The 71,894-nt window shown below is 45.5% G+C and overlaps 3 protein-coding genes across 4 annotated transcripts in view; all 3 read right to left on the reverse strand.

The window, feature by feature from the left end:
- The window catches only part of mdc1 (mediator of DNA damage checkpoint 1), a 38,985-nt gene extending 12,860 nt beyond the window's left edge, over nt 1-26,125 (reverse strand). For both annotated transcript variants that reach the window (XM_043678310.2, XM_087979152.1), the window contains exons 1-8: nt 25,888-26,125; nt 19,723-20,229; nt 17,393-17,471; nt 14,752-15,377; nt 13,777-13,875; nt 10,558-10,647; nt 8,035-8,124; nt 7,395-7,484 (exon numbers count right to left, since the gene is read on the reverse strand). In XM_043678310.2, the coding sequence (XP_043534245.2) occupies nt 7,395-7,484; nt 8,035-8,124; nt 10,558-10,647; nt 13,777-13,875; nt 14,752-15,377; nt 17,393-17,471; nt 19,723-20,229; nt 25,888-26,005 (1,699 nt within the window). In that variant the 5' untranslated portion in view covers nt 26,006-26,125. The remainder of the gene's footprint in view (nt 1-7,394; nt 7,485-8,034; nt 8,125-10,557; nt 10,648-13,776; nt 13,876-14,751; nt 15,378-17,392; nt 17,472-19,722; nt 20,230-25,887) is intronic.
- A 3,762-nt stretch (nt 26,126-29,887) lies between these two features.
- LOC122541497 (serine protease FAM111A-like) lies at nt 29,888-49,868 on the reverse strand. The gene is made up of 5 exons (XM_043678309.2): nt 49,782-49,868; nt 48,884-48,948; nt 43,902-43,962; nt 39,615-39,676; nt 29,888-35,583 (listed from the first exon to the last, which is right to left on the reverse strand). The coding sequence occupies exons 2-5, from the start codon at nt 48,920-48,922 to the stop codon at nt 33,748-33,750; spliced, it is 1,998 nt and encodes a 665-aa protein (XP_043534244.1). The 5' UTR covers nt 48,923-48,948; nt 49,782-49,868; the 3' UTR covers nt 29,888-33,747.
- A 12,725-nt stretch (nt 49,869-62,593) lies between these two features.
- The window catches only part of LOC122541496 (tubulin beta chain), an 11,013-nt gene continuing 1,712 nt past the window's right edge, over nt 62,594-71,894 (reverse strand). The window contains exons 2-4 of the mRNA XM_043678308.2: nt 66,472-66,580; nt 65,885-65,995; nt 62,594-65,326 (exon numbers count right to left, since the gene is read on the reverse strand). Coding sequence (XP_043534243.1) covers nt 64,266-65,326; nt 65,885-65,995; nt 66,472-66,580 — 1,281 coding nt within the window. The 3' untranslated portion in view covers nt 62,594-64,265. The remainder of the gene's footprint in view (nt 65,327-65,884; nt 65,996-66,471; nt 66,581-71,894) is intronic.

The raw sequence follows: 71,894 nt of genomic DNA on the forward strand, positions 1-71,894 counted from the left end.
ATTAGTATCAATCCCTTGCCTTTTCTCTGGAACCTTGCACATTGGTGCTATTTAAATAATGAGCAATGCCTGTAGGAATGTATCGATTACATTGCTTCCACCATGTCTCCAGGCAGCATAGTCCAGCCTAACTACCCACTTTGAGCAGAATTTCTTTTCTCACCTCACATTTCCTTCTTTCACAAAGTACTTTAAAACTGCACCCTCTGGTTCTCACCTCTGCTCCTCAGCACCTTCCCGAGGGAAATTAGGGATAGACAGCAAATATTTTCCCAGCAAATGATCCTAACATCCAGTAAACAGATGAAAAACAAATCTCCACAATACATTAATGGATCCGGTTTGAACATTCAGTTCACTACCTCACCCATTCTTAACGCACAGTGCACATAAATCAGATTGGTATTCCCACTGCATTACAGAAGAAATACTAAACCAAGACCCCCTCAGGTGGATGTAAACATTTGCGTCACTATTTCAAAGAAAAGAAACCGAGTGTTCCTAGTATCACTTCAAAATCAGATGATTTCATTGCTGTTCGTGGGAGCTTCCAGAGTGTAAAAGGGCTGCTGCATCTGCCGCCTTTGGAGAAAGATGACTGCACTTCGAAAGGACTTTGATGTCTGTGAAGCACTTTGAGGCATTTTGTAAGGAAAATACTACACAGCCATCTAGGAGGGCACGAAGCAATAGCTGACAGACAAACTGCACCATCACACTCCAGAGAGAATACTCCCTAATCTCGATTCAGCACTGGGATGTGGACATACCAAATTTCTTAAACCTTACTGCGCAGGCTTTGCAATGTGATCATTTATAATCACTACCTGGTCAGGAACAGAGGCTCGCTGCACACTTGATCACATTCTATGATGGAAAGCCATAGCCTGCTCCGTCTCTAAAACATGACTGTTCCGCTTAAGGTGAAAGATCGATTCAATCCTCCAGCTTCGCCTCCACGTTCCCAAGCTGATTCCCTCGATTAAAACCAGTGGTAAAAGGCTCCGGAAAATTAAGATGCAAGTCTTTGAAAATAGTGCAGAAGTGGATAAACCTTGATCACTGTTCCCCAAACAGAAAGAATCTCAATGCCTGAACCCTATCGGGCTGCACTCACTCAGACATACAAAGCAATGTGAAACAAGTCAACACCTTACTTTTGAATCTTCGTAGGTGCCCTCTGACCAATATTGATACCTCAATCAGTACTATGTAAAGAAAGATTATCCCAACATTGTCACGTTACTGTTGGATGGGAGCTTGCTACATGAAAACTGAGGAATGGAAATCCGGGCCAGTCAATCCATCAAACCGTTTTGCCATTTGCTTAGAACCTCTGCCTCAATGCCATCTTCCCTCACACTGTCACCACATCCCTTGATGTCGTTAGTCTTAAAAATGTATCGACTTGTGTGTTGAACAAGGTCAATAAGTGAGCTTCCACATCCCTCTGGAATACAGAATTCCAAAGGGAGGATGCTTCCATTGGTACGTAAAACAAGAATTCGGGGACAGCCTCAAAATAAGCAGATTTAGGACCGAGTTGAGGAAGACCTTATTCACCCAATGGGTTCGAATCTGTGGAATCCCCTGTCCAGTGGAGCAGCTGAGGCCACCATAGAGGCATAGAGATGTACAGCACAGAAACAGACCCTTCAGTCCAACCCATCCATGCCAACCAGATATCCCAACCCAATCTAGTCCCACCTGCCAGCACTTGGCCCATATCCCTCCAAACCCTTCCTATTCATATACCCATCCAGGAGTCTTTTCAATGCTGCAATTGTACCAGCTTCCACCACCTTCTCTGGCAGTTCATTCCATACATGCACCACAGTGTGTGTGAAAAAATTGCCCCTTAGGTGCCTTCTATATCTTTCCCCTCTCACCCTAAAACCTATGCCCTCTAGTTCTGGATCCCCCACCCCAGGGAAAAGACCCTCTCTATTTACCCTATCTATGCCCCTCATGATTTTATAAACCTCTATACGGTCACATCTCAGCCTGCGACGCTCCAGGGAAAACAGCCCCAGCCTGTTCAGCCTCTGCCTATTGCTTAAATCCTCCAACCCAGGCAATATCCTTGTAAATCTTTTCTGAACCATTTCAAGTTTCACAACATCTTTCCGATAGGAAGGAGACCAGAATTGCATGCAATATTCCAGAAGTGGCCTAACCAATGTCCTGTACAGCTGCAACATGACCTCCCAACTCCTACACTCAGTACTCTGACCAATAAAGGAAAGCATACCAAATGCCTTCTTCACTATCCTATCTACCTGCAACTCTACTTTCAAGGAACTATGAATCTGCACTCCAAGATCTCTTTGTTCAGCAACACTCCCTAGGTCCTTACCATTAAGTGTACACGTCCTGTTCTGATTTCCTTTTCCAAAATGCAGCACCTTGCATTTATCTAAACTAACCTCCATCTGCCATTCCTCAGCCCATTAACCCATCTGGTCAAGTTCCCATTGTACTCCAAGGTAACTTTTGTTCCAGGAAGACGCAGAGAGCCCTGAGACCATCCTAGTGGGGTTGGGATGTGTAAAGGGATTGCACATTCATGGTGAAGAGCAGGCTGCTGGAGCCTGCAAACTGGAAATTCTAAAACTGGCATAAAGTATCTGAGGAATCACGGATGTAAGTGGGCAGCGACAGGACCAGGGGAGAAAAGACTGAGTCAAGACAGTAAATGATGAGTTCTGTGGGGCAGAAGCAGGCAGAAACAATGGGTCCGCCTGGGAATTTTGGGAAGGAGGGAGAAGGGAGTTTTTCGGGATTGGAGGACTATCAGTTTGGAGGATGTAGGGGACAACATCATATCAAGTGAGGTTAGTGACTGTGGTTGAAACAACGGCCTGATGCTCCATCATGGCATCAGGATCCAGGAAGTGATAGGAGGAGGTATCTGAGAGCTGGCGCTCAGCCTGTGCAAAGCAGAGGTCAGTCCGTCAGACCACAACACCACCACCCAGACCAGCAGGTTCAACAACAAAGCCAGGGTTGGATCGGAGTGCACACAGTGCAGTCAGTTCTTGGTTGGAATGGGTATTGCAGGCAGACAAATTGAGGTGACCAATGTCACAGTTGCAACAGTTCTCAAGAGCAGATTGAGTGCAGGTAAAAGGCTAGGGGAAGGGGCCCAAATGGAGGGAGAATGTTGGAGCTGGGCTAAGGGGTCTGTGGGATGGGTAGAGGATGCTTGTTCAAAGAAACTGACTGTATTCCGTACTCTCAGATCCAACCTGACTCTGCCATTAAGCCCGCTGATCAGAGCGGTGCCGCTGCCCTCCGACAGACTGACCTCCACACTACAGAGGCTGAGCACCAGCTACAGACACCACTTCCTACCTCCTCATTATTCCCATGTCAACAGAACCCTTCACTGCTCTGACACACAGAGCGACGGCTTCAGACACATGTCCAAATGAACCCACAGAAAGTACAATGTTTCAAGGGAGAGTCTCCTGGGTTTAATAACTAGCAATGTGAAGATGTAAACTGGGGCAAGTTGAATTTTTTTATACAGTAAAGGAATTAAGGATTATGGTGAACAGGAGGGGGAGTGGAGTGGAGTCCACAAAAAGATCAGCCATGATCTTAGTGAATGGTGGAGCAGGCTCGATGGGACAGATATCCTACTCCTGCTTCTTATATTTCCCCTGTTTCCAGAGTCACCAGCCAAGGGAAACATCCTATCTACATCTACACAAAGAATTTGGTTTGGTTCCCTAAACTGCAACGATAACTACAGTGACAAACAGTTTGAGATGTCTCATACTTCCTGTATTCTTAAATGCAAGTCTTGCTCATTTTTGTTTTTAATTTCCAGAGTGCATTTTGTTTTCATGGTCGGCACAGACACGGTATGCTAAAGGCTCTGTTCCTGCGCTGCATTGCTCTATGTTCTATGTCACTTGCTTTTCACTCCCAACTAAATACTTAAGCAAAACAGTGCAGTTTCTGTCCCTCCTGCCACCTGGTGGTGCTCTTGAGCACAAAGTCCCATTGAGCTTTACAATAAAAACATGTGCAGTAATAACACAAAAGAAGTCACCAGCCATATTGGGTGAAATAAACAGGGGCTAGTTACATAGAAAAGGAAGAGAATTTGAAATCAACCAGAAGCAAATGTGCAAGATTCTAGAACATAGAACAGTTTAGCACAGAACAGGCCCTTCAGCCCACGATGTTGTGCCGACCATTGATCCTCATGTAAGGTAAACTAATGTACGAACCCTCAAATTTCTGTGACCATATGCATGTCCAGTAGTCTCTCAAATATCCCCAACGACCTCGCTTCCACAATTGCTGCTGGCAACGCATTCCATGCTCTCAACTCTCTGCGTAAAGAACCGCCTCCAATATCCCCTTTATATTTTCCGCCAAACAGCTGAAAACCATGACCCCTCGTGTTAACAATTTCTGCCCTGGGAAAAAATTTCTGGCTATCAACTCTATCTATGCCTCTCATTATCTTGTACACCTCAATTAGGTCCCTTCTTTTCCTTTTTTCCAGTGAAAAATGTCCGAACTCAGTCAATCTCTCTTCGTAAGATAAGCCCTCCATTCCAGGCAGCATCCTGGTAAACCTCCTCTGAATCCTCTCCAAAGCATCCACATCTTTCCTATAATAGGGCGTCCAGAACTGGACACAGTATTCCAAGTGCGGTCGAAACAAAGTTTTATACAGCTGCAACAAGATCTCACGGCTCTTAAATTCATTCCCCTGTTAATGAAAGCCAAAACACCATATGCTTTCTTACTAACCCCTAATTCTCTAAAATTATTTAAACTTTGAACCAGACCACTTTAATGCAATGATAAATTGTAAATTACTAAAGTAAGGCCATGAAAGATGATACATATTTTGAAGGTACATATTATTCAAACACAGTCTTGCACTGTCTTCCATGAATGTTCTGCCACAAATTGGTGGTGATGGATGCAGAGGCCTTTGCCTTGGATGAGGAGGGGAGGGATCTCAGGGGCTGGAGAATCGTCATCTGTCCTCCACTGTGCAGAGAAGGTCAACAGGAAACCAGGCTAAACGCTCAAATTCATGAGAAGTCTCAATTAGACTCAATGGTGTCCTACCAGAGGATGTAGATTCAACGAGATTGGCTAAAGGACCACAGCAGGAAGGTGATCAAATGGCTCATGATCATCTTCTCAAGGAAGGGTCAATAAATGCTGGCCTAACCAACCACACGCAAATCCTACCAGAAGCTCAGGGGAGACACCTTCTAAATAAAAACACAGAGTTGCAGTGATCTGGAATGCAAAACCTCCAAAAACAGAAAGCTAATTCAGGAGATAATCAAATAAATATTCAAAGAGGATAAATTTGTCAGGCGACTAGAAAACAAAAAACTGGGGTGAGTGGTCAAGGGGACTGAAGTAGAACTAATTGGACTGGTACTTTTGAAAAACCAACACTGCAAATGATAGGCCAAATGGACTCTTTCTACACTGTATCATTTTATAATTGCGCCTTCTGAAAAAAAAGGTTTTATTTTCCTTACAGAAGTTCCTGCAGTGATTCATCAAACATCTGATTGTGTTGTCACATCTGTCGGGGGGGGGGGGATCATGTTGTCAGATCTGTAAGGGGGTGGGGGGGGGGGGGGTGGAGGCAGATTTTAAATAACACAGAATATCCTTCTTTTTTAAATTGGAGATTTCCAAATGATTCAATTTGTAAAAACAGGTTGTTACAGAAATTAACCAGGGCAGTAGTCATCGGGTCACGGTGGACTGAGATACACATAGGGAAAAATAAAGTCAGCAAGGGGCTCCTGTCCTCAATTTACTGGCAGCAAACTGTGCCGAAAATATACAAACACAGAAAATAGGAACAGGAAATGGGTATCAATATGATCACAGCTCATTACCCAATTCAGAACCCTGTTCCCATTACTCACCCAAACCCAAAATCTCTTTAGAACTATATCTAACTAATTCTTGGAAACATTCAATGTTTTGGCCTCAACCACTTAGTGTGGCAGCGAATTCCACAGGCTCTCCACTCTCTGGGTGAAGAAATTTATCTTCATCTCGACCCTAAATGGCCTATCCCATATCCTTAGACTGTGACTGCCCAGTTGTATACTCCCCACTCATCAGAAACATCCTTCCTGCATTTGCCTTGTCTAGTCCTGTTAGAATTTTATACATGTCTACAAGATCAACCCTCATTCTAAGTCCAGTGAACATACAACCAATCCAGTCTTTCCTCATAGGTCAGTCCTGCCATCCCAGGAATCAATCTGGGAAATCTTAACAGCACTCTCTCCATAGTCAGGACATCCTTCCTCAGATAAGGACACCAAATCTGCAGTGTAGAGCTTTGGTGAGACTGCAGCTAGAGGAATGGTTTTGGTCTCCTTACGCAATGACGTCATGGAGATTGTGCAACAAATCCTAATCAGACTGATCCCTGCTCTGGTAGGACTGCAGACGGATGACAAATTGAGGAGACCGGGTCTGTATTCTCTAGAGTTTAGAAGATTGAGAGATGGTCTTGTTGAAGCATTCATATTTCTTACTGACCTCAATAATGTATATGCAGAAAAAGCGATTCCCTGGCTGTGGTTCAGGTGGTGGGTGGGGGAGAATTGAGAGAAAAAAAAAAAATCACAGTCTTAGGATGAGATGAGGTGGACTTTATTTACTCAGACACTTGTAGCTCAAAGCTGAAAGCAAGAAACCCAACTGTTCAAACAAATTCCAGAGCAGGGATCAGATCTGATTAGGATTTGTTGCACAATCTCCATGACATCATTGCGTAAGGAGATCAAATCCATCCTCTAGCTGCAGTTTCACCAAAGCTCTACACGATTGGAGCATGACTTTGATGCTCCTTTAGTCAAATCCTCTTGAAATAATGGTCAACCTACCACTTTCCTTAAATACCCCAAACTGAACTGACTAACTTAATTCCTTCAAGATTCTATACAACAGGAATATCGGTGGAGATTTAGTCATTGACCATGTTCACAAGAGACTTTGAGGTATTAAAGGCATCAAGGCGTTCAGAGACAGTGTGGGAAAAAGACATTGAGGCACAGCTCAGCCATGATCATATTGAAAGGCAGAACAGTCTGGAGGGGCCAAATGACCTACTGGAAGGCTTCATCCATTAACACTGCCCTTGGCACTAACACCTTCTCTGCTTGGTTTTGAATGACAGATTCTACACAACCCAGTAGAAACTAGATTCCAGCCAGTCATTTAATCTCAGCCCTGCACACATCAGAGCCCAGAGTAAAATCCCACAGTGTCTTCCATGAGTATTGTGTAGGACTTCAAGCCAGCCACAGGTCTGACACAAAAATGATTGGAGCCCATTGTAACATACTTCACCCTGACTGCATGCATTGGGATCTCACCTTTTGAAATGTCTTTACTGAACGTCGGAGACTGAAAGGTGAATGGCTGAGTGGCCTCTTCCTCTGTATTACCCACTGTCACGCTGCTATCTGTGGAAAAACAGGAAGAGTGCACGATCAGATGTGGCTCATATGACAAGTACTTTATCGAGAGCTGAAGTATTTTGACATGCCCTGAAAGATGGCGTCTAAACAAAGTTCATTTTCCCTTCGCAATGGAAATCTACAAACAGCCGAGGTGGAAAACACTGCGGAGAGAATCAGGGTAACAGATTGATTTCAGGCATGAAACCATTACAGTTGATGAAACCCATGTGTGCTGCAAGTTAAGTAAAGCATACTGAGTAAAACCAGTTTCTGTGCTGTAAATCTACTTTCATTTACACTGCACTGGTCCCATCATTTGCTGAAGACTGCCAGTCTGGCATTCAGTGGCAAACTTCATGTTCTGCAGGCCGTGCTCAGGGAGGCACTACAATTTTGCACCATAATAATTTTATTGCTTCACTGCAGTCTTCACATTCTACAGAAACAGTCCGTGGTCTCTCCAGGAGCACTGAGAAAGACTTCTATTCATATCAGGTCTGACATTTAAAGCATCTTTCAGCTCTAAGTCTTAAACTCCATGGGTGAGCCTTACTTTTGCATGCGTCTCTACCGAATGTCGGAGACCGAAAGGTGAATGGCTGCGTGAGATCTTCCTCGGTGTTGCTTGTTGCTGCAGTGTTATCTGTAGGGAAAAAGAGAACAGATGTAAAATTGACCTCGGTCTGCCTTAGCTGTGAAAGACCAGAGTTAGCGTGTTCCATTCCAACAACATATCGGTCTCACATTCCGACAATACTAAGTTGATTGAATATCCCCAGCAGTTACATCAAAAAGACAGCACATGGTAGGTTCCACCCATGCCTGTGAACCAGATAGCAATAAGTTTGGGTCCTAACTGGGAGCTTGAGAGCACCATCTGGTCTGACACGTCTGTCTCCAGAAACAAGTAAAAAACCTGTTTTGACACAGATTCAGTGTTCTCCTGGGAATCCTGGTTAATATTTAGCCCTCATTTAATCTTATTAAAATAGATGGAATAGTCATTACCACTAAAGGTTGCAAGTAAGAACTTGGCAGTGAACAGATTGACGGCCTAGCTTTTTAGGTTTCAATAATTACTGTACTTCAGATGTTGTTGATGGGCTATTAAAAAATGTTGAGATGTTCAGAGATCGAGGTTGCTGCATAAATGTGAATTCATTGCCCTTTCTGTAATAAGGCAAGGTAACAGAAATAGAAAAACACCGGGGCTAGAAGTAAGGGTCTATGATAACATACAGGATGTTCAGCTTGAACAGGGCAAAGGATGCTGACACAGTTGATGAAAGCAGTGCACTCTCTGGGTTAGATACCGAACAAAACTCTCTGCAGACAGCTCACAAGAAGATAAACACTCTTGAGCACCTGTGGTATTGCATGGTTCTCTCTATTTACACTGCACTCAGCTGTCAAAGACAGAGGAATGCCTATCTGGTGTGGAAATTCTGAATCTACAGAGTAAAGGTGGCACACAGCAGAAAACTAGATTTTGCCCATTTCATCCCATCACTGTCACAGCAGAAGTGTTACACAAAGCAGTCAGCCTGTCTGTGTTTGGCTCTCGCTAATGTAAAGATGACAAAATTATGAGCCACCAATTGTTGATTAGATTGAAAGTAGTTCATGAAACGCTACCTCACCTGGAAGGTGAACTTGGAGCCTTCGACACAGAGAAGCTGAATAAGCAAATGCCACATCTTCTGTGATTGCACAGGAAGGTGACATGGGAGTGTAAAAAAAGTGTTAGGAGTGACGGAGGAGCAGACCTGAATGTTGTGAGCAAATGGCACTTGCAGAACACTGACAGCGTAGGGGAGAGGAAGGTGTGTTTGGTGGTACCCTGCTGTAGACAGCAGAATTGGTAAGTAAATTTGCAGATGACACTAAGATAGGCAAAGTTGTGGATAGTGCCGAAGGTTGTTGCGGATTACAGAGAGATATAGATAAGATGCAGAGCTGACGTTAAGGGCATTTAAATGGGTATTGGAAATACATATATATAATAATGGAATGGTGTAGGTTGCACATGCATCAGATTATTTTCACAGGTCGACGCAACATAGAAGGCCGAAGGGCCTGTACTGCGCTGTAACATTTTGGGTGTAATGGACAACTCCACATTGAGTGCCACAGCTTCAGAGAATGACCTCTATCCTCCATTTTTCTTACATCAACATCCCCTAAGCCTCTTCAAGACCAAGATGGTGATGGAGGAGGGCTCCTGAGATGGAGATCGCCCACTCCTTTTCTCACCATTTTTCATTTTGATTTAAGTTCCTCTTTTCTCTGTTAACTTATGGAGGCAGCAATGGCAACAGCAGCAGCAGGGGTCCTTCACGGTTGGCCACAAGGCAGCTGGTGTGCCCAGGCAGAACTCAAATCAGTAGCATTGCAGCTTCTCGGAGATCCAGAAATGGCTGGGGCCCTGGAGCTGTACCTGAGCGGGACTCTAGCTGGGGGTGCAGGAGCAGGCAGCCCAGAGGGAACTTGGTCTAGCCCAAAGCGGGGGTGGGGGAGATCGAACTCTCGTGAGGAGCGTACGTCCAGCATGGCCAGGCATTTAGAGAATGTGGCGTTGTTTGTTTTCCCACTTTTTTTTGTGAGGACTGTACTGTTTAACTTATTACACTTTTTTTTCCATAATTATTTTGCATTGTACCTAAGAGTCTGTATCTAACTACCTTTGTACTTAAGATGGCGTTGTAACTTGGAAACTTTTCACTGTATTCATGCGAGCATGTGACAATAAAGCTAATTCAATTCAATTTCCTTTCTGTCAACAGCATAAAGAACACCATTTTACAGTCTCTGTCAGTTCTCAGAAACACTTATATTGACCTTGAAACATTAACTATGTTTCCCTCTTCACAAATACTGCCAACCTTCCTGTTATTAATGATACAGAGCTTCCTTTGAAAAGGAAGTCTCACACTGTGCCCTCAGACTCTGAAATCCGTGATATTCCTTTCTGAAACCTTAAGTAATGAAATGAACAAAGTGCAGCGAAGACTAATTTTCTCTGACAAAACCTGTTGAGTACTTGTGAACAGAGTAAATGCGGTTAAACCTTGCTTACCCTTGAAAGGCTCTTTGTTGAAGGTGGGAGATTGACAGGTGAGCAACTGTGTGGGTTTCTCCTCAGTGTTAGCACCTGCTGTAATGCCAGCTGTGGTAGAAAGGAGACAGAATGAAATGAGCATCAGCCCGATGACAAGAGGTGGCTTCTCAGAGAAGGTATCATGGCCAAATTCATCCAACATCAATCTCACTCTTATAGTGTAGCATCTCACAGTCAGGATCAGAAAGAAATTCAGATGGACCTCAGAGGAGCGGGTTAGATGCTAATTAGGATGCCATATTGATTGTGATTTTTAAATTATTATTCCTTCCAGTGGGAACTGTGAACAGGATATTAGATTACAGGACACAGGTTAGCAACCTCAACTGACACCCAGGAGAAAGCATTCATTTGGCATAGTTAGGGGATTGAAGCCAGAGCTTTCTTGATTTAAATGGCAATTTAAACACTGGTTCTACCAACAGAACCTTGGAAGGAGGAGTGGTAACAACAACAAAGATCCCTTGATGGCGTGCATCGACATTCAAAGGCATTATCAGTGTAAATAGCCCACTATCAATCCCCTGGGGATTACCATTGAGCAGAAACTGAATCAGATCAGCTGTAAACTTGCAGCATCTACAACAGCAGGTGAGAGATTGGGAGCTCTGTGGCAAACTAACTCATCTACTGTCTCCCCAAAGCCTATCCACCATCTACAAGACACAAGTCAGGTGTCTCTCCTCAGTTCACCGACTGGGTGCAGTTCCAACAACACCCAAGAAGCCTGACATAATCTAGTACAAAGTTGCCCGTTTGATTGGTATCACATTCACCACCTTAAAGATCCATTCCCTCCACCACCAACATGAATAGTGACTTTGAAAACATTCCAGAGATGGGACGTGGCAATCATTGGCTATTGCCAATCCCCAATTGTCCAGAGGGCAGTTAGGAGTCAACCACATTGCTGTAGCTCTGGAGTCACATGTAGACTAGACTAGGTAAGGACGGCAGATTGCTTCCCTTTCAGGACATTAATGAACAAATGGATTTTTACCACAATTGACTGTGGTTACATGGTCATTATTAACATCATTTTATTCCGGATTTTTTCTTACTGAATTCATACTTCATTTTTCATGGAGGGATTCAAGCTCATGTCCTCAGAATATTAATGTGGACTTCTAAATTATCATCTAGTGATATTACCACTCAACTGTCATTTCCACACTTGAAATGACTTGGAAATGTATCACTGTTCCTTCAATGTCACTGAGTTAAACTCTTAAAACTCCCTCCCTGACTGAACTGTGGGTGTCCCCCTGCCACAAGGACTGCAGCACATCTGAACCTTCTCCAGGACCACAAAGAATGAGCAATAAATGCTGGCCTAGCCAGTATCGTCCAAAACCTGCGAAAGGATAAAATGCATTACGTAAAAGGACAGACAACTGGGAGCAAGAGCAAAATCGCATGGTTGGTAGCTTACTCAAATATCACAGCGCTGAAAATGTGTTGCTAGAGAAGCACAGCAGGTCAGGCAGCATCCAAGGAGCAGGAGAATCGATGTTTTGGGCATGGGCCCTTCTTCAGGAAGAAGGGCTCATGCTGGAAACGTCGATTCTCCTGCTCCTCGGATGCTGCCTGACCTGCTGCGCTTTTCCAGCAACACATTTTCAGCTCTGATCTCCAGCATCTGCAGTCCTCACTTTCTCCTCAAATATCACTGCCCAATAAAAACCGGCTACATGAAAGAGTGATTATTTTTCTACTCTGTTAATATAAGAGCCTTTGGAAGTATCTGAAGAGGAGCAGGAAACTCTCTCCGTGTCCTGCCTAATTTATAACCATCAGTAAAGAGCAATTGAAAGGAAAACTGTTTGGTCTTTGTGAAACCTAAACTGCATGCAAACTTTAGTTGCTGTGTCCGCTCACAAAACAAGTTATTATACAACAAAATAGCTCATTGGCTGTGAAGTGCTTGGGAATGTCCAGCAGTTGTGATGAGATGCTCGAAAATACAAATTCTTTCTGTTTTCCCCAAGACCCCTCCATTCTACCTCAATGTAGCACACTTCTGCCAATTCTGAAAAAGGTCACAGCCTCTTTCCCCAAATGCTGCTTGACCTGCTGAGTACTTCCAGTATTTTCAGTTTTATTTCCATTCCCATGGCAAGAATTCACACAGAACTAACTAGTCAACCAATCAGAACTATTCTCTTGTAGCAAATATCATTTGAAATTTGGCATTCCCCCAATATTCGACTAGATTCAGCACCTGTCTCTCTTCTCAGTGATATTTTCTATCAATTTCCAGCATCTGCAGTATCTTGAGTTACTTCACACTATTACTAATTTTAAAAATGTGACTACTGTACTCATTTAAATGATATTGTTTGAGGGATAAATATTAGCCAGGACACAGTGAGCACAGCGCTGATCATCCTCATGAAATCTATTATCACTATCTACAGAGGCAAAGGTTTACCAACTCAGTCAAAAAGGTGCAGCACGCTTGAGTATTCTTTCTCCAACAAGGCAGTACTCCGTCTGGTCATGGTTTACAGAGCTGTGGAGGTGCCTGCCCTCCTGTAAGGCTCTGAGACACGGACTGCCTACAGCAGACACCTTGGAGCAGTCCTAACAACGCTGCCACCCCCACCCCCCACTATGACCCAAACAGGTGCTCTACTCCCAGCTCCACAACTGCAGGCGAGCCCCAGCTGGACACAGTATGCGCTTCAGTGATACTGTCAAGGCCTCACTGACAAAGTGCAGCATTCCCACAGTCACCTGGCCCAAGGAGGAATCATCAGGGTCCTGCGAAACATTGAATCTCCTGCTCCTCAGATGGTGCCTGACTTGCTTTTTCCAGCACCATACTATCTATAATCACTGGCCCAAGGCCATCCTAAGTAGAGGAGCAGCATCCAGGAAGGTGTGGAGTCCCTCAAGACTAGCCATCAGGAGAAAGTAGAAGCCAACAAAAGCAGCGAAAAGAGCACGCTGCCACCACACCACCTCTTCCCGTGACCATTTCCTACCCCAAGTGCAACAGAGCCAGCAGAAGCCATATCGTTCTGTACAGCCACCTACAAACTCGCCCTGACAGTGGATGAGAAGGACTGACAATGAATGAATGAATGACTTCATCTGTACAATCTTGAATTCTCAGCTCCAGGGACAAGGAATACACTACTGAAAATAATAAAAAAACTTGAGAAAAGCACTCACCATCTGGCGTGTGATTGTTTTCCCTTGCTGCCTCATCCTGGGTGTCCGAAACATTCAGCGTGAAGCACTGAGTTGCTTCCAGAGCGTATGACTCAATATCTGTGTTCAAATAGAAGCGTCTCTCTCATTAAGTCAATCACAAAGATCTGCCACTGGCAGATGAATGACTCACAAAGAACTTACAAATATAATCAGACTGTTCAGAGTCCACCCAAGCCTCCTCCCACATTACCATCTCACCCCATCAGCATAAACTCGATTCCTTCCTCCTTTGTGTTGGCTTTGCCTCAGATACATCAATCTGATCTGCTTCAAAGATTCCAATTTCCACGTTCTCATTTTCTTTGCTAACAAGGTTTCTCCTGAACTCCTTATTGAATTTATTCATGATACGCTTCATGACACACACCTGATTAAAATGGCTTGGACATGATTCGTTAACTCGACAGTTCGGAATAGCAAGACACTTGGTTATAAGGGCATGGCACATTTGAGAAAGGAAATGAAATATGAGTTTCCGATGGTCATCTCTCTCTACAGCCAGTTACAGGAGGATCACAAGCACGAGTCACTATTCAGGTTAGCAAATATCTCTCTCCTCCCCTCACATGGAACCAATAGGATTGTTTCAGTTTGTGCCTTCCTCCCATCCGCAAAGTTACGTGCATCTTTCAGGACACACCACAGGCAGTTAATAACAAAAGACTGATGCCAGTTTGGCATCTGCTGCCACTGGTCAGTCTTGAATTAAATTTCCTGCTTCTCATTTCAATTACCAGCTGACCCTCCAACTTGCTGGATTGATTGGATTGTACTTTGGGGCTAAGATAGTGGCCAATTTCGGAAAAGAACTAGTGTCAATCTAGACCAAACAATTCATACCCGAGACTTTTGCAACTCACCTGGCTAAGGGCTTGATTTGAAGATTTGTTTTTAAAAACCCACAGATATGACTAGAAACTTTAATAAACTTACCATCATCAATGTCAGTGTCACTGTTCTCCTCCAGTGGCTTCCTCTCATTAACATCACTTGCTGTTTCTTTAGCATCCCCTGTTGAGTTTGTGTCGTGGTCTGCAGAGAGGTCCACGTGACTGCTTTCTTCCCTAGTACCTGGATGGATCAAGCCCCTGTCACAGGTAGAAGCCTCTGCCACTTGAAGGCCAACACCTTCGGTGAGATTGGAATCTGTTTTGGTGTCCGGTGGCAAGGCATTGCTGGTTAATAGTGAGTCCTCCTCTTCATCATCACTGTCCCGGCTGAAATGGGGCAGATGATTAGCAGCTGGTGGGGCACCGGACTCCCAGGTGGACGTCCTTCCTGCATCACGGTCAAGTGCGTCCTCCAGAACGTCCATTTCTTGGACAGTCTTCAAACAGTCGGAGACAGCAATGTTAGTCAGTGGAGGCGTGTCATCAGCTTGCTGCTCTTCTATGCCTGCCATTTCAGAATTCACATGGCTACTGTTGACTAGGCGCTCAGTGCAATGTTCTGTCCATTTTTCACCAGGTTCCTGATCTTCCTCCAGATCAGTCTCACTGTCGTAATGCAGCTGCTTTGACTGAAGATTGGAATGAGACGACTCACCCTCTTCTTCATCGCTGGAGAACGAGACCGATTAAAAATATTGTTAACCTCCCGAGATCATAGAATCTTCCGACACAGGATACAATTGACCCCTAACAATTTGTGCTGACTCTTTAAACAAGCCTCTATCCGACTGCACTACTCTATTGATCGTTCCCTACAACCTTGCCATCTTTCCTCCTTTCAGAGATATCAAACATCTTTTGAAAGTGATAGACCCTTTCAGGCAGGACATCCAGAGCAGGACATTGTGCTGTACAAAAATAAAAAAAACTCGCCTCATCCCTCGCCCTGTTTCTTCTCAAATCGATGCTTTCTGGTTACTGGCTCTCTTACCATTGGAAAGCTTTACACCAAATTTAACGTATTACAGTTCTGAATTTGAATATTGTTATTAATGTGTTCTACAGGTGGGAGAAATAAACAAATCTGTCCTCTCCCTCAACATCTTAAGAAACCTTCATGTCTAGTAAATCTCAACAACTTCAAGGCCTTAGCATCCTCTCTAAGCGTGGTACAGAATTTTCACAGTGAAACTTGGCTCCCCCTAAAACATAATTCCAACTAGCACAAGCACAGCAGCTAAAGGAAACAGTTAAAGGCTGTTGCACGGTGTAAGGTGGAGTTATTGGCACAGTTCAGCCCTGTTCTTACGACTCCAGTGTCCATCTGGTTGCAGGAGTGGTTTCGAGTTGAGTGACGGGGAGGAAACAGTAAGTGATAGTATTTTTTTGGATGGGGCAGGATAAGCCAGAAGCTTGTGATTTTGTGGGTGGGGTGGAGGCAAGTAGGGAGTAGTAAGTGTTCGAGTTAGTCTGGATGAGCAGGAATGTCTTCAGTCACAGGGTAGTGAACCTGTGGCATTGCCGCAGAACGCTAGAGGCCAAGTCATTGAGTGTCTCTGAGACAGAGTTAGAAAGGTTCTTGATTAGTAAGGAGATCAAAGGATATAGAAGGCAGCAGGAGAATGCAACTGAAAAACATTTCAGCCATGATCGAATGGTGGAACAGATTTGATGGGCCAAGTGGGCTAATTTTGCTCCTGCGTCTTAAGGTCTTACTCTGTCAAAAGTCCAAACATTTATTTAGTACTTTCCTCGGTTAAAAATCCACCAATTGCAACATCTCAATTATTCAACCAGAGTATGCTATTTGATTCTTCAGAATTACACCAATATTTGAATTCCTCCTTCAGGTTTTAGATGTTTTTTCCAGTCCGCTGTCCATCTCTCACTGCCCATAATATTTCATTTCAAAACTTTGGGAACACCCTCCCCACCCCTCCCTAGTACTGCAGTCAGAAACATCAGGGGGATCATTTCCATCACGATTGATCTGTTATATTGCATCATTTCCACTACACTAACAACATAATGACTAAAGGTACAAAAATAACAATTTTTTTTTACTTTTTAAGAAATCACACTCATTCCAAACATTATTAACAAAAGCCCACGGTTAAGATCACATTCAAGATACATCTAATGCATAACCCCATGGTTAAGAGCCTTGTAGCACACTTCCACTCAAAACAATGGACCAGGCTAGAGAATAATTACATATAATTATATAAAATTTACAGCAGAAAAGCAGGCCTTTCAGGTGTATACACTCTGCACTAGCTGTGGCTCACTCCCTCCATACCAAGACATCCTTCTCTGCCTTTCTCTTGTCTGTCTTTCAGGTAAATTGATCTTCCCCAGCAAGTGATCCCATTGTTCGGTTCAAAGAACATGGGGAGCTCTCCCTGTACCCTGGTCAAATATTCTCTCTTAATCGTTACAAAGTTCTCTGGTCATTTCTCCCACTGCTATCTGAGGAAGCTCACTGACAGCAGACTGGCTACCTACAATACAGCAGTGAGACTATAAAATAGTTTGGGATGACTTGGGTCATGAAGGCACTATACAAATACAGGTCCTTCTGTCTCAATTTATTCAATACATCACTAAATGCCTCCCCCTCCAAGGGTCCTCATTTCAATTCCCACCCCACTTCCACACGGAAGACTCAGATTTAGGAATCATACCTCTCGGGAACAACATGCACTGATGGAGTTTGACGTGCCATGGCACTCGGATGCTGGCCATCTCGGGCAGTGAATGGTGCTGGAAATACAAACATAAGACAGCCTCTCATTATCACGTCTCATCATAACTACCCAAGGGCCAAAGTTTCATGGTCCTTGGGGCAGTAAAGGTTTTGCATTCCTTTATTAGTTCACATGATGTTGTGATGTTAGCAAGACTATCATTTGTTACCCAACCCTGTTTGCCCTTTATGTGGCTTCCCGGGCTTTTTCAGAGGGTAACAAAAGAGTCAACTGCTCTGTTATGGGTCCGAAGTCACATACAAGTTGACGGAGGTAAGGATGGCAGATTTCTTTGCCTAAAAGATTTGAGGTAACCAGATGTGTTTTCATGGTCATTAGGCAGATTTAATTCCAGACTTTATGAAATGAATGCAGAGTTCACCATCTGCTGTGATGGGACTCAAATCCATATGCCCCAAGCACCAGCCTGGACCTCTGATTACTAGTCCAGTAACATCATCATCTCTCCCTAATGTCTACACTTGCTTTCCTGATTGCATTCAAGAAATAGAAAACTAAAGAAGAGGTCCCTCACGGTACTTACTAAAAAAGACAAGTAAGCATATTATGAGCAATGAACCAAACTGAAAATGTGTTGCTGGAAAAGCGCAGCAGGTCAGGCAGCATCCAAGGAACAGGAGAATTGACGTTTTGGGCATAAGCCCTTCTTCAGGCTTATGCCCGAAACATCGATTCTCCTGTTCCTTGGATGCTGCCTGACCTGCTGCGCTTTTCCAGCAACACATTTTCAGCTCTGATCTCCAGCATCTGCAGTCCTCACTTTCTCAATGAACCAAACTACCTGTTTCTAAGCAATGTTGAACAAGGGATAAAGATGGGCCAGGACAAAGCAGAGAGCTACCTTTTCTTTTAAAATAAGAAGTTGCAGAGGGATCTCTGAAATCTACTCATGGACTGATGCCACCTCAGCTGTAGGCATGACAGGTGGCACTTTCAAACATGCAGTGCTCCCTTAGGACTGCACTAGACGTAGCAGCCTGGAGTGTACACAAATTAAAGGAGTGGGAATTTGCTGCACCATCTTCTGGCTCAGAGGCAAGAGAGAGAGTTCTACTCACTGAGCCACTCCTGATGAGATGCTGTGGCTCTCTGACATTCAGATACAGATCATGTCGAAAAACAGCCAGCACAGAATCGTAGAATCCCTACAGTGCGGACATAGGCCAATCTGTCCATTGAGTCCACAGGTAACCATCTGGACAGTATCCCACCCAGACACAGCCCCCTATCCAATCTCTGTAACCCTGCATTACTCATGGCTAATCCACATAACCTATACATCCATGGGCACTATGAGTAACTTAGCGTGGTCAATCCACCTGATCTGCACATCTTTGGATTGCAGAGAAAAACTGGAGCATCCAGATAAAATCCAGGCAGACATGGGGAGAATGTGCAAACGCCACACAGTCTTCTACCTGAGGAGGGAATCAAACTTGGGTCCCTGGCATTGTGAGGCAGCTGTGCTAACCACTGAGCCACCATGCCGCCCACAGGCAAGTGGCTGGGTAAATCAGTCCTGTACTACCTGGAATTTAGAGAAATGAAGGGTGAACACAAGAGGAGCACACAAGAATTTGAAGGGATTCGAAGCAACCATTTCTCTCAGCTGAAGAGTTTAGTACTCGAGGTCAGCGGCTCAAGAGAAGGGTCAGGCATCCTGGACTCAGGTGCTGGGAGAAATATTTCCATCAAAGTTGTGAATCTTTGGAACTCTCTACACAGACTTCATGAGACCATTACAAAAAATCCTGTCAGTTCCCCTGCCAATCAAAGCTCGGTCCATTCAACTTTGAGTTGTGAATGCTGCTTCAGGGAGTGGATTCAAGGCCGGAGTAGGTGGATGCTTGATCTCTCAGGGAATTGAGAGATGTTGGAACAGGGTGAGAAAGTACAGTTCAGCCAGAAGGTCAGCCATGGATACAATGAACAGTGTTTATTTGGTCGTTTATGTCATGCATGAAATTAATGGTCACGTTTCCTACACTTTAGCACCGGCACCTTTCTGTTTAAGGAAAACTCTTTTCCTTGGAGTCCCTAGGCAGTGAAAGGCATGATGTAAATGCAGTCTGCCTTTCTTTACCGTGAGAAAAGCAAAAAAAGTAGTCCACGATAATCTTTAAGAAATGGATTAAAAATAAGTGCTGTCAGATGAGGAAAAAGTGCACAAGTAAATAATAAAGTTGTTGTAAATATGTCACAAAGGGAATGTAGTAAACAAAGAGTGGATGGCCACATTTGCTTACCACTGCACTTCCATGGTGTGTCATCATCCTCAGACTCCTTCACGTAGGTATCAGACCGAAGGGAAATCACCACCGATTTGGTGTGGTAGGGTTGGGTGGGTGAGAGCACAAGTGAATCATCTGCCGATTCCAAATAGTCACCGGCTGCATCATTGTCATCCAGCTGCTGGTCCCCCGAGCCTGGCTTTGCGTGGGGAAACAGGGACTCCGAGTCAGTTTCAGAACCAGAGTTTCCAGCCGGTGTTGCTGATGGTGATAGCAGCACGTACTGGCAGGCAACATCAGCAAAAAGGAAGAGGTCGCCGTCATTGATGGCGTAGCGGATGTCAGGCTTGAGGACAACGTTCTTGCGCCGGGTCTTGTTCAGGCTGTTGCAGTCATAAATCAGGTGGGAGTCGCCATCAATCTCAATCACCGCGTGCCTTTTGGACACAGACGAGATGGGGATGTGGACGTGACAGCTCTCGTGTCTACCGATAATGTTTTCACCTTGGTACAACAGAAAACCTGCAATGGGCACAGAAACAAACTGAAACATGTTTGTTTAAAATTTACAATCTGCAAAAATGAGCCAACACCGTCCCAGAGCCCTTTTTATTTCACTGCCCATGGTTCCACAAATAACAGCAGCCTTCCAGTTAGTCCCATACACAGCAAATGTTATGGTTCAATGGGTAGGATTCTTATTCAGCACCATACGATCAAACCAGAAACTTCAGCACAAAATACAGCCCAACACACAGAGACAGTGCATTGCCCAGACCCCATCTGTTTCCTTAGATAGGTACAAAACTCAACTTAACGCTTAAGTGGGATCTTGTCTGGAATTTGCAAATTACACAGGTTACTGTGCTTCAAAATACTTGATTGGTTGTAAAATGTTTTGTAACGTTGTGAGGTCATGAAAGATGCTCTCTTTCTTTGTAAAGATGCCTCCACACTCCTAAACAAAAGTTTAAAAATGTTGGCATGGATTTTGTGGATCATGGCCATGTTCTCCAACCATATCCAAACCTTTCATCGACAATCAGTGAATAGGAATGGGAGGTACAAACTCTAACCAGTTTTCCCCATTTTGGTGTATGACAGAGATGAAAGCCAAATCCCAACTAAAAAGGATAAGAAATAGCTTCACAGTCACTTGAAACCTGAATTTCAAACAAGTCAATTGTTCAAAGGATACTACTTGCCCAGTGATAAACACCACTTCAGCTAGCACGACATTAATGTTGTTAGGCATTCCCTCTTTGGTGACAATTTCAGTGCCCCATAAACAAAATAATTTTTTCACCCTCTCACTTGTATTTATTCGTAGATCATTCCCTGTTGAAATGCTTTATGGTTTCCAACCCATCTCCAGCTCAATCTGGTGTCACGAGGAGTTTCTGTCTTTACTGAGTCCCAAAAAATGCAATGCAATGTGTTTAAGGGCTTAAATGGGATGCTCAAGTTGTCATGACCGTTACCCACTTTGGTACAGGAAGGGGGAAACATGTCTAAAATCCAAAGTGCTGGGGTTAAAGATTTCACTTCAGAGACCTAAGCAACCCAATGCTAGGGTAAGCAAGTTCCACACTAAAGCAGAAGCTGTTTCTCAAACAAGACATTAAAATAGTCAACTCCAATTCTGTCTCCATAGATGCTGTCAGACCTGCTAAGTGTTTTGAATTTTTTTTTGTTTTGATTTCAAAAACTCATTACCATTGTTGAAGACATGTGCAGTTCAAGCTCCTTCCTCTTGGAATCATCAGGACAAAATTGCATGAATACCAAGTCTCAAAGCTAGCAATAACTGATGCTGCATATACTAAGAACTACTGTACACAAAAAAACATTTTAAGATTGGAGAGTCAGGCCTGCAACATGATTCATTTACACAAGTTGGGAGTTACACATATTCAGACACAGCTTTGTCCTTTACAAACAAGGAGACTAAGTACAGGCATGGTGCCTTTTTCAACAAAAGCTTAGGGAACTGCCATTCTCAGGTACAATCCCCACAGCAATGCCTTGAACAATCAAATTTGACTTTCCTTGTTTAAATTTAAAGAAAAGATCGGCACTAAACTGTTACTTAGATATCCTACCATGGAGAATGCACTATCAAAGAGAGTCCACTTGCCATCCAATCATCACCCTCTTCATATTCTGTCTAAACTGAGATTTGGTTTTTCTGAATTCTGTTCAGAGGGTGAGAACAGGATCTTCCCTTCACAGCAATACTCACATTCTGTCCTAATGCACAACTATTTATATAGTGCCATTAAAGTAACAAAATATCCAGGAACAAAAACAGAAACCGTTGGAGAAACTCAGCAGGACTGGCAGGATCTGGAGGGAGAAGAACAGTCTACATTTCCAGGTTAGTGTTCTAACCCACTAGTCTCATTTCAGATTTCAAGTATCTGCAGTTCTTTGTTTTATTTTAAAATATCCGCATGATACCCACAACATTATAAAACAATGTACAACACTGCATTTAAGAACAGAAAACCCAACCCAGAACTTGGGGCCAGCAACTGAATTCTTGCCCCAAGAGGTGGAGCAATGGTAATTCAGAATGTACAAGGGACCAAAATCAGAAGACTGCATGTGTATTGGGGGTGTGGGTTGAAACCAATTAGTGTGTTAGGAAAAGGCGAGGTATGTCAGTGAGCGTAGTGCCTTGCTGCAAAGTGAGACACGGGCAGCAGGATTTTGGATGCATTAAGCTATTTGAGTCTAGAGATAACAATGGTGTAAATGGGGAGGTCAGCAGTACAGAAGCTGAGACACAAGCCAAGGTAGGCAAATTACTAGTGACAAGGCCAGCATTTTTTGGCAACCCCATTTGTCCGAGAACTGATGGGCTTGCTTGGCTTTTTCACAGGGTAGTTAAGAATCAAACATGCTGCTGAGGGTCTGGAGTCAAACTTAGGCCTTACCACTTAAGAATGGTAAATTATTTTCCCTAAAGTGCAGTAGTCAACCAAGTAGATTGCCAAAGCAACCAACAGGGCTTACATGGTCACCACCAGCCTGGTTCTTCGTTCCAGATACACAGATGGAAATAGGCAGACAGTGAATAAAGTCAGAAGCTCATCTTGGGGTCAAATGTGACACAATGACTGTAAACAGATTGGCTTAATTAGATGGTTGCCATGGAGAGGTATGGAGTCAGCAGCTAGGAAATGGGCATATGGAGTGGAAGCTCAAAACAATGGCTTTAATCTTGCCAATACCTCTTTGGAAGTAATCACAGAATCCCTAGAGTATGGAAGCAGGCCACTCAGCCCACTGAGTGCACATCGACCCTCTGAAGAGCATCCTACCCAGACCCACCCCCAGCTCTATCCGTGTAACGCCACATTTCAGATGGCTAATCCATCTGGCCTGCAAATCGCTGGACACAATGGACAATTCCCCACAGCCAATCAATCTAACCTGCACATCTTTGGATTGTGGGAGGAAACCGGAGCACCCAAGGAAACCCATGCAGACACAGGGAGAATGCGCAAACTCCACACAGATAGTCGATAAGGCTAGAATCAAATCCATGGCCCTGGCACTGTGAGGCACTCGGCCACCATGCTGCCGCTGCTTATCCAGGATGAAGTGTGAGATAATTTAGCAACAGCGGTGAAATCAATTGAGATGGTGGCAAGTCAGATCTGCATCAATACACATGAGAAAACTAATGAACTATGGCACCAAGGAGGATCAGTGCAGTGGTAAAGAGATAATATTCCAGTTGTGACCAAACCAGCATGTTATAATATGGGCCAAGCATTCTAACATAATCAAACCTTTGTTGACAAGCATGGACACAATGTGCTGAATAGCCTCATTTTATGCTGTAAACGTCAAGATAATGCTCTTGGGGTATGGGCTCAAATCCCACCTCAGCAGCTGGTGCATTTTAAATTATTAAAATCACGCATTGGGAGACAGGTAACTAAGGTGGGGGAGGAAAGAAATGGCATGCAGGCTACAATTCCAGATTTCCAGTGTAGATATTCCAGTATTGGTGCTTTGGCATGAGTGAATAAGCTCCCAGGCAGACTGCACCCCTTCCACTCCAGAATACACTGTCCTACCCCCACAATCCCACCCTTCACACTCTAGGCTACATTCCCTCCCTCTCCAGGAAAACGCGAGGACTGCAGATGCTGAAAATCAGAATCAAAAATCTAGCGCTGGAAAAGAACAGCGGATCAGACAGCATCCGAGGAGCAGGAGAGTTGACGTTTCAAGCATCCAGCCTGCACCTCTCACCCAAATTGCATGCCTTCTCCCCAGCCTGTGCATTTGCTCCCCAGCCCCCACCAGCCTGTGGACCATTTCACTCACACTGTGCATTCCACTGCTCCCCATCCTGTGCACCCACCCCATCCACAGTCTGTACCTCCCCCTCCCTGTGCACCCCACTCCCCAATCTGTGCACTCCCACTTCCCCGTCTCTCTCCTCCCAATGCCCTGTCCTTCACCTCCCAATGGACCCTCCCCATCCTGTGCCCCCTCCCCCTCCCACTCCCCCTCCCCAGCCTGTGCCCCCTCCCACTCCCCCTCCCCAGCCTGTGCCCCCTCCCACTCCCCCTCCCCAGCCTGTGCCCCCTCCCACTCCCCAATCTGTGCCTCCTCCCCCTCCCCCTCCCCGTGCCCAGCCTGTGCACTCCCCCACTCCCCCTCCCCGTGCCCAGCCTGTGCCCCCTCCCACTCCCCCTCCCTGTACCCAGCCTGTGCCCCCTCCCCCTCCCCATGCCCAGCCTGTGCCTCCTCCCCCTCCCCATGCCCAGCCTGTGTCCCCTCCCCCTCCCTGTACCCAGCCTGTGCCCCCTCCCACTCCCCCTCCCCGTGCCCAGCCTGTGCCCCCCCCACTCCCCCTCCCTGTACCCAGCCTGTGCCCCCTCCCCCTCCCCGTACCCAGCCTGTGCCCCCTCCCCCTCCCCGTGCCCAGCCTGTGCCCCCTCCCCCTCCCCGTGCCCAGCCTGTGCCCCCTCCCCCTCCCCGTGCCCAGCCTGTGCCCCCTCCCCTCCCCTTGCCCAGCCTGTGCCCCCTCCCACTCCCCCTCCCTGTACCCAGCCTGTGCCCCCTCCCCCTCCCCATGCCCAGCCTGTGCCCCCTCCCCGTGCCCAGCCTGTGCCCCCTCCCACTCCCCCTCCCTGTACCCAGCCTGTGCCCCCTCCCCCTCTCCGTGCCCAGCCTGTGTCCCCTCCCCCTCCCCATGCCCAGCCTGTGTCCCCTCCCCATGCCCAGCCTGTGTCCCCTCCCCGTGCCCAGCCTGTGTCCCCTCCCCGTGCCCAGCCTGTGCCCCCTCCCACTCCCCCTCCCCAGCCTGTGCCCCCTCCCACTCCCCCTCCCCAGCCTGTGCCTCCTCCCCCTCCCCCGCCTGTGCCCCCTCCCACTCCCCTTCCCCAGCCTGTGCCCCCTCCCCTTCCCCCTCACCACCCTGTGCCCCCTCCCCAGCCTGTGCCCCCTCCCCCTCCCCAGCCTGTGCCCCCTCCCCCGCCTGTGCCCCCTCCCCCTCCCCCTCCCCTCACCAGCCTGTGCCCCCTCCCCCTCCCCTCACCAGCCTGTGCCCCTTCCCCCTCACCCACCTGTGCCCCCTCCCCCTCCCCTCACCCGCCTGTGCCCACTCCCCAGCCTGTGCCCCCTCCCCAGCCTGTGCCCCCTCCCCCTCCCCAGCCTGTGCCCCCTCCCCAGCCTGTGCCCCCTCCCCCTCCCCAGCCTGTGCCCCCTCCCACTCCCCCTCCCCAGCCTGTGCCCCCTCCCCAGCCTGTGCCTCCTCCCCTTCCCCCTCACCACCCTGTGCCCCCTCCCCAGCCTGTGCCCCCTCCCCCTCCCCAGCCTGTGCCCCCTCCCCCTCCCCAGCCTGTGCCCCCTCCCCCTCACCAGCCTGTGCCCCCTCCCCCTCACCAGCCTGTGCCCCCTCCCCCTCCCCCTCCCCAGCCTGTGCCCCCTCCCCCTCACCAGCCTGTGCCCCCTCCCCCTCCCCCTCCCCAGCCTGTGCCCCCTCCCCCTCCCCCTCCCCCTCCCCAGCCTGTGCCCCCTCCCCAGCCTGTGCCCCCTCCCCCTCACCAGCCTGTGCCCCCTCCCCCTCACCAGCCTGTGCCCCCTCCCCCTCCCCCTCACCCTCCCCAGCCTGTGCCCCCTCCCACTCCCCAGCCTGTGTCCCCTCCCCCTCACCAGTCTCGGGTCTCTCGCTCCCTGCGAACACCCTGAGGCGGCCCCTGGGCTCGCGGTCACAGTCTCCCGACTCCTCCTGCTCCTCCGCCTCCCAGCACAGCGGCTGCGTCTGGTCCATCACCGTACTGCCTTTCCAGGCCAGAACATTTAATTGTAAACTCTCTGCTCACTCTGAAGACAGACAGAGAAGACGGACACAGACACTTCAAAACTTCATCGTCCCTTCGCTCCCCCCAACTCCATCCGCGCCTGCGCTAACCGCCAGCGTTCATCATCACTGCGCCTGCGCGAACTGCCGCAAAACGACCGTCTTCACCTTCACTGCGCCTGCGTCAAGTATCTGGTTGTCAATGGATCTGTCTTTCACCACCCACTCCGTCTCGCCGATTGGCTTCCGGGTAGGTCCCGCCCCTTTCCCTACGCAGGCGCACCAACCACCGCCTCCGGGGAACGGCCTTGGGACAAACGTGGGTATGGGTTGGCAAACTGCGCCGTCCGTCAAAAGCGGCCACCAATCGCACAAGGGGCCTTCCTCCGCGTGGCTGGAGGTCGGCTGAAACGGGTCAGCGGATTGGTCCATTCAAACGGGCATAACCCCTGACTCTCCCCCCGTTCCTCACACTCTCCATCATCTCCTTCCACAGCCGCCGAGACTTACCTGCGTTTTTTAAATCTTGTTTCCCCCCCCCAAGTCATCGCCACTGGCGTCTCTGTCCTCCATCTTTTGCTCCGACCTCGACAGGGGGGTTTTACTTCGCAGCCGGCGCATGTGCGGAGCTGCGTTCCGTGACATAGCGCCGATGACCAAACGGGAAGGTCCTGGGCAGCAACTCCCACAGAGTCCAGGGAAGAGGGAGGGCTGTCATCTGCAAGTGCTGTTGACAATCCTGACGTGTTAACCCTTAAGGTCTGTGTCCTCTTTAATTGCAACTTTTGCAATTACCTCTCAAAGTGGTTTTTCCACGTCAATTTTCTTTTCCACCCCTGAACGGCTATGGCTTCACAACACCGCCTCTGCACAGCTTACGGGAGCTGTCAACCGCAGGACGTAGGAATAGGAGAAGCCACTACAGATAAACTCTGCCATCCAAGGAGAAGAAAGCGAGAACTGCAGATACTGGAGATCAGAGTCGAGTGTGTGGTCAGGCAACATCCGAGGAGCAAGAGAATCGACGTTTCGGGCATAAGCCCTTCTCATTCATTCAATGAAAACTTAGCTGATTCAATCGTTGTCAACTCCCCTTTCCCACCATTTCCCAATAACCCTGATTTGTCTACTCCAGCCTTGAATAAACCTAATGATCCAACCTCTGCAGCCCTCTGTTAAAAAAAAATTCAGAACTAGAGGATATAGGTTCAGGGTGAGAGGGGGAAAAGACTTAAAAGGGACCTCAGGGACAACTCTTTCACACTGAGGGTCGTACCTGCATGGAATGAGCTGCCAGAGGAAGTGGTGGAAGCTGGTACAATTACACCATTTAAAAGACATCTGGATGATTGGCTGTTGGAGAAAATGCAGAGACATGGAATTGAGGGTGATTTAGCAGTTTGGATTAGAAACTGGCTTTCGGAAAGGCGGCAGTGAGTGGTGGTTGATGGAAAATATTCAGCCTGGAGTCCGGTTACTAGTGGTATACCACCAAGGATCGGTTTTGGGACCACTGTTGTTTGTCATTTTTATAAATGACTTAGATGCAGGCATAGGTGGATGGATTACTTAATTTGCAAATGACACTATTGGTGGAATAGTGGACAGTTTGGAAGAATGTTACAGGTTGCAGGGGGACTCGGATAACCTGTAAAATTGGGCTGAGAGGTGGCAAATGGAGCTCAATGCAGCTAAGTGTGAAGTGATTCACTTTGGAAGAATAACAGGAATGCAGAGTACTGAGTCAATGGAAAGATTCTTGGTAGTGTGGATGTGCAGAGGGATCTTGAAGACCATGGACATAGATCCTTGAAAGTTGCCACCTAGGTTGATAGTGCTGTTAAGGCAGCATACGATGTGTTAAGTTTCATTCGTAGAGGGATTGAGTTCTGGAGCCGCAATATCATGCTGCAACTGTACAAAACGCTGGTACAGCCACACTTGGAATATTGTATACAGTTCTGGTCCCCATATTTCAGGAAGGATGTGGAAGCATTGGAAAAGGTGTAGAGGAGATTTATTAAGATGTTGCCTGGTCTGGAGGGAAGGTCTTTGTGGAAAGGCTGAGACACTTGGGTCTGTTCTCATTGCAAAGGCGGCAGCTAAGAGGAGATTTGATAGAGACATACAAGATGATCAGAGGATTAGATTAGATAGGGTAGACAGTGAAAGTCATTTTCCTAGGATGATGACGTCAGCTTGTACAAAGGGGCACAACTACAAATTGAGGGGTGATAGATTTTAGACAGATGTCAGACAGATGTCAGAGGCAGGTTCTTTACGCAGAGTATGGTTTGGGCATGGAATGTCCTACCTGCTAATGTAGTCAACTCAGCCACATTCGGGAGATTTAAACAATCCTTAGATAAGCACATGAATGATTTTGGGATAGTGTAGGGGGACGAGCTGAGAATAGTTCACAGGTCGACGCAACATCAAGGGCCAAATAGCCTGTTCTGCGCTGTATTGTTCTATGAGAATATGAATAGGAAGGGTTTAGATGGATATGGGCCAAGGGCTGGCAAATGGGACTAGATTAGGTTAGGATATCTGGTCAGCGTGGACAAGTTGGACCGAAGGGTCTCTTTCCATGCTGTACATCTCTATGACTATTATATAGGTGTACCCTTACTGAGATTATTCCCTCCGGTCCCAGAGCCTCACAGAAGGGAAAACAACCACACCACATCTACCGAGTCAAGATCTTTAGGAATCTTGTACATTTCAATAAGGTTTCCTCTCATGGAATATAGGAATACAGGTAGGTCATTCAGTGAGATTATGGTTAATCTTTGACTTAATTCCACATACCTGCAACAAAGTCAAAAATTGAGAAAGCCAGCAGGTCGGGCACCATCCCTGGGGAGAAACAAGGGTTAATGTTTGGGTACAGTTATTAGTCACTGAAGAGTCACTGACTGCGTTTCTCCAGCAATCTCTCCTCTTTTCCCCAGCATCCACTGTCAGAGTCACGGAACACAGTCTCTTCAGTCCAACCAATCCACGCTGACCAAATCCCAAACTAAACTAGTCCCACCTGCCTGCATTTGGCTCATATCCCTCCAAACATTTCTTATTCATTTAAAATACTTTATTTTTTAAACATTGTAATTGTACTCACATCCACTACTTTCTCTCGAAGTTCATTCCACACACAAACCACTCTAAAAAAACAAAATTGCCTTGTGTCTTTTAAAAAATCTTTCTCCTCTCATCCTAAAAAGTTATGCCCTCCAGTCTTGGATTCCACACCCACCCCTGCCAACCTTGGGAAAACACACTTGCCATTCACTTTATCTATACCCCTCATTATTTTATAAACTTCTTTCATGTTACATCTTAACTCCGACAAGGATGGGCAAAAGTTTTAAACCAGGGAATGTTACTGAATTCTTCTGGAATAGGATTCTCGCTTTTTATTTCAAAAAGTCAAAAACTCTGGAATATGTCAAAGACCAAGCACCATTCTTCTGCATTCTTTCTTTTAAAAAAGCAAACACAGCAACTGTAAGGATACCCAACCATTGCAACATAAAAGATGCAGAAACAGGCTATTTGGCACTTCATGTCTCTTCCCATGTTTTTATCTAACCTTTGAACAAATATTGCCTTCCCAAGATTAGAAAATCACATGGCAAAACAGAAGCACAAACCTCAATCCATCGTTACCATCAAGAGGAGTATGGACCAAACTAACAAACAGTCTTTTATAGGCTGACCAGTTCCCAGGATTAGATGGCTTACATAAAGGGGATTTAAACTTAATTGCTTTAGGGATAGTAGCTGCATTGTTTGTGAACGTCAAGACTTTTCCAGATTTCCAAATTCACTGATACAAATAGAACTATTCAGTAACCACAAAGTAACTTTTATTCAACAACTTTGTCATTTTGAATACAATACGTTTTTGGTGTGTCTCAAGGAGGACCGGTTAACATTTTAAAGACAAAAAAAAATTGACGAAAGTTTATTTGTTTTAGGAAATACATGCTCGTAATATACTTATGTCTACTGGCTGATATTTTAAACAAACCAGGCCAGCATTTCTCATTCATTCGGAGTGACCATTGAAAAACGTGATGGTGCATTGCCTTCTTTAAACTGAAATCCGTCTGTATAGGTCCATCACAATACTGTTGTTAGGAAGGACGATGTTTGATTTTGACTCAGCAATTTTGCACTAATCCACTACATACAAAATATAACTAAGCCCGCCTGGCCATCTGCCACTGTGTTGGTTTTCAATCTGCCGTTAACTTACCCACTCATGGTCTCAATTTGTGGGGTCTTCCGTGAGCAAATAACTACCTTCAATCAGTGCGCTTCAAAAGTAGTTCACCTCACCTAATAGGTCTTTTGGCTGCTTGCAAGAGGCAGTAAGGTGATAAGTCACTAGATGTTTAAAAAAAATAAACTGAGGTACTGATATGCTCTTTAAATGAAAGCTTGGTGAAACTTCCATGTGTCACAAAAATTCAAGAAAAAAAATGTATACTGTTAGACATTGCTGTATCCAAAATTAAACACTGTTAGCATTTATTATTCACAATAAATTAGTTTCTCCACCTCCCTCCATTCCTCCTCCCCCCCCAAACAAATAAAACACCCAAGAACCACGTGCATCCTACTCCAGGACCTGAGCACATCTTGATATCCTGATGTGCTGTTGGGGAATGCTGTGTGGTTAGAGGTTTGGTCTTTCAAACAAGGTGCTCAACCAAGACCCCATCTCGTGTTTCAGGTGGATACAAGACATCCCAGACACTATTTGAAGAACAGGTCAGTATTCCCAGCATTCTGGTCAAGATTTATCTTTGAACAGTCATTTATCGAATTGCCTATTTGTGGGAGCTCATTAAATGTGTAAATTAGCCGGTACTTCTTATACCATAGCAATGATTGGCTCCAAAGCTACATCGGTCAAGATCAGTGCAACTTCCTTAACATTATATGTACCACAAATTAATATTGTTTTTTAAAAAAAAACGAATAAATTTAATCAGAATTTTGTTTATTGTGACTAACATGATTACCTGAGTTATAGAATATCCAGGAATCCTTGTAATTCTAGCAATTAAAAAAAAATTGCAGTTCAACAAAAGATACTGCAGCGCCTCTCAAGCTATGAACGAGGGCTTTGAGGAGGGTCCAGATCCTTTTGTGTCACAGAAAATAAAATGGAACTCTTCCCATTTCATGTGTGTAAGCTTCCAATATTTATGTGACTTTATTCTCCCCATGGAAACGTTTGCCAACCATCTGGCCCAGAAATAAAGACTTTATTCTCTGAAGCCGAGACTTGGTTCCAGCCGCCTGAGAGGTGTTACTACAGCAGCAATGGGAATGCTACAATTGGTCAATGCCCCTACGGTAGGGAAGAAAATAAATTTAAAGCAACTCAATTTCCTGCACTTGGACAACACACAGCTGCTCACCCTCCCCCACCCCACTGAAACCTACTTGAGCAGAAGCTAGGTGAGGGCTGGATAGAACTCTCTGCGAGCCCCCCAGTCAGAAAACCTGTCTGCGGTCATAAAAGCATGCACCAAAATAAATACTTGGGAACGTTATCCAATTGTTGTCGTAAATATTTCAACACCCAGTTACTTAGCATTTCACCAGTGGGTGCACATTCAATATATTTTGGCATGCAAAATTTGGGAATGTTGTTTGATTCATACAGAAACAGTTCGGGGAAGGGGGGGAATAAATGTGAAACAGGTCAGTGGCAAATACATCCATTAATGTGATACTGAGCCACACAGAGATCAGAAAAAGTTTCTGAGTTTAATTGCTTTGAGACTGGCGAGGGAGGTGCTGCATGACCTGTGGTGAATGGTACTGAGAGGGGGGAGTGATTTTGCCATAATTATTTCCATCAATTGTTCTTTGCACACGAGTGTTGGAGGACACAATCAGCTGGCCTGTGATGCCTCGCAGTCATACTGCTCACAGACATTCCAGTCCTCGACAGTGAAGTGCATTTTATTTAAAACAAAAATAGTCTCTTTGGCATCGATACACAAACAAGGAGGGATGAAGTTTTGGAGCAAGTATAGGCCACGAGTATAATTGAGTTCAAAGTAATATAAAAATGGTGCAAGTTATTTCTTCTTTAACCTTTTGATAAATCAAATGATAACATTTTCCCATCTGCATAATCTTTCCATTTATGTTGCATATCCGAGAGTAAATGCTGGTAAAACAGGACTGCAGCCTCATTGGAGAGCTTGCAGGACCTAGTGTGAATGCATAAGAGGAAAACAAAATACTGTGGGCTGGCATTAAGATAGCATTTGGCACTTTTCTGTAATTAAAACTCTGTTTCTGCACAAGCCTAACAGAAAAACATTGCTTGCACCGGATACAGTGCAAACCAGATGCGGCAACCGACAGCAAAAAGGAAAAGGTGTACAAAAGAGGACATTAATAAGTCCAATAGCTATCTCCAGAGCTATATTAGAACACAGATTTGCAACCAGTAGGCAGACTCGGGCAAATTTGTCTCATCATTTGTTGTGTGTATTTGCTGAATTATGAGTATGTTGCTTCTAACATTTCAGTACTGATATCGCTCCAACACTGTCTTTTATAGGATAGATGAGGTGGGGGATCCTAAGATTGCAAAAGTATATTTCCAATGGGTTATCAGGACAGTTAACTGCATTCGAGTTGTCTGCTGAGCTATACTGCATGTGAAAAACTAATTGTCTGTCAGTGATAACACAAAAATCTCAGATTTTTCCCATTGATTCATCACGTCAATCAAAATTACACTCCAACAGGTCATTTTGTCATTTTAAACCAGACAAATGCCACATGCTAAACTGTGGCTAAAACAAAACCTGAAAATGCAGCAAAGTGCCACAAAAGAAAATCTAAATTGCTCCAGGATTGGTCAAATGCCATTTTTGGGTGGGGCAGGCAGGGTGGAGTGGGGTTAGGGGGCAAAAATAAAGGGTCCCAGATTTGAGAGTTCTACACAGTACAAAGATTTGTGGCTTGAACCCACTCAATCTTTGGCCCAAGACCAAATATCAGACAAAAATCAGCTGAACCACCTGAGCAATTAGCAAAATCTGGAACTCCCAATTTCTAGTGTTGGAAAAATTCAAACGGACAAGATGGAGGCTTAGCTCTGATCAGTTGGGCCCTCGAACATAGTCGTCACTTCTACTCTCACAGATGGCCACTTTGAGGTTACAATGGAGGGGTGATGGGGATGAGAATATTGTTGGGATAAACAAGGATTAGATTTGCAGGTACTAATCCACACTAAATAAGTCACTAAGATTCAAAGAAAGTTATTTCCCATTAAGTATTTCTCTAAATTCATCCCTATATCTGGGACAGCAAGTCTCCATATTTGAAGAGCAAAGCCTCATTAAAAAGCAAGACAAAAGTCACCCCTTATACTGACATGGAACTCTTTAGTGCTTCCCACCTTAAACCTTGGTTAATGAACATTATCATGTCACTGAGCAAAGTCACCATATCTGCCAGACCACAAACCCCTTTAAAATCCAGAGGCTACTGGACAAATTGCTACATTCAAGCAAACTACATGGTCATTGAGTTGATTCTTCAAATGAAACCACTCAGAAAGAGAGGAGAAAAAAAAAATTCATTTGTACCTTTTCCATTCATTGGTGTAACTTTCTTAACCAGTATACCCGCCTTGCTCCATGATCTGTTCCCTAGCCATTTACATCTCACATTAAAAAGTGCTGTAGCGTGGCGATTAACTGCTCTGACTTTTCTGTGGTGGCAGTCTGGCTCTTGCTAATTATGTCGTGGAGAATAAGTGGGATGGGCCTTCCGAATTCAATGTAGAACTTTTCTGGGTCTTTATTTTTTCTGTAGATCTCCCCACCGCAGTGCAACGCAACCAAGGATCCCTCAGAGTTAAATATTGGCGACCCTGCAGCACCGTAGTGGAATTCTGTTTTGTTAGTGATTACATTGGAGAATTTCAGTCTATTGAAAGCTTGACTTGCAATCAAGACTGTTTCGTGTGTGTAATCCTCAGCTTCTTCTCTAGCGATCCCAGATCTCAAGTTTTCTAGTTCTGGTGCGGTATACCCAGATGCCTTCGGGTACCCGGTCATGACCACACAAGGGCAGATTTTCTTTTTGTCTCCTTCGGGGTGCCCAGTGATGTACAAGGTGCCAGTTTGCAGTGGGTTAGCACAGAGCTCCAGCAGACCCGGGGTTCCAGGGGTGCTCTCCAGCTCCAGGACGGCGTAGTCCAGCGCCTGGTCATAAATCTCCAACCAGGCTGCCAGTTTCAGTGGCTGACCCTTCTGGCCATCCTCCTCATAGCCAAAGAAGACTTCGGCGCAGTCGTGGACAAGGGCAGGCCAGCTGTCTGGCGCGGCGCCCTCCGTCATCATTTCCACCACATGGTAACAGGTGAGAAGGTAGCGCTCGCTCAAAATGAAGCAGGTACCGCTGGCCAGAGCAGCCGAGCTCTTCCAGGTGACACAGCCCACGCTGGACAGGCGGTTCGAGATGCAGCGGAAAGCCCTAGCGGGCACCGGTGCCAGGGCGTCTTGCTGGTGACGGTTCAGGTACTGCCGCTCCGAGACATTTGCCAGCTCGGCGTTCCTGGACACCGATTGCTTGAACCGGGAGAGGGAAGCTCGACGGGCTTCCAAGTGCCACCTGGGCAGCAGGCAACGGGCCCCTTCATGCCCTCGGCCATCCAGCTCCTTCCTGGTCAGCTGCGCCACCGACTCCGCTGACTTGCCAGCTCTCTGTTTCGGGCTCTTGCCACCGTCATCACCGCCAGCCTTCCTTCTGGGGCCGCTCATCTCGACCTGAAAGCTGCGGCCGTGCAGCGCGTCCACCGTGTTGTTGAACTGGATCTTCTTTGGAGGGTCCACCTTCTCCAGCAGCTTGTGGGCATCGTCCTCAATCTTGGCATCGAAGCGTCCGTCGTTGACCAGCGCTTCCCGGATGGTCTCACCCTCAAAGCCCAGGATGCATAGCTTGGTCTGCCCCTGGGCAATTCGGTCGGACAGTACGATCCTCTGGGCATTGTTGCCCACGGTCCTGCCACTTGGCTCCACGTAGAAGAGGACGTGGTTCTTGTTGCGCGGGTACTCCGGGGGCACCGGACGCTCGGACCCGGCACCGTCCCGGTTCTGGGCCCGCAGGAAGAGCAGCCGGAAATGGGAATGCTGCGGCAGGTAGCGGCACAGAATGTCCAGGTTCACCAACCCTCTCAGCGGGCCCTCTCCGTAGGCCAGGATCATATTGTCACTTTTCACCTTCTCTTCAAAGTCACAGGATGTGTTCAATGCAAAGAGCAAGGTGTCACTAGGATCTGCAGTAAATGCATACTGGATATTGTCTGGGTCTCCACACACACTGAAAGTGAACTCTTTCTTCTGCAAGTTCTGAACTGCACATTTTCTGTTTCCATACTTGTTCTTCGGGCTTCTCCCAGTTCTTAGGCTGAACTCCTCAACGTAGTTGCCTGGTTGCAGTTTACTTTCTCCCCATGGGTTACAGTCATCCAACCTTTTGCTTCGGGCATGTTTCATCTGTAGAGACAGGAATTTTTATCAATTCTGATGCATTTTACACAATTTTTCCTCTCTTGAACACACCTCAGGTTATGGTTCATCTGGCATTTACTATTTCCCAAGTGACGTACAAGCCTCACCCCCTAGTGTGTCATAAGGCACAAAGAATCAACACCATTCCCTCCACCCAACGTGCATGTGCTGTCTATTCAAATGTTATTGTGTCACCATAGTCTTACCAGACCATAGGGGCTGCTCTCTCATTAGATTTAATCTGAGGGCCATCAGACCGTGATTACAATATGTAGAGATACTTAAGATATATATTGAATAACAGTAGGGGATTTTAGTTTTCCAAACTTTGACTGGGTCTACAACAGTGTTAAAGGTTTGAATGGTGAAGAACATGTTAAATGTCTTCAAGAAATTTTTCTTTATCAATATGCGAATGATCCTGCTTGTGAAGGAGCAAAACTTGACCTTCTCTTGGGAAATAAGGCAGAGAACACTTTGGAACTAGTGATCATAATTCTATTAGTTTAAAATAGTTACAGAAATGAATAAGCCTTCCATAAAAGCTAAAGTTCTTAACTGAAGTAAGGCAAATTCTAATGGTATGAGATGGGAATTTTCAAAAGTTGATTGGAGTAGACTATTCATAGGTAAAGGGATGACTGACAAGTGGGTGGCTTTCAAAAGCATGATAACAAGAGTTCAGGGGCTTTATGTTCCTGTTAGAGTGAAAGGTAAGTCTGGTAAGATTAGGGAACAATGGATATTGAGGTTCTAGTCAAGAATAAAAGAGAATCATATATTAGATATAGACAAATGGGAACAAATGAATCTCTTGAAGAGTATAAAGAGTGTAGAGGTATTCTTAAAAGAGAAATCAGGAAGGCAAAGAGAGGATGAGATAGCCCTTAGCAGATAATGTTAAGAATAATCCAGAGATTCTACAAGTACACGAGAACAAAAGAGCAACTGGATAGAGTAAAGACCAACAAGATTGTCTTTGTGTTGAACCTCAGGAGATGGGATTGATATTAAATGAAGATTTTGCAGTGTGAATACTATGGAGAAGGAAATGCAGGCTAGAGAACTTAAGGAAATAAATATTAATATTTTAAAAACAGTTCACATTACAGAAGACGATGTGTTGGAGGTCGTAGAAAACAGGTAGATACACCTCCGGGACCTGATCAAGTGTATCCAAGGACTTTGTGGAAATTTAGGCAGGAAATTGCAGGGCCCCGAGCAGAAATATATTTGTATCATCTTTAACCATAAGTGAGGTACTGGAGGACTGGAGAGTGGTTAATGTTGTGCCTTTATTTAAGAAAGCCTGCAAGATGCCTGAGGAACTATAGACCTGAGAGTCTGACATCGGTGGTGGTTGAGTTATTTGAGGTGATTCTGAAAAGATAGGATTTACACGCATTTGAAGAGGCAAGGACTGATTAGGGGATAGCCAGCATGGCTTTCTGCAAAGGAAATTGTGTCTCAAGAACTAGATTAAGGTGTTTGAGGAAGTAACTAAAAGATTGATGACAGCACAGCAATACATACTGTTTACTTGGACGTTAGTAAAGCCTTTGACAAGTTTCCACACAGTAGACAATTTGGGAAAGTTAGATCACATAGGATTCAAGGTGAGTCTGCCAATTGGATACAAAATTAGCTCTATGGTAGGAACCAGAGGGTGGTGTAGGAGGGTTGTTTTTCGAACTGGAGGCCTGTGACCAGCAGTATTCCACAGGAATCGGTACTGGGCCCACTTCTGTTTGTCACTGATATAAATGATTGATGAGAATATAGAAGGCATAGTTAGTAATTTTGCAGATGACACCAGAATTGGTGGTAAGGTGGACAGTGAAGAAGGCTATCGAAGATTACAAAGAGATTTTGATCAATTGGGTCATGGAGTCAGAGGTATGCAACACGGAAACGGACCCTTCGGTCCTACTCGTCCATGCCGACCATATATCCTAAACTAATCTAGTTCCATTTACCAGCACTTGGCCCATATCCCTCTAAACCATTCTGATTCACATACCCATCCAGATGTCTTTTAAATGTTGTAATGGTTGCAGCCTCCACCACTTTCACTGGCAGCTCATTCTGTACACACACCATCCTTTGCGTGGAAAAAGTTGACCCTTAGGTCCCTTTTAAATCTTTCCCTTCTCACCCTAAACCTATACCCTCTAGTTCTGCACTCTCCCACCTCAGAAAAAACCTTGTCTATTCACCCTATCCATGTCCCTCATGATTTTATAAACCTCTATAAGATCACCCCTTAGCCTCCGATGCTCCAGGAAAAACAGCCCCAACCTATTCAGCCTTTCCCTATAGCTCAAACACTCCAACTCTGGCTACATCCTTTCAAACTTTTCTGAACCATTTCAATTTTCAATGGACTGAAGATTGGCAGATGGAATTTAATTTGGATAAATGCAAGGTATTGCATTTTGGTAAAACAAACAAGAGCAGGACTTAAATAAATATCGGTAGGGCTTTGGGTAATGTTGTAGAACAGAGACACCTTGGAGTTCAGGTACATAATTCTTTGAAATTTGCGTCACAGGGAGACAAGGTGGTTAAGAAAACATTTAGCACGCTTGCCTTTGCTGCACAGACCTTTAAATATAGACCATCATGGTGAGGGTGTACAGGATGTTGGTGAGGCCTCTTCTGGAGTACTGTGTACAGTTCTGGTCACCCCGTTATAGGAAGGATATTATTACACTGCAGAGGGTTCAGAAAAGATTTACCAGGATGTTGCTGGAAATGGGGTGTTTGAGTTATAAAAATAGGCTGGGACTGCAGCGCAAGAGGTTGAGGGTTCACCTTAAGAGAAGTTTATAAAATCATGAGGTGCACAGATAACATAAACAGCAAAAAAGGTCTTTTCCGAAAAGTGGGGAAATTCAAAACTAGAGGACATATTTTTAAGGTGGAGGAGAAAGATTTTAAAAAATATGACGGGCAATTTTTTTTTGTATACACAGAGTAGTTTGTGTGTAGAATGAACTTCCAGAGGAAGGGATGGATGCAGATACAATTACAACATTTAAGAGATATTTGGATAAGTACATCAATAGAAAATGTTTGAGGGGATATGGGCCAAACACAGGCAGATGGGACTAGTTTAGTTGGGAATATCGTCAGCGTGGACTGGTTAGACTGACGTGTCTGTTTCTGTGCTGTACGACTAAGAGTTGTAGCTGATTCATCCCTCTCTTGACAGGGACATAAATCATTTGTGACATCTGTACTGTCAAGGTTAGCTAACTCAGTTACAGCTCAAGAACCAAAACCATGACCTTTTCTGTTGCAGTGTGTGCCACTTCATAACGGCAAAACTACCAACTAACAGCTGACAGGAGAGACACCCTCATCCGGAATCTTTTCATCTCCCATTTTCTCTCACTCACCCCACCCCCATTCCTGAAGAAGAGTTATACCCAAAACTTCAGATTTCTCCACCTCCTGATGCTGCCTGGTTTCCTGTGTTCTTCCAGTCTCCTGTTTGTCTACTTTGGATTCCAATATCTGCACTTTTTTTTGTCTCTAACCCATCACGATTTGTAGCAACAGGCAGACGTTTGCAAGCCCCATACGGCACAGCTGCTTAAAAGCCTAGTGTGCCACAACCTTCACTCCCAAATCTTCCGCCGAACTCTAGGTACTGTGGCTTCTGTTCTAGTCCAAATAGGTGCCCCAAATGTCTACACCCACAGTATTTCTCCCCATTACCTCTAAACTTATGCTCAGAACATCAACTCTCCCGCTCCCCGGATGCTGCCTGACTGACTATGCTTTTACAGCACCATACTTTTTGACTCTGATCTCCAGTCCTCACTTTCTCCCAACCCAATATGGGAGCATCAACTGTAGAAATCTGCAGCATTCCTCAAGCTAACAATGCAGAGGACTTGCAGTTTGGTTCTGCCAAGCACAATCTCCAGGGCCAGTTTGGAGCCAGAACAAAGTCACATCCATAAATTGGGATTTATAATATTCTACACCCATTCTTTTTAGAGTTGTACCTGACATTCGTGGTAATTGTTTTCAGCACCAGACAATGCAATCCGAACAAGGCAATCAGACTCTGGAAGAAATGAAATATGAAGTATTTGAAACAAAGTAGAGGAAAACTACATTTACTCAATGCAGAAAAGACTGGACATACACATTTATTCGAGAAATAACTAACTTTGGCATCTCCCCACACCTGATGGCACTAACCATTCACGAGACTGAGACCAGAAATTAGCATTCAACTGTCAAAAAAATACCATCTGTACCCTCTCCAAAACACTGGAGAGGTCATCAGATCCAACGGTCTTAAAAATAGGTATTGATGGATTAGTCAGCAGTCCAATCTAATCTTGTTCCTGTTCTGGGTCACTGGTAACTGCTTAAGGCTGCAAATCCTGAACAGTTGCTCCATCTTTAATCTATGAGCAACGAAGCCTGAAATCCCAACTGCAAGTTCCAAGAGGGGCATGACAACAGAAAACAATTACAGAACAGTACAGTACAGAACCTAGCATAGTTGTTGTCATTTTCAGCAATCAGTCACCCAACTCTGAACAGAGTTACCCAGCCAAGCAAGCTTCACCCTTTTCTCACACATTATAAACCGCTGCTTTCTTTTCCAATTTCTGCTGCAATATGTATCCTGGTTGTGTGAGGCAAAAAGTGTTTTTCATAAATGTGTCGCTTATGCAATCTGGAGACGTGGCCTGTAACGTATAAATCAGCTGTTTTGCAGGTGGTAACAAGCTTACGCGTCAGATCATTTCCACTTCACTTTATCAACCCTTAATCTAGTCAACTAACAGGTGCCACCTCTTTACTGATACTAATTTCTTTCAGTTCCTCATTTTCACAAGTTCATCAGTTGTCTCAAACTTCTGAGAGATAGTTTTGTATCTTCTGTTAAGACAGATGCAAAACAACTGTTTAATTTCTCCTGCTCCCCACTATAAATGGTCCTGTCCCCACCTGTAATGGTCCCATACTTGTCAGTGCTGATCTTTTACGATACAAATACTAAAAGAACTTTTGTACCACACCTTTGTGCTAATCAGTAGTTTGCATTCAAAGTGGCATACATAATAGAAACCGAATCTTGGGTCCAACCAGTCCATGCCAACCATAACCCCAAACTGAACTAGTCCCATCTGCCAGCTCCCGGCTCATAGCCTCCAAGCCTTTCCTTTTAGTGTCTTTTAAATGTTATAATTGTGCCCACATCCACCACTTCCTCATTCGACACGTGAACCGCCCTGTGTAAAAACTCTACCCCTCATCTTTTTTAAGTGTCTCTCCTCTCCCCCTAAAAGTATGCCCCTAATCTTGAAATCCCCTATCCTAGGGAAAAGATAACTACCGTTGACTCTATCCATACCTCTCATTACTTTATGAACTTCTATAAGGTCGCCTCTCAACCTCCTATACTCCAGTGAGAAAAGTCCCAGCTTCCGTTATAACTCAAACCTTCCATACCCAGCAACATGCTAGTATGTCTCTTCTGAAACCCCTACAGCATAATAATATTCTTCCTAGAACCGGGCAAAGAGAACTCATTCTCTTTTCCCCAGCGTATTCAGTTTCTTTGTTCTCCATTGTAGGATTCTAAATTTCTTAGTCCTCTAGCTCACTAATTTTTCTGGCATCCTTGTAAGCCACTTCCTTTGACAGAATGCATTCTTTAACTGCTTTTATCATTGATTTACTTTTTCAGATTAGATTAAATTACATTAGATTAGATTACATTACAGTGTTGAAACAGGCCCTTCGGCCCAACAAGTCCACACCGACCCACCGAACCTCAATCCACCCATACCTCTGCATTTACCCCTTACCTAACACTACGGGAAATTTATAATGGCCAATTCACCTGACCTGCACATCTTTGTGACTGTGGGAGGAAACCCACGCAGACACGGGGAGAACGTGCAAACTCCATACAGTCAGCCGCCTGAGGCGGGAATTGAACCCGGGTCTCTTGCGCTGTGAGGCAGCAGTGCTAACCACTGTGCCACCGTGCCGGCTGGCTGTCCTTAATGGAATCCATATTGGTTGTAGATCATGTAATATAATCTTCTGTGAAGGCTAGAGAAAGTGAAGACTGCAGATGCTGGAGATCAGAGTCGAGAGTGTGGTGCTAGAAAAGCACAGCAGGTCAGGCAGCATCCAAGGAGTAGGAGAATAAACGTATCGAGCATAAGCTCTTCATCAGGAATCATCTGTGAAGACTAGTCAATGCCTGTCTAATATCAAATCTTTGTGCACTTTCCCCATCCACCATAATCAACTTGCCTCCCATACCTCTAATTTTCTTTCTGCAGATTTAAGGCCTTAGTTTCACAATGAACTATGCCATTCAAATTTAATAGGAAAGTCTATTATATTGTGATCACTAGAAGTTCTTTTACAGCAAGTTATCAATTAACCTTCTCTTGACAGCAAAAACTAATTAGATCTCCAGTGTACCACCACAAAAACAGGAAGGCAGATTACTACCTAAATGGAGTCAAGTTAGGTAAAGGGGCAGTACAACGAGATCTCGGTGTTCTTGTACATCAGTCAATGAAAGCAAGCATGCAGGTACAGCAGGCAGTGAAGAAAGCAAATCGTATGCTGGCCTTCATAACAAGAGGAATTGTGTATAGAAGCAAAGAGGTTCTTCTGTAGCTGTACAGGGTCCTGGTGAGACCACACCTGGAATACTGTGGAGCAGTTTTGGTCTCCAAATTTGAGGAAAGACATTCTGGCTATTGAGGGAGTGCAGCATAGGTTCACGAGGTCAATTCCCGGAATGGCGGGACTATCTTACGCTGAAAGATTGGAGCGACTGGGCTTGTATACGCTTGAGTTTAGAAGGCTGAGGGGGGATCTGATTGAGACGTATAAGATTATTAAAGGATTGGACATTCTGGAGGCAGGTAACATGCTTCCGCTGATGGGCGAGTCCCAAACCAGAGGACAGTTTAAAAAAATAAGAGGTAGGCCACTTAGAACAGAGTTGAGGAGTAACTTCTTCACCCAGAGAGTGGTGGGAATGGAACTCTTCACCCAGAGTATGGAATGCTCTGCCCCAGAAGGCTGTGGATGCCAAGTCTCTGGATACTTTCAAGAAAGAGTTGGCTAGAGCTCTTAAGGATAGTGGAATCAAGGGTTATGGGGATAAGGCAGGAACAGGATACTGATTGAGGATGATCAGCCATGATCATAATGAATGGTGGTGCTGGCTCGAAGGGCAGAATGGCCTACTCCTGCACCTATTGTCTATATCTTGTACTCACCCCCTTCTTTGTTACCCCATTTCCTTTTGCTTTTTGCCAATCCCTCCGACAAGGTGACCATTCTTCTCACTGTATAGCAGAGCCACCCATGTTGCTATGACCTTGGCTCGATTAGATAAGGGCAGCACGGTGGTAAGCACTGCTGCCTCACAGCACCAGGGACCCAGGGTCGATTCCAGCTTCAGGCAACTGTCTGTGTGGAGATTGCACACATGTCTATACGGCTTTCCTCCGGGTGCTCCAGCTTCTTCCCACAGGCCAGCAGTGTGCAGGTTTGGTGGACTGGCCACACTAAATTGCCCACAGTGTCTAGGCATGTGCAGGCTTGGTGGATTAGCCTTGGGAAATGTAGAGTTACGAGGCTGGGTGGGATTCATCTACAGAGTGTCAGTTTGGATGTGATGGGCTGAATAGCCTGCTTCCGTATTGTAGGGATTCTACGATGCAGATATGAAACTTTCAGGCAGTCCTACACTCGCAGCTTGGTTCTCTTGGATTGCCTGGCAGTCAGCCCTACTCTTTCTGCCTCTGTGTTCTGCCTCTCTGAATGTGCTATCCACATAGCTCTCAACCATGTAGTGATTCCAGTCACTGCTGGAACTCACCTTTCCATGCGTGGTATCACTCTTCCCATCGGATTCAGCACACTCACTCCCCGTGACCAAGCTGCCCCGCCATTTCTTATAGTTCATTTAAGCAAAGTCAAGATATTTTAACTATTGATAAACCTTGCCGTTACTGATAAATTCAATTAATTTATCCAATTAAATAATTAATTCGATGCAATAAAACTGAAAGTAACTCTTTCTCTTGTGCACCAAATTCACGCATGAATCTACTTCTGCACCCACTTGGTCTACATCTCCCACCATACACTAGTTTCTAAACTGGTGAGACTACCTCCCTAGAAACAATATCAGCCATCGAAACATTGAACTGACTCGTGTACCTCAGTTATGATTCACTCCTGCCCACTCCTTTCCCTCCCCCATTCCACTCCAACAAGCAATCATCTCCTACCTTGCTTAATGCTCCTTTGGAGGGAATTCCCATCCTTCCTGGGGCCAGGTGCATCTTGAGGCTGTGTAAGACAATGATTCAGAGTATGTTACTCAAGCAGGGAATCACTCCAACTCAAAATTAAAACCCATTCAAACAACCTTGTCCATAGACCTGAGCATCCAGGTCATAAATATCAGGCCCTAGGGCTTTTATTCATTGATCTAGTCAGTCTGTGCGGCGCTTCTATCATTGGCAAACACTCACTAACGAGTGACTCTGAGCCAGCAGCCCTTCAGTGACTCACCCAAGGAGGAACAGAATCTGGCCAGCAAGAACTGGCAGTTCATTTTATATGAAACAACTTCCAGAGCAGTGCATTCGAAAACAAACTGCAATGTTTAATTAAATTGCATATTGCAAACACCATGCCCGAGCTCTGTGATTAAACTCAGTGAAATGTCAACTGCAACAACATAGAACATAGAACATAGAACATAGAAGAATACAGCGCAGTACAGGCCCTTGGGCCCTCGATGTTGCGCCGATCCAAGCCCACCTAAACTACACTAACCCACTATCCTCCATATACCTATCCAATGCCCTCTTAAATGCCCATAAAGAGGGAGAGTCCACCACTGTTACTGGCAGGGCATTCCATGAACTAACGACTCGCTGAGTGAAGAACCTACCCCTAACATCAGTCCTATATCTACCCCCCCTTAATTTAAAGCTATGCCCCCTTGTAATACCCGACTCAATACGCGGGAAAAGGTTCATACTGTCGACCCTATCTAACCCCCTAATCATCTTGTACACCTCGATCAAGTCACCCCTAAACCTTCTTTTCTCTAGTGAAAACAGCCCCAAGTGCCTCAGTCTTTCCTCATACGATTTTCCTTCCATACCAGGCAACATCCTGGTAAACCTCCTCTGCACCCGTTCCAATGCCTCCACATCCTTCCTATAGTATGGCGACCAAAACTGCACACAATATTCCAGATGCGGCCGTACCAGAGTCTTATACAACTGCATCATGACCTCAGGACTCCGGAACTCAATTCCTCTACCAATAAAAGCCAGTACGCCATATGCCTTCCTCACCGCACTATTTACCTGGGTGGCAACTTTCAGAGATCTGTGTACATGGACACCAAGATCCCTCTGCTCATCCACACTACCAAGTATCCGACCATTAGCCCAGTACCCCATCTTTTTGTTATTCTTCCCAAAGTGAATCACCTCGCACTTAGCTACATTGAATTCCATCTGCCACCTTTCTGCCCAGCTCTGCAGCTTCTCTATATCCTGCTGTAACCTGCCACATGCTTCCTCACTGTCAACAACTCCTCCGACTTTCGTATCATCCGCAAACTTGCTCACCCAACCTTCTAACCCCTCTTCCAGGTCATTTATAAAAATGACAAACAGCAATGGTCCCAAAACAGATCCTTGCGGAACACCGCTAGTGACGGCACTCCATGAAGAAACTTTGCCATCAACTACTACCCTCTGTCTTCTTCCATCCAGCCAATTCCTAATCCAAACCTCCAACTCACCCTCAATGCCATATCTCCGTATTTTCTGCAGTAGCCTACCATGGGGAACCTTATCAAACGCCTTACTAAAATCCATATATACCACATCTACCGCTTTCCCCTCATCAACCTCCTTCGTCACCTTTTCAAAGAATTCAATAAGGTTTGTGAGGCACGACTTGCCCTTCACAAAACCATGCTGACTATCCTTGATCACATTATTCCTATCCAGATGTGCATAAATCCTATCCCTTACAATTCTCTCTAAGACTTTGCCCACAACAGAAGTGAGACTCACCGGCCTATAGTTACTAGGGCTATCCCTACTCCCCTTTTTGAACAAGGGAACCACATTTGCTATCCTCCAGTCTTCTGGGACTACTCCTGTAGACAAAGAGGACATAAAAATCAAGGCCAATGGCTCTGCAATCTCCTCCCTTGCTTCCCAGAGAATCCTAGGATAAATGCCATCAGGCCCAGGGGACTTATCTATTTTCACCTTTTCCAGGATTTCCAACACCTCTTCTCTACATACCTCAAAGCCATCCATTCTACTTATTTGTGACTCAGTATTCTCATCGACAACAATGCCCTGTTCCTGAGTAAATACTGAAGAAAAGTATTTTGAAAAGAATCCCAGTTGTGAGAAGTGCCTGCAGCCAGGCACTTTAGCTGGAAGTCATGCTAGTTTCCAGGCTGGTTTGCACATGAGACCAGTTTAAATTCCAAAAACACATGCACCAACAAGCCTTTCAGAAGGATGTTGTGAACTTGAAAGGGTTCAGAAAAGATTTACAAGGATGCTGCCAGGGTTGGAGAGGCTGGGGCTGCTTTCCCTAGAGCGTCTGAGGCTGAGAAGTGACCTTATAGAAGTTTATAAAATTGGGGTAGAATAAGCAGACAAGGTCTTTTCCCTGGGGTGGACGAGTCCAAAACTAGAGTACTCTCAGTGCAGGGTGAGGGGGGAAAGATGCAAAAGGGACCCAAGCACAAGGTGTTGAATGTATGGAATGAATGGTACAATTACAGCATTTAAAAGGAACCTGGATGGGTCTATGAATAGGAAGGGTTTAGAGGGACACGGGCTAAGTACTGGCTAATGGGAATAGATTAGATCAAGATATCTGGTCAGCATGGACAAGTTGATGCTGTATACCTCTATGAATCTAAGTCCTGCACTAAGCTACCGAAAGGCAGGTTTCAGGTTGTCAGTGCCCACTAGCTACAGTTCACAGCCTGATTACAACAGATCAGAATGCCAGTGGAAGAAAAGGGCTTCAACAGTACATGACTATTCACATATTAAATAGCCAGTCCTGCAGACAAGTTATAGTTCAGCAATAAAAAGACAGGACAATTGGAAGACTGTGGTACCCTCCTCAGATAAGTTTAATCAACTGGACAAGAAATTGGAGAGTCAACATTACATTTCTTCAGACACTGACACTGGCCAGCACTTTGATTTGTTTCGGTTCATTCAAGGAACATGGGTGTCACTGGCTGGATCAACATTCACTGCCATTGAGGTGGTGAACTCCTTCTTGAAACACTGCAATCTGTTTGATGTAGGTAAACACACATTGCCATTAGTTAGGGAGCTCCTTGACCCTGAAGAACAGCAATATAGTTTCCAGTCAAAATGGTGAGTGGTTTAGAGGGGGACTTGCAGGTGACAATGTACTGTAGCTGCTACCCTTCACTTTTTAAATGGTAGGTATATTCATAGAAGGTGATGCTGAATTTCTGCAGTTCATTTTTAAAATGGTATACACTGCTGCCACTGAGCGTTGGTAAAGGAAGTGGATGTTTGTGGATGTGGTGTCAAACGTCTGAGTGCTGTTGGAGCTGCATCTATCCAGGCAAGTGGGGAGTATTCCATCATATTCTTATGCCTTGGAGATGGTGGGCAGGATTTTGGAAGTCAGGACCTGAATTACCTTTGGCAAAATTCCTAGCCTCTGACCTGGTCTTGGTCACAGTATTTATAAAGCTAATTCAGTTCAGTTTCTGGTCAATGGAATCACCTAGTATATTAAGGGTGAGGGAATTCAGCCAAAATGATCCCACTGAAATGTCCAAAGGGTGATGGCTAGATTCTCTTGTGACGGAGATTGTCATAGCTTGCCACTTCTGCACTGCCAACGACTCTTTTTCACCACTTTATTAATGATCAAGAGTTGGCCGGCAGGGTGGTAATTGGCTTGGTAGGATTTGTCCTGCTGTGTACGTACAGGACATACTTCTACAATGCCCTGTAGAACTTTCCTACCTAAGAATTTTCACAAAGACCTGTACAAAAGAATCACCAACTTGGTGGAAAATCTAATCCATCAGCGATACCAAGAAAAATTCTACCCACCCCCAGCTTAACAAGTTTTGCTTTGCAAATGGCAGTGCTGTTATATTTTTAAGTATTAATGCAACACAGAAAGGAGATCCATTCGGTAATCCAACGTCCCTGCCAATACCACGCGAGAAAATCCAATACTTGTCTCACCACCTCTACTTGTCTGCAATGCCCTCTTTTCAAAGGCTCAGCTCACAGGAAAGCTGCAGCTCTGCTTTCCCTGTCTCAAGTTCACAAAAACAAGACGCCATTTCTGGCATTCAACTTGAATTTGTAGATTATCTACATTCTTAACACATTCTGATTATTTTGAGTCTAGAATCCTTAATAATCTGCCCTCACAAAAATAACCCATTGATTGTCATTGACTTGCCAGCCTTTAACAGCTTGCTTCTTGATCTCCACTGTTCTCTAGGTTTCTCTGGATCTCACCCACATCCATGGCCCCCAGCAAACAATGCAACCATAACAGTTGCTGCCTGATCTGCTGTGCTTTTCCAGCACCACTCTGATCTAAATTCTGGTTTCCAGCACCTGCAGTCCTCACTATTGCCTGCAACCATAGCTTTGTCTAGCCACCTAAATTCATCCAGAGTGAATAAGATATTAAAACTATTAAGAGTAAACAGAATGTGGAATATTCCTTTAACATCAATCGACATAGAAATACCAGGATAGAAATTAACTTTTGTGGGACCAAAGTTCTTTTCAAACAAAGTACAAATAGAAAAGGTTGTCAGATACAACATCAAAATCAGAGGTGGGGACAGAGTAGCTTTCAGGGTTAACACCAATGGACTCCTCTCCTGTCCTGTCCATGCCTCCCAATCTTCATGGATTATGATAACTCCACCGTGTCCACTAAAGTGAAGTTGACCATTTTACAGTCAAGCTGCCTGCAGCATTCAACACAAGGACCGGACAATTTTCAGGAGGAAAAGAATCTCCACACAACTAATCCACGAGAGGCAGGGAAGCGCCCCAAAGGACACGAAGCGATGACATGTGACTCAGTGGGGAGCCATTTGAAGCCAGGAACCAGCACCGGGATGGGGGTTCTGACCTGCCTGCAGGAGGCTCAACAAACCAAATGAGAGATAAGAATGAGAGCGAAGTACCGTGGGTGTCCTGCTGCCTTCATCGCTGGAGGAACTCATCCTGCGGTCCTGGCTGTACCACGGTACTGAAAGATAAACGGGAAACTATGAAAGAGAAACACATCAAACGACCGGGAAGCCTCGCAGAAAGAGCGAGAGCCAATGCCTTGTGCGCCACAAGGAGAGAAAAATTGCAATTCTGTTACAGACCAACACTCTCGAAGCAGGGGGTTGGGACATGGACGGGGGGTAGGGACATGGATGGGGGGTAGGGACATGGGCAGGGGGTAGGGACATGGGCAGGGGGTAGGGACATGGACGGGGGGTAGGGACATGGACGGGGGGTTGGGACATGGACGGGGGGTAGGGACATGGACGGGGGGTTGGGACATGGACGGGGGGTTGGGACATGGACAGGGGGGTAGGGACATGGACAGGGGGTAGGGACATGGACAGGGGGTAGGGACATGGACAGGGGGTAGGGACATGGACAGGGGGCGTGGGGACATGGACGGGGGGTTGGGACATGGACGGGGGGTTGGGACATGGACGGGGGGTAGGGACATGGACGGGGGGGTAGGGACATGGACGGGGGGTAGGGACATGGACGGGGGGTAGGGACATGGACGGGGGGTAGGGACATGGAATGGACGGGGGGTTGGGACATGGACGGGGGGTAGAGACATGGACGGGGGGTTGGGACATGGACGGGGGGTTGGGACATGGACGGGGGGTAGGGACATGGACGGGGGGTTGGGACATGGACGGGGGGTTGGGACATGGACGGGGGGCGTGGGGGGTGCAAAAGGAGTAGTGTGGGGTAGGGGGGCTAGGAGCCGGAAACAGGGGAAAGACTGTCCCAGAAACACGCTCTCTTACTCCCTCCAAAAAGGTGCGAGGTCTCCGAACTCCGACTCACCGTTCACCCCCACCCCAGGTGAGAGGTCTTCGGCCCGGACTCTGGGTGAAGCCTGAAGCTGAAGGCCCCGACAGGTGACGTCAACAGCAATCACACCCCCCCCTCCCCCGCTGTTGATTGGTCGCTGCCGTCACGTGACCGACAGAAATGGGGGGACGAGACCGGCGATGACGCCACGTCACACAATGAACGGGGTGGGACGTCAGCGCGATCTGCTCCATAAAGGGGGTCACTCGCAGCCGCCGCTCCTCGGCGGGAAGCGGTGGGAAAATGGTTAGCGTCAGTGGGTTAAGGATCCCCAGGCATAGGGTTTCGAATCCCGCCCTGGCCATTCCTTACTGCTTTAAAGTAATCTGCTGGTGATGTTTGTGACCCCAGTCAATTATTGTTAAGCTTGAATAACGCAAGTTCATATCTAATTAGGTCAAGTTCACACCGACCCTCCCAGACCCATTCCCATTCCCCTACACCTAACACCACGGGCAATTTAGCGGGGCCAATTCACCTAACCGGAGCACACTCATAAAGACACGGGGAGAATGTGCAAACTCCATACAGAAAGTTGCCCGAGGCGGGAATTGAACCCGGGTTTCTGGCACTGTGAGGCCAGACCCCCCCCCAGGACAGTATTCACTGTTGGCATCTGACTGACTTCAACAAGCAGCCTCTAGACATGACTAACGAGAGCTCTGATGGCTGCTTTTGCAGCTCCCTTACAGATGGTGTGTGACTCCCATGGCTGCTAAGAGGCTGATCATTCCCCATTCTCCAGACTGCAGCTGGACAGATCCCCTAATGGTGAGCATACTAAATAGATGACTGACTGTGGCCAAACCCATGGACTGTATATGGACTGTGCCTCTGTTGACAGTCCCCTTGACAACAGCAGGTTCCCCCCTTGTGGGGCTAAGAATTAGCCCCGACCCACTTCCCAGTTTGGCTGTTTGATTGAAAATACACGTGCAGTCTGTCTGTCGTGCGGTCTGCTGGCACTTGCTGTAGGTGTCAGATAATTACTTTGATAATAAATACTTTATTCATGAAAAAAGGTTCTTGTTCTGTTTTTACAATCTTCTCTCAACGAGGTGTTTTTTCTTTCACAAATCTAAACTGAATGATTTGGAGATGCCGGTTTCGGACTGGGGTGTACAAAGTTAAAAATCACACAACACCAGGTTATAGACTAACAGGTTTAATTGGAAGCACACTAGCTTTCGGAGCGCCGCTCCTTCATCACCTGTTAGTCTATAACCTGGTGTTGTGTGAGGTTTAAATTGAATGAATTGAATTTATTGTCATGTGTACCGAGGCACAGTGAACAGCTTTGACTTGCCAGCAATACAGGCAGATCGCAGAGTTAAACAGTGGCAATGCTAAGAGTTTGTGAGTCCATTCTAACTTTTTTGGCTGGTGCGTCTGTTCAGGCTTCTGTACCTTCTCCCCGATGGTAGAGGTTGTAGAAAAACATTGCCAAGGTGGGATGGATCTTTGAGAATGTTGGTGGCCTTTCCTTGACAGTGGGCCTGGTAGATGGATGCTACAGATGGGAGGTTGGCCTTTGTGATTGTCCGGGCCAAGTTCACCACTCCCTATAACTGTCTCCAATCTTGAACGGTGTAGTTACCATACCAGGTAGTGATACGTCCAGACAGAATTCTCTCATTGGCACATCTCTCCACGCTTCAGGCTCTCTGCCTTTATTCCTGATGAAGGGCTTTTGCCCGAAACGTCGATTTTGCTGCTCCTTGGATGCTGCCTGAACTGTTGTGCTCTTCCAGCACCACTAATTCAAAATCTAGTTTCCAGCACCTGCAGTCATTGTTTTTACCACCAATAAAAGTTGGCAAGTGTATTCACCATCATGCCAAATTTTTTCAGCTGCCTGAGGAAGAAGAGACGTTGTTGGGCCTTTATAACTAGTGTGTCCCCATGAAGAGTCCAAGAAAGCTTGTTGTTGACGAGCACTCCCCGAGAGCTTGACACTCTCCGCTCGTTCCACCTCTGTGCTGTTCATGTGTAGTGGGGCATGAGTAACATCCCGTCAAAAGTTAATAATGAGTTCCTTGGTTTTGCCGGCTTTGAGAGCTAGGTTGCTCTCAATGCACCATTTTTTCAGGTCTTGCACCTCCCGTCGGTAGTCTATTTTGTTGCCATCTGAGATTTGACTAACTATGGTGATGTCATCGGCGAACATGTAAATGGCATTGGTCTGGCATTTGGTGACGCAGTCATGGGTATACAGTGAGCACAATAGGGGACTGAGTATGCACTTCTGGGGGGCTCCAGTGTTGAATGTTAGTGAGGATGAAATATTGTTAAATACTTATTTAAATGTTAAAGGTTTCTGCCTCTGCCATTCTACAGTGTGGTGGAGCAGGGCCGAATGGCCTATTCCTTCTGCTCCTGGTGCCTTTGCTAAATTATTGTTATTGTGGTGCAGTAGTTGTGCCCCTTTCTCTGGGCCAAAAGATTGAGGTTCAAATCCCATCTGTTCCATATAAAATAAGGTTAACCAAAAGAAACATGTCTCTGAGGCTCTAGTCCAACAGTTGGAAGATGACCTGGGGTGATGGATGTTTGAAGACTGGTATGGTCACAGTGGGCAGAAAGCTTAATAACCAGAGGATATTAATTTATGAAATACTTCAAAGCACAAGTGGTGACAAGAGGATAAAAGAAATTATATAAAGTTGTTGTGATTGGGAATGCACTGCCCGATTTGTTAACAACCTGTCTGGGGAGGTAGTAGAATTATAGAGATTTTAACTGGACTAGTAACCTCTAGGCGGAGTGTAATATTTTGGGAACCTGGGTTCAAATTTTTTAAAATTTATTCATTTAGTGGGATGTGGGCGTCACTGGCTGGGCCAGCATTTATTGCTCATCCCAAGTTGCCCTTGACAAGGTGATGGTGAGCTTCCTTCTTGAACCACTGCAGTTCACCTGCTGCAGGTTGATCCACAATGCCATTAGGGAGAGGGTTCCAGGATTTTGACCCAGCGACAGTGAAGGAATGGACAGCATATTTCCAAGTCAGGATGGTGAGTGGCTTGGAGGGGAACCTGCAGGTGGCAGAGAAAGTGGATGCTTGTATTGTTGTGGCTCATTCCTGATGAAGGGCATTTGCTTGAAACGTTGATTCTCCTGCTCCTTGGATGCTGCCTGACCTGCTGTGTTTTTCAAACACCACACTCTCGATTCTAATCTCCAGCAACTGCAGTCCTTACTTTTGCTTGTCGATGTGGTGCCAATCAAGCAGGCTGCTTTGCCCTGGAATGTGTAAAGTTTCCTGAGTGTTGGGACTGCACTCATCCAGGCATGTAGGGAGTATTTCATCACACTCCTGACCTGTGCTTTGTAGATAGTGGAAAGTCTTTGAGGAGTCAGGAGGTGAGCCACAGTATTCCTAGCCTCTGAAAAAGCGCAGCAGGTCAGGCAGCATCCAAGGAGCAGGAGAATTGACGTTTCAGGCATAGCCCTTCTTCAGGAATGAGGAAAGTGTGCCAAGCAGGCTAAGATAAAAGGTAGGGAGGAGGGACTTGGGGGAGGGGCGTTGGAAATGTGATAGGTGGAAGGAGGTTAAGGTGAGGATGATAGGCCGGAATGGGGGTGGGGGCGGAGAGGTCAGGAAGAAGATTGCAGGTTAGGAAGGAACCCTACCTTTTATCTTAGCCTGCTTGGCACACTCTCCTCATTCCTGAAGAAGGGCTCATGCCCGAAACATCGATTCTCCTGCTGCTTGGATGCTGCCTGACCTGCTGCGCTTTTCCAGCAACACATTTTCAGTTCTGATCTCCAACATCTGCAGTCCTCACTTTCTCCTATTCCTAGCCTCTGACCTGCTCTTGTAGCCATTGTGTTTAAATGGTGAATCCAGTTGAGTGTTGATAGTGCATTTGTAGCAATCAATCGCAATGAAACAATCATCCCAACATCCACAAATGAAGCTGCGTTAGAACATTATTTCCACCACACACTGCAGCACAGAGGAACTATGAAAAGCAGAAGAAAATCACCTATACAGCATATTCAAAAAGAACAGGTACCCAATGAACATAATCCACTGATTTCTCAGTAACAAACCCCAAACAAGCAGACAAAACACGTCCAGAAACACAGCCACTCTCCCCTGTACCAAAGACATCTCAGAAATGACTGCCAGACTGCTCAGACCTCGAGCATCATGGTAGCCCACAAACCCACCAACATACTAAAACAGCAGCTAATGAACTTGAAAGACCCGATACAGACAACAAGCAAAACTAATGTCATTTACAAAATACCTTGCAAGAACTGTATCAACCACTACATTGGACAAACAGGCAGAAAGCGAGCCGCCAGGATACATGAACATCAACTAGCCACAAGAAGACATGACCCTCCCTCACTAGTATCCTTACATACAGATGAGGAAGGATACCACTTCGACTGGGACAGCACATCCATCCTAGGACAAGCCAAATAGAGACATGCACGAGAATTGCTAGAAGGATAGCATTCCAACTGGAACTCTATCAATAAACATATGGACTTGGATCTCCCTTTACCACCCCCTGAGAAAAAGAACAGGAAATTATGTCACCACAGGAAATGAAATCACTAACTTAAGGAAACCTAAACACATAAATGGAAAGCGGGCCATACCACCAGTGCTTCATCCAGAGGCTCACTGATGATGTTACCTAGTATGGTGATGAAACATCTGAAAAAAAACCTTTCGGCTCAGCGAGCAAACCTACATCCAGAACCTCAACCTGAGCTACAAATCTTCTCAAAACTCACTAACAGTACTCTAATGTTGTGAGTACAATATGACTCTTCCTTGGAACAGTCCCAATCTATCACCATCTAAATAATATTCTGCCATTCTTTCTTCATCATATTATGTATGCCCTAACATCTTAGCTTTTAACTGTCTACTTTGAGTGTAGGGGCAGCAGTGATAGTGGTTTGCCATTGCACGGTGGCAAATTTATAAAGGCCAGTTCTCATTGGGAACAAAAAATAGAGCCAGAATGTGCAAGTTTAAAGGGAACACTGATTTAGCTCAGCAATCACTGGCGCTCCATCAAGACTTTCGATGAAGAGGACTGTTGTACAAAACAATGTCTGACACATCATGCATTAACTGAAAGCAGGAGTACAAACTAACATTTCAATGCCGAGAGGTTGCTATGGAAACCCTGCAGAGACATTCCTTGCAGCCAGCTGGATGGAACAGATCGAAATAAAGAGGGGGGTTTAAACAACCCTTTGTCCATCATCCACCATAAAGCTAGTTCCACAAAGAGGAATGGGATCGACGTTGTTTTCATGTGGGAGTGCGACAGCTGGCATGTTAGCCTGGGAGTAATGAGAAAAACCATACAGAGAAAGCAAGTGAATGCTAAGAGACACGGAGGAATGTGGCACAGGTTGGAAGGGTTCCAGCTGCCTTCCAGTAACTTCCTGCACCAGACCCAGCCAAGACAGAGTACCCTCAGGCAACAGAGAGACAACAATTTGAGGCATCCAGACAATGGACTGGCCAGTTTAATGGAGGTGCATGCGCATTGACTCTAGCTTCTGAAGATACATAGACTGTACCAGCACTACCAGAAACAGGCCCAGCTGGTCCTTACACTCCACACGTCTCCTCGTGACTCTCTGCATCTCTCTCAGTTAAATATATTCCTTAACCTGTTTCTTTCTTGTTCAAGTCATTAACTAATATTGCCTTGAACTTGACACAGAACGAGACCATTTGGCCTTGTGACTCCATGCGTGCTCACTTCAAACCAATCCAATCAACCCTATCATTAATCTCAGTGGCTCCTTGTAGTGGTGAGTTCGGGGTCTGGTAGACCTCTGTCTTATGAACACCTCTCACTGCGGAACAACAGATTATCAGAGACTAAGCAAAAGTGAGGACTGTAGATGCTGGAAACCAGAGTTTAGATCAGAGTGGTGCTGGAAAAGCAGAGCAGGTCAGACAGCATCTGAGGAGCAGGAAAATCGATGTTTCAGGCAAAAGCCCTTCATCAGAATTTTCAGAGACTGTCTATTCAGTTGATCACCATGTGGTAGCATTGAAGACCGATAAACTTTCACCTCATGTTAGCCAGAGATCTATCAACCTTCGTCTCAATCACTGTCTGGGGAGAAGAGTACTGCACATTCACACTCCAAAGAGAAAAAAAATCTCCTCATCTTGAGTGGAAGACCACATAATTTTCGTGTTGCCCCAATCCCACCTGCAATCTCACCCTTTTTGGCAGCCATCTTGGCCCTCAGCACTTTATATATTTCAATAGGATTGCTTCTCCTTTTTCTAAACTCTTGAGATGCTCTGGGTCTGGATTCAATGGAGGAGGAGGGAGAATCTAATTGAAACTAACAGAATACTGAGAGGCCTGGGTAGAGTGGACCTGGAGAAGATATTTCTATTAGAGGCCTGGACCAGAGCGTACAGCCTCAGAGTGAAGGAATGACCCTTTAGAACTGAGATGAAGAGGAATTTCTTCAGCCAGAGGGTGGGGAATCTGTGGAAATCATTGTCGTAGTGGGCTGTGGAGGCCAGGTCATTGAGTGAATTTATGATAGATAGGTTCTTGACTAGTGAGGGTGGAGGGGGAGAAAGTGAGGTCTGCAGATGCTGGAGATCAGAGCTGAAAATGTGTTGCTGGAAAAGCGCAGCAGGTCAGGCAGCATCCAGGGAACAGGAGAATCGACGTTTCGGGCATAAGCCCTTCTTCAGGAATGAGGTGGAGGGGGTCCAAGGGTTATGTGGAGAAGGCAGGAGAATGGGGTTGAAAAATGTATCAGCCCTGAATGAATGGTGCAGTGGATTCGATGGGCCGAATAGCCTAAGTCTGCTCCTATATCTTATCTTCTCATAAATTGCTGCCACTATCCTCCTTTAGGGCAGGAGCCACAGGGCCCATTGGCCAGGAATGCTTGAAGAAAATCACTTGACGGTTCAAATTAGAAGAGGAGGTTTCGTTGAGTTGTATGTCAGCGAGCTGTTGACAAGGCTCCCTGTGCTCTGAGATATTAGGATTGAGCCTGTGAGGATGTCAGGGGCCACTCCCTCCCAGATCCCGATCCACTCTCCTGTCAAGTCCACCTGACATTATCACCATAGGTGCTGCTTATTGCACACCTCGGTATTATCCCTTTCAGACCCTCACACAGTACTCTCCGGGCAAGAAAACAACTTGGATTTATTAATCACTTCTGCTTGTAGCCCTGAGGTTTTGGTACTGCCTGAAAGTCAAAATATTCTACAAAAATAAAAGACAGGAGCGGGAATAGACTACTTGGCCTTTGGAGCCTGCTCTGCCATTTTATAAGATAATGGCTAATCTGTATGTTAGCAGCCAGCCCCATTTCCTATCCTCCCATGATAATCTTTGACCTTTTGTTAGCCAAAAATCTATCGACCTCTGTCTTAATCACTCTCTGGAGAAAAGAGTACTTCACATTCACACTCCAAAGAGAAATAAAAAGTCTCCTCACCTTGAGTGGAAGACCTCTTATTTTTAGTGTCGCCCCAGCCTTGCCTGCAAATGGTAAAAACCCTTTTTGGCAGCCATCTTGGCCCTCAGCACCTTATGTTTCAATAAGATAGCTTCTCTATTTTCTAAACTCTTGAGATACCATGCAGAATTTGGAGCTTCATGTTTGACCAGTCTCGACTAAGAGGCCTAAACTCTTAAGTTCCTGTCATGCTATTGGAAGCATATCACACTACTAATGTAACCTTACCCCAAGAGTGGTTAATGATCAACATATTGCTGGGGGCCTGGAGTCACATGTAATCACAGCACTTAGTGACCCAGAAGGGGTTTTTTTTTTCCCAAGACTACGGCTTCATGGTCATTGTTAGACTCCTAATTCTAGATTATAATTGAATTTATATTCCACCATCTATCATGGCAGGAATCAAAGCCACGTCTACAGAACATGACCTGGGTCACTGGATTAATGCTCTCGTGACTGGTCTAATAGACTAATAGTCTAATTAACACCCTTTGGCCATTACCTCCCCCCAATAACGACAAACTTGCAGAAATGATGGAGAGGCCAGATTCCACCTACAAAAGTCAGTTTTGGTTGAGTCAGGAGAGTGAGCCAGTTTTCCAGAGATGGGATTAATTTTCAACCTTGGGTTGGGGGAATCTGCACCATGCTGGAAAATCAAAACTTTGTCATTCAGCAGAATTGCTTCCAGCTCGGGGTCACACACCCAGGGTTTTCCCAGTGAGGATGAGGAAGCTCGATAATGTGGGACAGCTTGAAAAGGCTGGGATTAGAGAAGGTTAGGATTCATTAAATACACAAAATGATTCCCATCTGTTGAAGGATCAAGAAGCAGAAGACACCCATTTGCAAAAGGACAGAAGGTGACATGTAGGAATATTGTTTAAGCCTATAGTGGAACACACTGGTCGGAGATTTTCATCACGCAATTGGAATTAGCCATCGGGAGATGGTGGTCAGCTGGGATTGGCTAAATGGTTTTTGCAGAGAGCTGCCTTGATGGGCTGAATGGCCTGCTATGCTATATGGATTCTCAACAATGCCTGATTCCTGAAGAAGGGCTTATGCCCGAAACGTCGATTCTCCTGTTCCTTAGATGCTGCCTGACCTGCTGCGCTTTTCCAGTAACACATTTTCAGCTCTGATCTCCAGCATCTGCAGTCCTCACTTTCTCCTGGATTCTCAACAATGCTAACCTTAGCTGGTTTCACCCAGTAGCGGGAATGGCATCCGAAAGCAGACCCAGCTCATTGAAGCAGTTTTGCTGAACTGAACAGCCAATTCAACACCAGATCTTCAGATCAATTTAAGCTGCTGGGCACGGACACCACTGGCAAATTCTGCCTTTATTTGTACCATAGTTTATTTGGCAGTGGGAAAGAGGAAGGAGCGGTGATGGAAAAGCAGCATCACACTTAGTGAGGATACTTCCTTGGTCTGGATCCAAGTGAAGTTATAATCCAAACTCTGCTAAGTTCTGAGATACAAACCAGTTATTGGGAGGTAGGTTAAAATAATGTTCCAACCATCTATCTCCCAAAGTGATCTAATCATCTCAGCCATGAAAATCCCCGTCAGAAATACAAGATGTTACTTTAACAGATCTTTTTGCTGATTGTGTTAGAAGTATCAAAACATATGACCTTGAAAAATTTATTACAATTTGCCATTTTCTGCAGATTCACCGATTCTTTAGTAGTTGGGCTCTCCCCAAAAGCCAGCCTGCTCTCTTTATAACTCTGTGGTTTCCACGAGAGGCAAACATTCAGAAATAAAACATATAAACTGTCAAACAAGGTGCAATGTGACTCTCAGATCAACAGTCTGTTGTGCCCTTGTTCAAGAAGGGCAGTAGAGATGACCCAGGTAATTATAGACCAGTGACCCTTACTTCTGTTGTAGGAAAGGATCATAAGAGGTGAGATTTATAATCATCTAGCAAGCAACAATTTGATTTCAGATAGTCGACATGGTCATGGTTTCATCAAGGGCAGGTCGTGTCTCACAAACCTCATTGAGTATTTTGAAAAGGTGACCAAGCATGTAGATGAGGGTAGGGCAGTTGACATGGTATACATGGACTTCAGTAAAGGTTCCACATGGTAGGCTGTTGGAGAAAAATGCAGAGGTATAGGATTGAGGGTAATTTAGCAGTTTGGATTAGAAACTGGCTTTCTGAAAGAAAGCAGTGAATGGTGGTTGATGGAAAATATTCAGCCTGGAGTCTGGTTACTAGTGGTGTGCCACAAGGATCTATTTTGGGACCACTGCAGTTTGTCATTTTTACAAATGACTTAGACACAGGCAGAGGTGGATGGATTAGTAAATTTGCAGATGCCACTGACATCAGTGGAGTAGTGGACAGTTTGGAAGATTGCAGGAGACTTAGATAAACTGCAGGATTGGGCTGAGAGGTGGCAAATGGAGTTCAATGCAGCTAAATGTGAGTGATTCACTTTGGGAAGAATAACAGGAAAGCAGAGTACTGAGTCAATGGGAAGATGCTTGGTAGTGTGGATATGCAGAGGGATCTTGGAGTCCATGTACATAGATCCCTGAAAGTTACCACCCAGGTGGCTCATGCTGTTAAGTGTGTTAGGTTTCATTTGTAGAGGGATTGAGTTCTGGAGCTGCAATATCATGCCGCAACTATACAAAAACGCCAGTGCGGCCACACTTGGAATATCGTGTACAGTTCTGGTTGCCTTATTTCAGGAAGGATGTGGAAGCATTGGAAAAGGTGCAGAGGAGATTTATTAAGAGATTACCTGGTCTGGAGGGAAGGTCTTATGAGGAAAGGCCGAGAGACTTGGATCTGTTCTCATTGGAAAGAAGGTGGCTAAGAGAGGATTTAATAGAGACATACAAGATGATCAGAGGGTTAGATAGGGTAGACAGTGAAAGTCTTTTTCTTAGGATAATATCAGCTTGTACAAGGTGGCATAACTACAAATTGAAGGGTGATAGATTTAAGACAGATATCAGAGGCAGGTTCTTTACGCAGTGTGGTAAGGGAATGGAATGCCCTACCTGCTAATGTAGTCAACTTAGCCACATTAGGGAAATTTAAACAATCCTTAGATAAGCACATGAATGATTTTGGGATAGTGTTGGGGAAGAGCTGAGAATAGTTCAGACCAGCACAACATAGAGGGCTGAAGGGCCTGTTCTGCACTGTATTGTTCTATGCTCTAAACTAACAAACCAGCTCTCCCTGCAGGCAGAAATACCTCAGCATCACATGTAACAGCAGCTGCCTTGTGCAGGCAGAGGGCACATGGGGTAAGGGATGGCTTAGGGATCACCCAGGCAATGGTGGAGATATCAGCACATTTACAATATACAGGGAAAGATCAGTCCAATGAAACCTGCATTCACTGGAGTTTCGGCAGAGGAGAGGGGGATTGAAATGTCCAAAATCTTAATGTGGCTGAGCAAACAAAGTATAGGGAGGATATTTCCACTAGAACCAATGGGCAGGGACAGGCTGAGGATAGACTGTAGGGTATGTAGCATTGAGATGGGGGACAGACCACTAAAGTAACCATACATGTGGTCTTAAGGTGTATTTTACACCTGGATTTTACAGCAGATATTCTGAGCAATCTACCAGAGCCACTGCAGTAAGCAGCTTGTGAGGCCAGTGTTTTTGATGAAATGTGAAATCGCTCCCACCTGCTACACACTCAAAACTTTCTATTCGATGTTTTTTCCCCTCTTGGATTGCATGTGAGATAATTTATATTCTGAGTTTTCCTTTTGCTAATGAGTGCCAAGGATGTTACTATGTTGAAACAGTTAATGAGTAATAAGGACTGTATCTATTATTCGGTTACATTTTTCCAAGAGTTGTTATTCCAATCCTTGCTTTTGTTGTATTTTAATTTATTGGACAAAAAAAAAAGTGTGTTTTGCTTTCAACTCAGTAGTTTGACCAATTAAATTGTGTTTGGAGTGCAGTAACTCACATTTATCTTTAAAATAAGATAAAAGTTGGGTCTGGAATATTTTAAGGGTGTCAATAGAGATGGGGGTGCAGGATATTTCTTCAGAGGCTTGACAGCTTGTGGAATTCACTGGAACACAAGGCTGGGTAACTGAACAGAAACTTTTTAATAAATCTTTCTTTTTAGATTTAAGGCATCAAGGGGTCAGAGGAAAAAAAAACAGGAAAATGTGACATTCAGATGAGAGCCAAATGCTCTAGTTAGTATGTTCATGATGGTGGCTTTTATGGGGAAAAAAGAACATGAAAACATGGGAAGGGTTAAAGCATGAAGCCCACTGGCAATCTGTGGTCTGTGGATGGGATAACCATAGTGGAACATTCTTACACCAATTAGCACAGTAAAGGCTGAAAGGTCACTGGCAAGATGAGATAACACAAGTAATAAAGCAAGTTTCTCTGTTAAGTGTTATTATGACAGGATTAGGACCATAAATATTTGGGGCATTGACATTAAAATATCTAATTAATAGTTAGTAGAGTCAGCTTGAGACAAGAGACTATTATAATAGATGGAATAGCTAAATATCTATGACAGGTTAGTCTGGAATGGACGATCACTGTAGCAGAGCTGTTAATAAATATCTAATCATGACATAAGGAAAATATTAAGTAGGGTCTGGAATGAAAGACCATTAGCACAAAGTATCTAACCGTGACATTAGAATAACATTAAGTAGAGTGTACAACTAAAGAGATAATGGGAACTAACATCACTGGTTTATTGTGTAGCTAGAGTGAGATACTTTAATATAGTTGGACATGCTGATAAGCTAACAACATGTAAAATAATATAAAAATCCACAGACCCAGAGGTTCAGGGGCATTTGAGGATCTGCTTTCTCAGTCACTGTTTGTTGTTTGGAAATAAGACCTACTTCTTGAGGAACTCTGCATCTCCTGGTGATTCTCTATTTTCTCCACAACACTTTCTGGTCAGGAATAAGATTTACAGAGTTTTATAATCTATCCTCAAAACATTCAAAATGAGAGAGTGAATCTTGAACCACTGGGAGCTGGAAGACCCAATTGCCCAATCTGTTGGGGTCATGCCCCAGAGGGTAGTTTAGGGCAATGCCAATGCAGAGAGGGAATCATGACATTGAGGGAGTAGGGAAAGTTTTCCCCCCTTTCAAACGCAGGGAAGGTTTTTTGAAGAAAAAAAATCACTTCACCCCCACCCCACAAAAGTTTTCATGACTACAGTTTCCCAGCCTTCAGATCTGTGCTCGAGGCCATCGCCCCGCAGAAATGTAGACGACAAAAAAAAATGAAGACAGCAATATATCGCAAAGAAAACTGGTTTTATTTGTCAGTTAAGAAACAGGCCGGCTTTATACTTTTCAATATGAAAAAAAAACAAAAAAAAGAGAATGGTGCGATTCATTTAAAAAAAAAGTAAAAGGACACTGACAGCAGCAAATGCAAACAAAAAAAACTTAAAAACCAGAAAGACAGAGCGAATACTCAGTAAGCAGCAGTATGGAAAAACAATCAAGAACATCTATGTCACAATCCTTCAAAGGTTTATTCAAGGCTCAACAGGAAAAAGAACAGCTGCACCCCACCCCCTCAGCCATCAGGGAACAGAAATACCCTTCCCAACAACAACTCGTGACAAGACGAGTAAAAAGTGGAACTTTATAGTGGATTGTTCTCACCCTCTCAAGAGTTCCTCAGCTAGGAGGGCAGGATTGGCAGTGTGGAATTAACTCATCTCTGCTCCTCAAAGCTGGCTCAGCTATTCTGATGATTTAAAACCAAAATTAAAAAAAATTGTAGGAAAATCCCCAAACAGGGCACATGGAAGGGTAGTGAAGGAGGACAACACAAACTCAACCGGACAGTTTGAAGGAGCAGTTGAAAGATAAACACCGAAATCATACAAAGTTTTACTGCGTCATGGATTTAGCAATCTCACAGACAAGTTGGTAACGGAGAGGGAAAAGTAGCTTTTCTGTACAGCTAGGATAAGACCTTTTAGGGAGTGAAGGGTTTTTGGGCATATTGAAATTGAAAATATCGTTTTTGAGACTGTGGCACTGAATTATCATGTATATCCTTGTTTTCCAGCTCAGCATCACTGGGCATCCATGCAGAGGGCACAATTTCCATGGTGCATCGCACAACTGGGTGGTACATAGAGAACCACACACAGAAACCTGGTTTCAGACCACAAAGCTACTCCTAAAAATAAAGCTGTGGGAAAGTCATTTTCTAAATTCCCACTTACTTGGGAAAAGGTTATGCCTCTGATAAATTTCACCTATTTTCAATGCTTCAACCAGCACAGTCCAACTTTACTTTTTATGAATTGGCTGAGGTAGAGGCACTACCACTGCAGAGACCCTCCTCCCGCACCACTAGATTTCACCATGCCTGCTGCTAATTTGCATCATCTGACCCCCTCAAGCACCATGCAATTAGCTCCACTCATCCAGGCTGGTAGGCCCACCACTGAGACAATTGATGCCAGTGTCTCCAATCCTCAGTTTCCATCCATTCCATGTTACTCATCTCCCTGCTGGTCAACTCCCCTCACCTACCCCCTCCTCCCCAACTTCAATCAAGTGCACCTACCAATGCTTTGAACACAATGAAACAAACAAAATTCACATTACCACACTCAAGACAACTGCAGCCTGTTTCGATTTCAAAACATGCAAATGGGATTCAGGGAAAAGATCTGTTCAGATGTGATGACACTGTGCTTTAGTTTGGGGACTGAGATGATGTCGGACACTGTTTACAACGGCATTTGCCAGCACGGGGGGGGTGGAAGTGGGGGTGGGGGGGGCGGTAAGGGGCAAAATGAAAGTTTCCTTTGAACTCGAGTCCTGTGGAACTAGAGGGCCCACGGACCTCGCCTGTTTGAAAACGCAATTTTTTTCCTCGCTATTGTGTGTTTTTAAAAAGGATGTTTTATGTACACAAAGGGCGGGCCGAGTCGAGGGCACTCAGGCCTCGTCTTGCTCAATCTCCTCCTCGAACTCTCCCTCCTCCTCAGCGGTGGCATCCTGATACTGTTGGTACTCAGAGACCAGGTCATTCATGTTGCTCTCTGCCTCAGTGAACTCCATCTCGTCCATGCCCTCGCCCGTGTACCAATGCAGGAAGGCCTTGCGCCGGAACATGGCAGTGAACTGCTCAGAGATGCGCTTGAAGAGCTCCTGGATGGCTGTGCTGTTGCCGATGAAGGTGACGGCCATTTTGAGGCCACGGGGTGGGATATCACAGACAGCTGTCTTGACGTTGTTGGGGATCCACTCCACAAAGTAGCTGCTGTTCTTGTTCTGCACGTTCAGCATCTGCTCATCCACCTCCTTCATGGACATGCGGCCCCGGAAGACTGCTGCCACTGTCAGATAGCGCCCGTGGCGTGGGTCGCAGGCCGCCATCATATTCTTGGCATCGAAGACCTGCTGGGTGAGCTCAGGCACCGTTAGGGCCCGGTACTGCTGGCTCCCACGGCTGGTGAGGGGGGCAAAGCCAGGCATGAAGAAGTGCAGGCGGGGGAAGGGCACCATGTTGACTGCCAGCTTACGCAGGTCAGCGTTGAGCTGGCCCGGGAAGCGGAGGCAGGTGGTGACACCACTCATGGTAGCTGAGACCAGGTGGTTCAGGTCGCCATAGGTGGGGGTGGTCAGCTTCAGGGTGCGGAAACAGATATCATACAGCGCCTCGTTATCAATGCAGTAGGTCTCATCAGTGTTCTCTACCAGCTGGTGCACTGACAGGGTTGCATTGTAGGGTTCCACCACCGTGTCTGACACCTTGGGCGAGGGCACCACGCTGAAGGTGTTCATGATTCGGTCCGGGTACTCCTCACGGATCTTGCTGATGAGCAGGGTGCCCATGCCCGAGCCTGTGCCCCCACCCAGTGAGTGGGTCAGCTGGAAACCCTGGAGGCAATCGCAGCTCTCTGCCTCCTTCCTCACTACGTCCAGCACAGAGTCCACCAGCTCTGCCCCTTCTGTGTAATGCCCCTTGGCCCAGTTGTTGCCTGCACCACTCTGGCCTGGAAAACAAAAAAGGTAACGGGGTGAATGAGACAAGCAATTACACACCACCCTGCCCATCAGATGGCACAGCCCTGCACCCAGAGGGCAATCTAGAATCCAGACTGTGGCCAAACATTTAACACAGAAGGGAAACCAAGCTCCACACTCCAGTGAAATGAATGGTGGGATCAGATTGATGCTCCACTTACCATATGCCCAAGATCCAGGCAATGCTGACCCAAATTTAACAATTAGCTCCCCATTTTTCAATGCCAGAATTACCAGATAACTCCCTGATGGTGAGCAAAGGGATACATATCTTGGACACCAGGCAAGGCTAGACTGCACCTGACTCAATGACCTGCTCCCTGGTTTCACTTGAAGGACACCCCATCGCTGCATAGTCTGTGGTGGATCACAAGCCGATGCTCTGAGGATGCTCCAGCCTCCGTAACATTGAAAACAGTATCTCACAAAAGCGGAGATTCCCAAAATAGGAATGAAGGAATTTTTGCTACCACCCCCTTCCAAAACATACATCTCATTCAGGAAAACCACAAGCAGCCTGTACTTACCAAACACAAAGTTATCCGGTCGGAAGATCTGCCCAAATGGTCCGGAGCGAACGGAGTCCATGGTGCCAGGCTCCAGGTCCACCAGGATGGCACGGGGAACATATTTACCCCCTGCAAAGGAAGACAGGACAGACTTGTTGGGAAAAACCCTTCAACTGCAAATTGCACCCTTCCCCATTTGGTGGATGAACAGAAGAATAATGGAGATGGGGGTCCACACCAAGGGGTTCCCATTACCACAACAGAACTGACAGCAATCTCAATTCAGTGATGGACACGTTAAACATGATGTTCCAGTATCACTAACAGCAGCTTTTCACAATGGGAGAGACAGAATCTACTCCCCAGTAGGAGACCCTGCTTCACCCTCCTCCCATGCCAACAGGAATGCCCCAGTGCCAGGTAGGGCAACAGCTTCTAGCCAATTGCAGAAGAGCTCCCGGTTTCCTTCTCTGCCCCCTCCACACCAAAACAAGTATCCCCCAGGGAGACAGTAAGACATGGAGGGCAGGGAGAGAATGGAGGGGGAAGTACCAGTCTGCAAGGTGATGCCCCTCCCTGCTCCACACAAGATGCCAGGCCAGTACCTGATGCCTCGTTGTAGTAGACATTAATACGATCCAGCTGCAGGTCACTGTCACCATGGTAGGTACCAGTTGGGTCAATGCCATGCTCATCACTGATGACTTCCCAGAACTGTGGAGGAGAGCAGAAACAGCAGTTACAGTACAGCCTGCCTTTTTCATTTGCATCTTCCTTTGTGCACAGGAAAGAAAGTGCATATTCGTTTCTCAGAAATCAGAGTCAACTGGCCCAGCTTCAGCTTAAACAAGGCCCTGCAGTTAACTGTCAGTCATCAGTTAACTGGTGCATTCTCCAGCACAACAACTCGACTAACCAGAGTCCACTTGCCACCCATTCTAATTAAGATATAACTCCATGTTACACTGGGGTCCTTGCAAACATTCTGACAATTGCAAAATGAGTAGGCTTCAATAAAGTACCTTATTTAATTAATGTCAAGGTCACCCTGGGCCCCAGCAATGAACAGGGACAAAAATGGCACCATTTCTCAGGCTCACCACATGAGAATCACTGCTAAAAATCGCAGAAACAAAAAGGAACAGCACAATGGGCTACAACAAGGAGCATTCATACTCGTCGCCACATCCTGGTGTTTTAAAATAAAAATCAGGATTTGAAATTGGAGACACAGCAGATAATTCCCCGGTCGCAAGAGTGTAACGCGAATCACTCCAAACACAGGCACCAGTCAGACACTGCACTGTGCCAGCGCTGAACACTGGCATTCAGTGGACCAGGGGAAAAAAAATCAAGCCTGAGAAAGACAAAGGAATTGCAGTGCATTGAAATACCCAATGAGTGCCAGACTGATAGAGGCTGATGCACGTTTATTAATAGACCATTACATTATTTTCAAATACGACAAAACAATGGACGCAATCTCAGGCACACAAAGCAACACCTCCTTTCTCCTTCATCCAGTCAGTCTCACAGCAATTTGTGCACCCATTCGCTAACAATCACAGTTCCTGTCTTTCTCGCTCAAAATTCCCTCGATAACATTTTGTAGAAAAAGAAAATCAGAACCCCCAGATCCCCCCACCAACCCCATTTAAGGCACAGAAGGGAGGGGGAAAGCAAAGTATCCCTGGTAACAGGGCGTTGCCAGGGAACATATTCCAGCAAGGAACACTGAACAAAGCTCCTAGAATGGAAATCAGAAGCTGGGAGCAGATAGAAGATTCCAGAAGTAGAGCTTACAATCTCAAAGATCACAATTGAGGTGGGGAAATGCAGTGAATGTGCAGATTTGATGGGAGGAAATAATTGGATTTTTACTTTGTGTGGAGAGAATCCATTCAAGCGACTAGCATTGGAAAAGCAATGTGCAGAATGTGGGAAAATAAAATCTGAAATATGCCAGTGAGCCAAACGAAATAACAACACCCCCCCCACCGCCTATTTTTCTGTATGAAAACATATTGCTCATAGAATCAAGGATGAGCTCATTTGCCCACCTCACCAATCCCACTGTCTAGACAGCCAGCGTTATGAGAACATGGCTGCCTGACTCTTGTGGTCTGCTGCAGCAGCTTGATTCAAACAGCCACGTTGGCAAAGGTTTGGGGAAAATAGCTTGAAAATTCAGCAGCAGATTGAGGTAGTGTTAGCATGTGGAGGAGTGTAGTAGCAGGGAGAGTGAGACACACGTACACAGTCAGGAGAAGGAACATTTGCAGCAAGCTCCAGACAAGTTGCCCCACCCCAACCAGTCCCTTGCTTCCCCGTCAGACTGAATGACAAAAGAACAGACAAAAGAGAAAAATCCCATCCATTCAGCTGGTTACTGCATTCCTGCACAAGGAATCAGCAGGGTAAAATCCCAACAAAATGATAGGAGAAATAAAATGAACCACGTTAAAGACATCTATTGTTTCTTTGTAACCCCTCAGAGATGAGTACCTTAATTAAACTGCTATGGGGATGGTTTCAAAGCTATGACTCAATCACATTAGTTCAGAAATAAGACCCAGACAACATGACTGGCTAAGGCGGTGTGTGAAATTACTGTATTTGAACAAAGGCGGAGAGCACATGAGACAATCCGGCTTTGTTCCCGTCTGCTTCCCTTCCCAGTCCTTGCCCCCTCAGTAGCCCAGGGTCCCTCAGGCTAGCTACTTAGCAAATTTCGCACACTTCAGAGCTGACCTCAAGCCAGGAACCTTGGGATGCATACAGAAAAGGATGCTAGAGACATTCAGCAGGTTTAGAGACAGACACTGCCTTAAACCTGAATTCCCTTTCCTCTACCCCAGCCCTCCCGACACTATTTTGCTGTAGACATTTAAGGGGTTTTTAAAACATGGCAATCCTCCCTTCCTGAGGTAACATGTCCAATTTACAGGATGTACCAAAGTACATCCATATGCCATTTCTCAGGACATAACCTCGCACATTCTATATTCTACACAAGATGGTTTGTCATCAGCTCTCTGATCTCAAGAGTTCATGCTTGACCCTTCACCTCCCCAAAGTGTGGCCCCTGGTCACCAAAAGGAGGAATCTGATTTTCTTCTTGCTCATCACATCCCTCTCCAGCCACCCAACAAATCTCTGAACTGCCGAGGCACAGATATAAAGCATAAACCTAAATCTCGCATGTAGTCAGACTCACTGGGATTAGAATGGATGGACATGTGATGGCCTGCATGGACATGCAGGGCCTCTGGCCCGGATGTTAAAAAACTAACTGGGTAGCAACTAGCTCCATGAGCTGCAGATGGTCTGTCACCCTTGCCAGCTCATGAGCATTGAGTCCTGCCATCCCAGGGTTGAGATCTGCCAACTTGGCAGAGAACAGACACAGCCCAAGTCCTCTGTTGGATAGGATTGTCTTCTTGATGCTAGAAAACGTGACGACTGTGCAAAAGCCTTCTGCTTCACCAAACAAAGACACAGTCATCACAGTGAAGGGACAGAGAGAGGGAGGGAGAGGTAGAAGTGTACAGATCAAGGAGAGATACTCTTTAATCAATGGTCTGCTCTTTAAAAGGATTGAAAATGGTTCAAACACCACAATGCAACAATCTGGTAGCTTTACTGAAAAGACGAGGAATTACCATGTAAGCAGTTTTAATTGAAGACAAATCTTTATGGTATTAATTATAGCAAAATCATTTCTGCATCTCTAGGAATTCAGGAGTATGAGTATGAGAGAAAGGGGGGAGACAGACACACACTGATCTCAGTCTTCTCAAATTAAAAAAAGTCATAATTTCCAAATTAAAAAGGACAGCCCTTCAATGAGTGTGCCAACTACTGATACTGTTTCCAGGATTACCACTGTCTCTTATCAGAAAGATTTCACACAGGGGCGGTCTGGCTCACTCACTTCAAGCACCATCTGCTTGAACCAAAGGGGTCACATTCAGTCCAAGACAATGAAAGGTCTGCACTGTGAGGGACTACTGGCCAACTCAGTCACCACCATTACCATATTCCTGAAGGGCTTATACCCAAAACGTCGATTCTCCTGCTCCTTTGATGCTGCCTGACCTGCTGCTCTTTTCCAGCAACACATTTTTCAGCTCTAATCTCCAGCATCTGCAGGCCTCACTTTCTCCATTTTCCCCCAAACTCAAGCAGCCAATCTCACAGGACCCATGTTGGAATGATCTTTTCAGATATTTTATCCAAGGCTGCTTGGCCCATCAGGTCCAACAGTATGTTCTCATTGCCCTGTCTACAAGATTAGCACCAAATCAAGAGACATGAGACCAAGGTGACTTGTCAGACTTGATAGTTATTCCTACTATACACACTGCTGAAAGAGAAGGCATTGTGTTGTACAATCATCTTTCAACCACCAGGACCAAGAATACAAAATCTCAGGGATAAAATAACAGTAAAAAAATGAAAACAAAGTAAAGCATAATTGAAAGAATTAGTGAAAATGCAAAGCTTTCACTCACTCAATTTTCACTCAAAGTTGATAATTACCTAACAGTGAAAGGTATATGTAATAGCAGAACCCTCAAACCAGCCCACAACTATTGGATTGGAATCAAAACCATAAAAAGAAACGAGACGTAGTTTTTTTTAAATTAAGCAAAGAACTCTGTGCAGTGCAAAGATAGATTAGACATAAATGGAAAAGATGTCACACATTTGATCATGAAACCAGACAAAGGTCAAGTGAGTTGGAACAATTTGGAAAAGTTAAATGGAATTTGGAACAGTTCAATGCAATGGGATACAAAGTGTAAGATTACCCAAAATGGGAGTTTGCATATTGTTAATTACACTGTTAACCTCTTCACAAAAGGTGCTACTACACAAGTTATTTGCATGTCTTAGTCCAGGATGTGGTTACTGATCCAGTCTATTGATGTAACTGAATGGTGTGCCAATGGCCTATTGATGAGCAGTGAATGGTGATTAATTGCCCCATTTGTCTGTGGCGCATAGACCATTTTATCCTGTTATATACAGTATCGCTTCAGTATTTCATAATTCCCACCTTGTTGCTGACCTACAGAAAGCAAATCATACCGAGACACCCCCCCCCCCCTCCCATTTCCTGTCAATGCGATTTCCACTGCATGCTGGCGGGGGTGTGGAGAGAACGCCCTCTCTAATAGTATTAGACTCCACCGTACCTTTGGCATGTGGACACAAGCCTGTAAAACACAAGCCGAGCTACATTTGAATAATGCCCTCAGCAGAGGTCACAGGATTACAAGTTAGACAGAAGGCTCACGGTCTTTTTAATAAAAATTCGTACTGAAACGGTGCTGGGGAACGGAATAAAAAGATCATCGCAGTCAGTGGATTCTGAGAGGGGATCAATCCTCTGTTTTGCATGTACCAAGTCCTCGCAGCAGCCTCACATTGAGGCGAAATGGGTGGGCAGGTCATCCCAGAGAAGTGTGAAAACCATGTGGTCCCTCACATCTCAAGAGTGTTTACAGCAGCAGCAGCACAGGCCAGGCAGCACCTTATAAACCCTTCCCCAGCCAAGAACACAACCCAGGCTACCCCCTCATGTGAACAGAGGAGGAAAAAGGATCAGATGCGGAATTTCCAATGTACAATGTTGCAAACAGCACTTTTCAAGTAAATCCTGCTGATATTTTGAAGCGATCGGGGAGATATCAAACTAAAAATTAACTTTTAAAAGCGTGTTCAATAGAAGATAAATTAGTGTGTAATTTAGTTACTGCACCTTGCACAGAAATAGACGAGAGGGTGAAGTTTTATTTTTTAAAAATCACTTGGCAAGCATTCCTGGAGGGTTACTCACGCATTCCTCACCAACACGGATTGGGGACTAGATACTGGACAAACAGCGAGCAAAATTATGTCTACACGCGGGTATTGGTGACTAAACGGACTTTCAGTATTCCTCAACCGCCAGTATTGAGGCGACGGGCCGAACAGCCTCCGATAAACTGCACGCACGTCCCTCCGGGGAAACGGGGATGAT

This window comes from Chiloscyllium plagiosum, unplaced genomic scaffold (assembly GCF_037043375.1).
Source record: "Chiloscyllium plagiosum isolate Xiang-an unplaced genomic scaffold, Cpla_swu_hap1 HiC_scaffold_35, whole genome shotgun sequence".
In the NCBI taxonomy this organism is placed as follows: Eukaryota; Metazoa; Chordata; class Chondrichthyes; order Orectolobiformes; family Hemiscylliidae; genus Chiloscyllium; species Chiloscyllium plagiosum.

Bases quoted from the DNA above. Each gene is read 5' to 3' on its own strand.
- LOC122541497 (XM_043678309.2), bottom strand. From the start codon at position 48,922: ATGAGTTCCTCCAGCGATGAAGGCAGCAGGACACCCACG. The intron at 43,963-48,883 runs GTACTTCGCTCT...TGTCTTACACAG, and splicing joins AAGGCAGCAGGACACCCACG to CCTCAAGATGCACCTGGCCC. The intron at 39,677-43,901 runs GTAGGAGATGAT...CATTTCTTCCAG, and splicing joins CCAAAGGAGCATTAAGCAAG to AGTCTGATTGCCTTGTTCGG.